The 72,089-nt window shown below is 39.0% G+C and overlaps 2 protein-coding genes and 1 long non-coding RNA gene across 3 annotated transcripts; all 3 read right to left on the bottom strand.

Annotated features, from left to right (window-relative positions):
* Positions 1–7,180: 7,180 nt before the first annotated feature.
* fzd9b (frizzled class receptor 9b) lies at positions 7,181–10,164 on the bottom strand. Its single transcript, XM_048169222.1, has one exon. It carries the CDS (start codon positions 9,665–9,667, stop codon positions 7,919–7,921), a length of 1,749 nt encoding a protein of 582 aa, XP_048025179.1. The 5' UTR covers positions 9,668–10,164; the 3' UTR covers positions 7,181–7,918.
* A 46,073-nt stretch (positions 10,165–56,237) lies between these two features.
* Positions 56,238–57,666, bottom strand: LOC125254860. Its single transcript, XR_007181770.1, has 3 exons — positions 56,782–57,666; positions 56,465–56,681; positions 56,238–56,317 (listed from the first exon to the last, which is right to left on the bottom strand). It is a non-coding gene; the product is annotated as an uncharacterized LOC125254860 (long non-coding RNA).
* A 3,045-nt stretch (positions 57,667–60,711) lies between these two features.
* grk7b (G protein-coupled receptor kinase 7b) lies at positions 60,712–70,061 on the bottom strand. Its single transcript, XM_048169540.1, has 4 exons — positions 68,345–70,061; positions 66,142–66,579; positions 62,937–63,208; positions 60,712–61,499 (listed from the first exon to the last, which is right to left on the bottom strand). Exons 1-4 carry the CDS (start codon positions 68,942–68,944, stop codon positions 61,166–61,168), a joined length of 1,644 nt encoding a protein of 547 aa, XP_048025497.1. The 5' UTR covers positions 68,945–70,061; the 3' UTR covers positions 60,712–61,165.
* Positions 70,062–72,089: the final 2,028 nt, after the last annotated feature.

Below are 72,089 nucleotides of genomic sequence, written 5' to 3'. Positions count from 1 at the left end.
AATTTAACAAATTTATTCTCATAATCTAACGACTTTTTTCTCGTAATTTAATGACTTTATTCTCAACATTTTATCTCGACTTTTTTCTTGAAATTTAACGACTTTTTTTCTCATAATTTAACAAATTTATTCTCATAATCTAACGACTTTTTTCTCGTAATTTAATGACTTTATTCTCAACATTTTATCTCAACTTTTTTCTTGAAATTTTACGAGTTTTTTCTCGTAATTTAACGAGTTTTTTGTCAACATTTTATTTTGACTTTTTTCACGAAATTTAACGTGTTTTTTCTCGAAATTTAACAACTTTAATCTCGAGATGGTTTTATTTTTTTATTATTGGCCCTAATCCTCTTCCGTACATGACTTACTAATTTGTTCTCTCGATTTATAAATCATGCACAGTAAATCGAGGGAATGAATTAGTAAGTCATGCACACGTTTTAGTAAATCGAGGGAATGAATTAATAAATCGTGCGCACGATTTAACCTACTATTCTTTTCCTGCATGTCATATCTGGGGCTCCGTAAGAATGAATTGTGCACAATATTTAAAAAAATGTAAATAGGGTAAATTTGTATCTAATAAACGATATTTTGAGAAATGTCTCAGAAATGTTCTTTCATTGGTCACCAAAACTATTTGGTATCCAGCATTCTTCAAAACATCTTTATTTTTTATGTTCTGCAGAGGCAAGTCAGTCATACAGGTTTGTCATGAGGGTGAGTAAATGATAATAACATTTTCATTTTTTGGGTGAACTATCAATAAGTAAACCATCAGTAGCTGGTAAGGTGGCGACTAATCACGTTATAAAGAAAACCTGAATGCCACACTCTCGCTGTATATGCCTGCAGCTATGTGTGTGCATTAAAAAAGAAACAGTTCTTGCTCAAAATGTATTTGAGATGCAATCATTCCTAGTTTAGCTTACTGACATATAGCTTCTGTTGTAGAAATAAATGAATTTTAACATCATAAGTGTCACATTATTACGCTTGTTAGTTTAGCTCCTACCTATGCAAATTACAACACTAGAGACATATCACAAATGTTTCAATACGAACAGACATTGTATTTTGGGAACATAGCAACAAATCCTGCAACAATAACATCAAGAATTTTTGGGGAATATCTGGACTGTGCATTAAGAAAGTTCATTTTGATTTCAGGTTGACCTTAATGTTTATATCCATTTTGACTGCGCAAGAGTTGAGTACCGATTTTCCTACATTTCAATGTTCCGTTTACACGAACGTTCTCATACTTGTTTGTACACATTCGTATTAGTAAAACAGGAGCATCAGTGCTGAGCAAGGCAGACTCAATATGTGTGAACCCCACTGCGAAGCGACTGGCGCATTTTCATGGAAAGCTTCTCTTTTAGGCCAGCAGGTTTTCAATGCGCTCATTTACACATCAAAACAGTGCAGAAAAGGGATAGTTCTCTGGAGGGCAGGGGAGGGTGGAGGGGGTGGATGAGTGTAATGAGGGCTTCTTTTATTCTCTTTGCTCTCTCCCTCTCTCTCTCTTTCTTCTTTCCTGAGGGGTGGGTGGATGGTTGTGGACTGATAAGCATGGCTGGGGTTCGGGTGGAGGTGGGTAAACACCTCATAAAGATCCTCTTTTAATCAAACACATGACCGGACAGGGTCTCTTACACTCCACTCAGCCGGACAGATGAGAGTGTGGCTAACCGACCCGCAGTGGGACTAAAAAGTATCCAAACACTTTAACTCTTTAAAAGTGCATTAGATAATAAAATGGTTACACTTTATTTTGATGGACTTTCTTTTGACTATAAGTAACACTGCACCTACATGTCAATTAACTCTTATTAGAATATTAGTTGAGTAGACTATTAGGGGTAGGGTTAGTAGAATAAGTTGACATGTACCAGTACTTGCAAAGTGACTTATTGTCAGTAGAATATCTGTTGGAGGACCATCACAATAAAGTGTTAGCAGATATTGAGCAGAGTTAGTTGACATGTAAATGCAGTGTTACTTATAGTCAACAGAATGTCTAAAGGGGAAGCACGTCCTGATATTGCTGAGTTAGATGCGTTCCTGTGTCAACATATTTTGTTGATCCTGGAACAACATTCTAGTCTGAAAATTTAGTCTTAACCCTATTCCGACCCCTAAACCTAACCCTACCCATAAGTTATCCCAAAAATCAGAGGGAAATGATAGATGAATAACACTGATGTAGAAGCACCAATTCATGATTTTAAGCCTAAATTTGACATAATCTGTAAACTTGTCCCTCAAATCTGATTGGTTGATTTGAATGTTGTTCCAGGATCAACAAAAATGTTGACCCAGGAACATGTTGAACTCCGCAATATCAGGTTATGCAAAGGGGAACATCAAAATAAGGCGTTATTAATAAAATATATAAACAATGAATTTTGGAGTGAACTATAGACCTAAGTCTATAGACGCCATCCTGAATTTCACTCGAATGAAAACGAGACTGTTATAGACTTACAATCTTTTCAGTGGAATGTGCTGTATAAAGGTTCTAGATTACTTTAACACTTTCTAAATTGTTTTTAGAGATTTTGTCTATTGAAAGTCTTTTGGAAAGATGTTTCATGTCTTTATTTTTATTCCTGTCAGAAAATAATATGGCACTACTCTGATTAATGTCTATTCCTTTGTTTGATGGGCAGGTTTTACCATCATTTTAGGTTTGTGAGAGAGGGTAAAACAGGTACTTGAGACTTTATATCTCACAATACTTTTTTTTTTTTTTTTTTTTGCGCAATTGCAAGTTTATATGTCACAATTCTGAGAAAAAAGGTCAGAATTGTGAGATATAAACTCGGAGTTCTCACTTCTTTTTTCTTGCAATTGTGAGTTCATATTTCTCAATTCTGATTTTTTTCTTAGGAACTGTGAGATATAAACTCGGAATTGTGAGAAAAAAAGTCAGAATTTTTATCTCACAATTCTTACTTACTTATTGAGTTTATAACTCAATTTAAAAAAGTCAGAATTGTGAGATAAAAGGCGCAATTTCCTTTTTTATTATGTGGCGGAAACAAGCTTCCATAGGAAGTGAGTGAGAGGATGTGTGACTGAATGCATTTTTTGCTCCAGTGTTGACCTTACATTTGTGGTTGGGCAGGTGCCTTTCAGACAAAAGCCACTGGCCTGAGTCTTTTTAATTGGTTCCTCCACACACACACACACACACACACACACACACACACACACACAGGTTTGTTTTGCTCTCTTAGTGAGGATATTCCATAGGCGTAATGGTTTTTATACTGTACAAACTGTACATTCTATCCCCCTACACTACCCCTACTCCTAAACCTATCCATCACAGGATACATTTTTAAATTTTTAATAAAACGTTGTTTATTATGTTTTTAAAACTATTTTAAATATGAGGACTCATGAAATGTCCTCATATTTCATGTTTACGTCATAATACCAGTGTAATACCAATGTTATTATACAAAATTGTGTCCTCATAAATCAGAAAAACGAGCACACACACACACACACACACCTACGCACACACATTGGGTTTCCATGTTTTTTGGGGACATTCCATAGACATAATGATTTTTATACTGAAAAAACTATATATTCTATCTCCTAACCCAAAACCTACCCATCACAGGAAACTTTCTGCATTTTTACATTTTTATTGAAACATCACTTAGTATGATTTATAAGCTGTTTTCCTGAGGGGGACCAAAAAATGTCCCCACAAGGACAAACCATCTTTGTGGGGACATTTTTTCCCCATAACGTAGGGTTTACCTGAACGACACACACACACACACACACACAGTCTCGTACCCGATGCAGTTTACTGACATTGTGATGGAGGTAAAGCACCCCTCTAGAGAGGCAACCTGAGCTGAAAAATACCAAAACACTCTGTCATAAAACGCTAGCAGACCTCAACGACCTGCTCTGAACCAGCAGTTGCTGAAAGGATGTGTGCACTTGCCAAAGTTCTCTCAGAGGAGCCGCTTTGTTGTGATGACGATGGGTAAATGACACATGCAGCTGTCAGTTTAAACAACAAAACAATGTGGCTTCTATAACTCATATAGACCTGTCAGCGACTGCCTGTACAATTTTGCAGCAGTGTCAGAAATTGTTATAGGGCTATATTTGCCAACTATAATTGATTGTCAGGGGCATTTTTTGAGAAATTGAACAATTATTACTTGTGAAATCAAATTAACATGGCTACGTAATGCAGAAGATCTATTCTAGGTCTTGAACAGAACATTATAAAATGTTGCAAATGTACATCATTTTGTATTTTAATATGTCTGAGGTAGATAAATGTTTTTGCCCCAACCTACGGTGACTGAGAGAGCTCAACATGCTGCAGCTGAAGAAAACACAATGCAAATAAAGCCGCGGTCACACTAGACTTTGAACTTGCGAAATTTCTTCGGAAGCTGTAACGGTCGTGATATGACGTCACGGTCTACAGCGTCTCTTTTATAAACATGAATTCAACACATAACTTAAAGTAATACATTCAAAATGTAAAAATATATAACCTACTCGACTTTACTCCAAAAAAAAATATTTTTTTAATTCAGCCATGAGGTCATGCCGTGAATCGGTCTTCTACTGGTCGCACGTTTTCACGTGATGCGAATTCGCAGGTCAGAGTTCACCAAACTTGAACTTTGGAACGCAGCGAAATGTGAAATTTTTTCACAGGAGCTTGCGTTTCCGGTCTGACGCATTCGCATGCGTTTGAATGGAAGTCAATGGAACGAAAAGTGCAGTGTGACCGCCCCTTAAGCAACAGCAAATTAAGAAAACATCTTCATCAGTTTGACAACACATGTGCTGTAAATGCTCACAACACAACCAAATACAGAAACGCCCTGCAAATAGCACAAGAGGACCCCAATAATTGATGAACCTGGCTGGGACCGCTTATTGTTCAATGTCTACTCATCAGTGGTGTTGTTGATGACCTGAAAGGTACGTTTTTTTTTTGTTTTTTTATTTTAACATCCTGATCATATGTGCGTTTTGAGTATTTGCCACGTGTTTCTATATTTGGATGCATTGTGAGCATTTGCAGCACATGTGTTGTCAAACTGATGAAGATGTTTTCTTAAAGGCACACTATGTAGATTTTTGCCACTAGAGGGCACCTATTCAAAACAAAGGCATAGCTTGATCACGCCGAGATTGAGCGCAGAATCTTTGCATGTCGCTCGGTGGCTAGATTGAGAATATCAGTTAATAAATGCTGGATGGCTTGTGTTGATAAATGGCATGCAATTAATTTTAAAAGTATTGTATGATGGAGAAAATGCTGTATTACTGTTACTAAAAATAAAGCTGCATCTGATTATGCTATGTTAGCTACTTGACAAAATATTGTTTCTCTCTGAGGCATGGTAAAACATGCAGCTGCGGAAAGAAAAAAAAAAACAATAAGACTAAACGTGTTGAGCTATATAACAAGTTTTCTGTCTATAATTGTAACCAAACAGTTGTTCCTTGTCTAATAAAACATGTAATATATCAAAGCATTTTTGGTGTTTCCATGGTTTCTACAAAATAAAAAATGTAGGGTAACGCAGGTATGACGTTAATGATTGGTGACGCACGGACCAGGTGTCCTGGTTAAAATTACTTTTTTTCTCTGGAAACATCTTGTATAATGCAAGCACACAAGTCAACAAAATATATAACACTGTTCTAGTGGTTTTTGGATATTTTAATCCAAAAATCTTACATAGTGTGCCTTTAATTTGCTGTTTTTTTTTTTTTTGGTTTGTTTTTTTGTACACGTCTTCTTCAGTTGCAGCACGTTGAGCTCTCTCAGCCACCGTACCAAGCCCTGATAAATTTAAAGTTTTTATTTGGATCTTTTATATAGTGGAAGAAATAAATGCACTTTATTTATATTTTCTTGACCAACTGAATGGACCATGAACTTCATTTTAGTGTGTTTGGGAAACCTTGGTCATAAACAAACAAAGGACTCAATAAGCTCATGTATATGGTATAAAAAAAGAATGGGCTACTTTCTGTAACAAAAGCTGAACTATGTGAAAAAAGGACAGAACTTTTATTTAAGGGGGTTATGTATTTTTAAATAATATATGACAAGAAATCTTTTAACAACTGAGTTGAAAACAGCGATGAACAGCAACATTTAATTAAATATTTTACCAAAAATATATCTAGGACTCACAGGGACTGAAATGAATCAGAATATTTTTGTGATCAGCTTGAATTACATGAATTGTTAGAACAAATGGATTCATTAAATTAATTATAATTTAACTTAAGAGAACGAGGGTAGTTTGGGGCAATGTCTAGATTGTTCTATTTCAAAATTGATCATTTAGACAACTGCAGTTTTAGGAAATTCTGCTAAGTTTTTTTTTTTTAAAGAAAGTGAGCTATAATGGCATACAAATGAATCGTCTCAAATCCAGATCTGCAGTTACAGATGGGCAGAGGTAGGGTGAAGAAAATACAATTCAAGCAGCTATCGGAGCCCTACATGTTCCGGATCAAGCGTCGGAGAAAAGTGCCTTTATTTGCATGAGTGGCTCACATCAAAGAGTGGAGGGGGAAGAGAGAAGCGACACACAACAATAGGAGAATCTGGATGTGTTTGTGTGCATGTGGTGCACCTCATTAATGAAATATAATTCCAGAACAACCTCTGTGTTTAAAGGTGATGATGTGAACGTTCGCACAGAGAAATTCAGGCTACGGTCTGTCGCTCTGCTCAGTGATTCCCTTTGAGGATGAAGGAAAGAAAACCACCAGGGATTTCTGTTCTGATAAACGCGCTCAAAGGAGAGCGTGCCCAAAGCGACTGCGTCTGTCATATGGAGGGGAATTAAAGAGAGAAAATAGAGCAAACAGCTGAAAGAAGAAGAAGAAGAAAAAAAAAACAGCGAACATGGAGCAGAACGTGATGCAAAAACAATGTGCTAAAAACAAAAATGAGGCCTTAGCTACAAGCTTAATCTCCATGATCCAAGCTTAGTCACAACTTTGACCAATAGCCCCTTAAAAGTGACATAGATTTATTCGTGTCAGGGGCGTACAAAGCCACATAGCCTTGTGTTATTCGGGGGTAGCCCACTCTTTTGAAGGCCCTGAAAGGGTCCCTCATGGATCGATTTGCATTTGAACTGGGGCAACCTTTCAGATGCAAACCTAGCTTTCTTCATCAAAATATTTGCATTGCTTTGACGCATTTTCTTGTTACAATCCATGTGAAAAGTCTCACCAAGGCGCTTGCCTTTAACTTCCACCTCTAAATAGATGCAAACACAGCCGTCCGGCACAAGTACCTAAATGAGATTGAAATAATAGCGTTACTTTGTGTAGCAACACCAAAACAAAAGTGCATTTTGTCTTCGTACAAGTAAAACGCACTTAGTTTAGCAGTTAACTCTTGAAGTGCCTACTTCAAAGAATAAACTTCAGACAACTGTTGAAAATATATAACATTTTATTATCTTCTTCAAAAAGGCACTTTTAAACAGACTGATCAATGCCATCTTGTGAGAAACCAAGACCAAGAAAAATTAAATATATATACAATAAATAATGTGTCCTGAAGCATTTGAACAAGTATTTAAACATATTAACAAGTCATTGAACAGCTTTCAAATGGGAACACTGTGCACTTCTCCATGCAAGAGCAATTGCAGATATTTATAACTGATTAGGATGTGCATATCTGTCTCATTTATTGCTACAGCAAGCGATAATACAAAATTTCCCTTTAAGAAAGTACTGTTAATCCATTGTTTAGCTGCAATGTTGGGTTTTAAGTTTGTTTAGTTCACTGTAAAGCTTCACTGCACTGCATGTCTTATTCTCACAAAGTCCACAGTACAGTGCATCACAGATGAGGCCAGTTTCAGTGCTGTGCTCATACATGCGTAGGGCAGTCCGAGTAGGGATCAGTCTTGGACATGTGCAGTATGACGGCAGGTGCTTTGTAGTGGCAGTGACTAGTGCTGCAGCTCCCGCTGCAGTGCTTCCTGCAAGTCCTGTCTGTAAACTTTCTGCTACACAGCCCCTGCCAAGTCTGCAGCGTCTTGGAGCTCCAGACCCACACGCCACTGGTGATGCCCACCACCAGTGACATGAAGATCTTCAGCATGAACACAGCCACGGTGGGCACCGAAGACTCCAGAGAGCAGTCCTCGTTCCTCCGACCCGGGAACGTGGTGCACTTGCTTTGCAGCCCTCGGAATTTCCAGTAGTCCATGTTGAGCCGCTCATAGAAGTAGCAAATGATGACACAGGTGGCGGGAACTGTGTACAGGATGGAGTAGATGCCGATTTTCACCATCAGCTTTTCCAGCTTTTCCGTGTTGGTGCCTTCCGTCTTCATCACCTTCCGGATGTGGAAAAGCGCCACGAAGCCAGTCAGGATGAAAGACGTCCCAATTACGAGATAACAGGACAGAGGAACGAGGACGAAGCCGGTTAGCGCCCCCACATCCATACTGCCCACATAGCACAGTCCGGTGAGCTCATCGCCCGCAACTTTCCGCATGGTGAGGATGACTATGGTCTTCAGGGCAGGAATGCCCCAAGCAGCCATGTGGAAGTAGCTGCTGTGCGACTCAATAGCTTCATGACCCCATTTCTTACCAGCCGCCAGAAACCAAGTGAGGGTGAGGATGACCCACCAGATGGAGCTTGCCATGCCAAAATAGTAGAGGATGAGGAAGACTATGGTGCAACCCGTACTCTCCAGGCCTTCTTGGATGATATACAACTCGCCATTCTCACGGTCACATGCGATGTTCTCTGCCCCGGCGACGGAACGAATGATAAAGGCGACTGAGTAAACGTTGTAGCACATGGAGAGGAAGATGATGGGCCGCTCTGGGTACTGGAAGCGGTGTGGGTCTAGGAGGAAGGTTAGGACTGTGAAAGCTGTGGATACGAAGCAGAGAGTAGACCAAACCGCCATCCAAATAAAAGCAAAGTCCTTATCCTGTCTGGACCAGAACACGTCCACAGCGGACGAGCAACGTGGAGCGCACGTCTCGCTCTTTTCCACATACTGGAACTTTTCCGGGTTGTCACAAACTCCCATGCTGCCCCCTGAGCGTCCGTTCCCAGCGCCAGGCTGCCTGGGTCTGGGCGGCACAGGCAACATGCCCTCTCCTTTCTTAGTCTCAGTTTTGGTATCATTTTCCGGGGCTTCCATGCACAGTGCGTTGGGGTCATTCCTTGTGGGCAGTTTAGAGCAGTCCAAAGAATCAGGCCAGGCATAATTAAACTTCTCCATGATGGGCGAGCACTTCTGACGTGCCTGTTCGCACATCGGACGACAGGCGGGGATGGATGTGGACACTTGGTCCGTACACATAGGGGCATAAAGAGAGCAGAGGAAAAATCTCAAATGCACATCACAGCCATATTCCACCAGAGGGGCGAATTCATTCAGTTTAATCGCAGCTTCCCTCTGATTGTCATGGTCCATAAAGTTGGGCATCCGGGTGAGGTTGTACCCAATTCCCTGGCACATAGGGATGACGATAGGCTCACATTTAGCCGGTCTCCCTCTCTCCGGGTCATAAGAGCCAATCTCTAAACTGTAGGCAGCAATAACCAGCTGACACCACAGAGAAATCACAATTTTCAAAGGTGAGCCTCCCATGCTGGATTTTCAGTCACCCTTTTTTGAATGAGGTAAGTCAAGGAAAACTTTCCTGGCATATACAGTCCCAAAAGAGGATACTTTTGTGTGTTATGGGTGATTATGTAGCTCCATAAGACGCTGCTTAGATTAATAGTGTTTCAATGAATATTTCATTTGTCATCCAATTAAAACGCTGAAAAATAGACAGTCCTCTGAATTAAACTTCTCTGAAAAATCCCTTTTCAAAGTCTTTATATCATATAAAAGGATGCTTAATGTCCAAGTTCGTATGTTTCTATGAAAAGCGCGCGTGCACAATCACTAAAAAACACTAATATTTCACGTCAGTCATTACCGTTATTATTAGGACAAATAAGGACATCAGGAGGAACTCAACAAGAGAAACAACAAATCTGTCCGCGTCTTCGGTTATCTCCGAACTTCTGTGAAGCGTACAGTCCGACAGTAGCTCCTCTCTGTCCTCCTCACATCTCTACTGACTCACACACTGAACTTTCGCTCTCCTCTCTCAATGTCCTCTAATGCGGGGGCGGGGTATTCATGACGCACTCACGTGGTTCCGCCCACACATGTGCCCCGCCTACTTACTACTGAAAATATATTGCGTAAATCGTGGCTCCGCCCACCTACAACAGAGAAAGCGTTCAGTAAAACACAAACGCTCAATCTGGAGATTTATCCTTGGAAAAAAATGTTTGGCAATCATAGTTTTACCCAAAATACCATGTTATTTTTACGAATGCAAATTAAAACAATGAATTAAAACGGGATCTCATTCAAACATCATTTCCGAATATCTTTCTGTATTTATTTTTAATTATTACTAGTAGTGGTGGCTATACAGTGGTTACTTTTAGTAACAATAAGTGTAAAGATAGGCCTATTTTAGTGAAAAATACCTTTTTTGAATTTTTGAAAGCTTCATATAAATTGTCTAATGCAACTATTGTTTGTTTTAGCAGACTAAACTCATTTTCTTTTGCATTCCTTACAGAGATATAAATAATGTAAATCCTTGCATATGAGATTTCAACCACAGAATTAGCTGTAAAATCATAAACGGCCGAAGCTGATATAAAATGTCTCCCTGTTGCACTGATATTATGGCCTAATAAAGCAATGGAAAATTAGGGTGCGAAGGAATTTATCAAAATAGCTGCTATGATACTCAACACCTCAGGATATTACTTTCAAGGAGAGAAGTTCATTCCAAATTTAATGAAAGAAAAACAAAGTCCAGACAAGAAACTTTAATTATAAAAAACAAGTAGGCCTAATCTGTCACAGATTTCAATAAACTTTGTATTTTATTAAACATCACTATTTACACTGGAAAATCCCACATCCCGAGATTCCTGTAAAAGAAAAAGATAATTATTACCATCTAGTGGCTACACAATGTACAACACTTACACATAGAAAGGCAACAAATGAGACTTCCAACCATCGTAAGCTTTCTTAAATCAAACTCAAATGTAAAGAATGTCAAAAAATGTTTATAGCCTACTAATATAGAACAAATATGTTTAAAATCATCTGCCTCTTTCATTTCAGGACTCATTAATCATAGGCTGAGCTCAGTTCTCAAGCCAAACGTTTGGTCAAAATAAAACAGGCCAGATTAGAATCCCTTCTGTTTGATGTGGTTACAGTGGGCATTTAAACCTTTTCACCCATGGTGTTATACTGTGAGCAGTTATCAGATTTGGATTTGGCATACTAAGCCTCACTTAGTCTGAAAGAGCACAGAGTGATTCTGATATCCCTCCAGCCCGGGAAGGAAATGCATACCAGACAGAATGATTTTTATCACCCTCAGCATTTGCATGTCAGACCCAAATCCAATCCAATTTTGGTAAAATGAAATTTAATTTTACATTTACGTAATTTTATTCAAAAGCAACTGACATTGCATAACAGTTCATGCATTCCCTTGGAATCAAACCCATGATCTTTGTGTTGTTAGCGTCATGCTCTGCTGGAACATTTTACTGATCAATACATGCTATTTGAAACTTGACAGAGAAAATAAACACATTTTGAAAGCGTAGGGTCCTCTCAGGTGCCACACTCTCACTGTCTCTGTGTACGGAGCCTCCCAAGGACTGATATGAGATTATTATCAGGTAACACAACTCTCCATGTTTTCATGCCACCTATCAGAAACATATCCACCCTTTTAATCTTATCTGAGCACTCAGGCATACCTCTGTGTTCTCGACTGACACGAAATGCGTCTTTAAAAAACAACCCCACCAGACTCACAGTCTTGACGTCACCGCTACAAGCAAGCCTCCAGGACCGATCAAATTGAGAAGTAGGGCGACTTGCCTAAAGACTTTACAAATTGTGGGTGACAGATGGAGGCCTTAATTAGAGCTCACCCAACTGTGAATTAAAGTGATGTGAGATCATGTCATGACACCATATCCTGTTTGGGTAGCTGTGCCATGGTGGTATCTCTCTCACTCAAGCTAATGGAGCTCAGAGCACTTAGGCTGTCACTGTTTATCAAAACGGCCACCATGTCCTGTGACTCCGCTGCACTGGACTGCACATTTTGTGGTTGGAAGTCCTGCATCATCAGTGTTCACGTTTCTTATTTGCGTTGTACGTGAATAGAGAAAGAGTATTGAGGACACTCTCTCGGGACGCTGACATAATGGAAGTGTGGGTGCTTCTTAAAATACGATGGAAATCACAAGGCCCGATGCCGTCTGCTGCATGGGACAGTGTGACCGCTGAGGGTGGTGTTTATGTGGAGTGTGTGTCGGGCGGTTTGACACGTGGCAGGGTAAGATATCTGTGTCTGAATGGAGCAGAGCCTGACCCAGGATAAGAGAGGTATGGGGACAATGCCATCAGCTGGAATTAAGAGAGGGGAGGCGGATGGGTAAGGCAATCACACTCCTTTCCATTGCATTGCAACTTATTATAAGCTTGAGAAGAGCTCTAAAAATAACCTGCAATACAAAGTGTGCCCAAAAAGTATTTTAAGCCGCAATAAAAATGTCTAAATGTTATTGCATTAGATACAAAATAGCAACCTTTGTAAAAAAAAAAAAAAAAAAAAAAAATTGTATTGAATGTGCATTCATAGTGCACATAAAAAGTATACTGTAAAAAATTCCACCTATTTCAACCTTACATTTTTAAGCTACCCATAGTAGGATTAGTCCACTTTAAAATGAAAATTACCCCAAGATTTACTCACCCTCAAGCCATCCTAGATTTATATGACTTTCTTCTTTCTGATGAACACAATCTGAGATATATTAATAAATATCCTGATGCATCCGAGCTTTATAATGGCAGTGAACAGGGACCAATGAGTATGAAGCTGGAGAAAGTGCATCAATCTATTATAAATGTACTCCACACAGCTCTGGGGGGTTAATAAAAGCCTTCTGAAGTGAAGCGATGTATTTGTGTAAGAAACAAATCCATATTTAACAAGTTATAAAGTAAAATATCTAGCTTGCACCAGACCACCTTCTGTATTCAACGAATAAAGTGCAATGCCTCTCGCAGTTCAAAACGCTTATGCCACGTCCTATGCCTTCTGTATTCAACTGATGTGTTACATTTATATTTTACTTTATAAATTGTTAAATATAGAAATTTTTCTTACACAAACATATCGCTTCGCTTCAGAAGGCCTTTATTAAAGGATTAGTTCAGTTCTTTGAAATTAAAATTTCCTTATAATTTACTCACCTTTATGTCATCCAAGATGTTCATATCTTTCTTTCTTCAGTGGAAAAGAAATTAAGGTTTTTGATGAAAACATTCCAGGACTTTTCTCCATATAGTGGACTTCAGTGGAGCCCAAACGGTTGAAGGTCAAAATTACAGTTTACAGCGATCACAGATGAGAAATAAGGGTCTTATCTAGAGAAACCATTGCTCATTTTCTAAAAAAATAAATAATTTTTTATACATTTTAACTATAAATGCTCATCTTGAACTAGCTCTCTTCTTCTTCTTCTCTGTTAGAATTTCGGCAGTGTAGACACTGCAGACACTGCATGGACTGCAGGCTGGCCATTTCAGTACCCGGATCCTTGTTCTACGCAGCCATGATGTTGTAATTGATGCAGTATGTGGTCTGGCATTGTCATGTTGGAAAATGCAAGGTCTTCCCTGAAAGAGACGACGTCTGGATGGGAGCATATGTTGTTCTAGAACTTGGATATACCTTTCAGTATTTACGGTGCCTTTCCAGATGTATAAGCTGCCCATGCCACACGCACTCATGCAACCCCATACCATCAGAGATGCAGGCTTCTGAACTGAGCGCTGATAACAACTTGGGTTGTCCTTGTCCTCTTTAGTCCAGATGACATGGCGTCTCAGTTTTCCAAAAAGAACTTCAAATTTTGATTCGTCTGACCACAGAACAGTTTTCCACTTTGCCACAGTCCATTTTAAATGAGCCTTGGCCCAGAGAAAACGGCTGCACTTCTGGATGATGTTTAGATATGGCTTCTTTTTTGACCTATAGAGTTTTAGCCGGCAACGGCGAATGGCACGGTGGACTGTGTTCACCGACAATGTTTCCTGGAAGTATTCCTGAGCCCATGTTGTGATTTCCATTACAGTAGCATTCCTGTATGTGATGCAGTGCCGTCTAAGGGCCCGAAGATCACGGGCATCCAGTATGGTTTTCCGGCCTTGACCTTTACGCGCAGAGATTGTTCCAGATTCTCTGAATCTTTGGATGATATTATGCACTGTAGATTATGATAACTTCAAACTCTTTGCAATTTTTCTCTGAGAAACTCCTTTCTGATATTGCTCCACTATTTTTCGCCGGAGCATTGGGGGAATTGGTGATCCTCTGCCCATCTTGACTTCTGAGAGACACTGCCACTCTGAGAGGCTCTTTTTATACACAATCATGTTGCCAATTGACCTAATAAGTTGCAAATTGGTCCTCCAGCTGTTCCTTATATGAACATTTAACTTTTCCGGCCTCTTATTGCTACCTGTCCCAACTTTTTTGTAATGTGTAGCTCTCATGAAATCCAAAATGAGCCAATATTTGGCATGACATTTCAAAATGTCTCACTTTCAACATTTGATATGTTATCTATATTCTATTGTGAATAAAATATAAGTTTATGAGATTTGTAAATTTTTATTCACAATTTGTACAGTGTCCCAACCTTTTTGGAATCAGGTTTGTTTATATATATATATATATATATATATATATATATATATATATATATCTTAAAGAACGATATAGTGGCATGTACTCTGTGGACATATTTAAATCTTCAGTGTAATCTTCTGTCGGTTAATATAAACTGAATATTTACACAATAATATGGATTAACCATATTATTGCACACCACCAGCCAAATTCAGTTGTGCAGGGAAGGATGGAATATTTAACGAGGAAAGAGAAACAGAGGGGACAGATTATCTCTCAATGCTCCTTAAAACTGACTCAGTTGAAAATGACACATTGGCCATGGCGTGTGCAGAGAGCAATGGTCTCATTAAAGAAATGAGAGAGCAAAAACATTACACATCATCTACAAATATGAATCTTATGAAACCTGGCAAGAACTTGTCCAGGTCATATTTTGCAAAAGGAAAATTAAGTGTATTTCATGACAATTAAACACATTTTTTTTTTAAATTATTATTCTCAGTGATGATTCTCATTACATAACAACATGTCATACAACAATTAAAAAGGTGATTCAAATGATCAAAAATTAATTTAATTTAAAACTGCAGACATTAAAGAGAGTACAACATGAACTGCCATAAAGTATAAATGCTTAGTAAAACAATCATAAAAAATAATATGATTGTAATAATACATTTGCACTGATGAGAATTTTTGGGAAAATGTGCTTTATTGTCAGACTTAAAATGGTCATGTTGGCTGTAATAAAGCACATGAAAAAGGAGTAAAGAAACAAAAACTGTCTTTAATGATAAGTCGAAAAAGGAAACACTCAGGAAATCACAGGAGAATAACGTAACAACCACACTGACGACACAGGACAAAGAACTGAACAAAACACAGGGCTTTAATACATGGATAAAACAAAACGGTGTCGGAACTGATTAACAACCAGGGAAACTAACTAGAGAACTATTTATGGCAGGCAAAACAAGAACAAAACACAGTGAAAACAAAACTAAAACGGACTACACATTACAATTCTATTTTTTGTCTTTTGATAGGGTGAAATGTGACCTGAATGTGACGTTAACTAAGTCACAGTTTTTCTGAGATTCACCCATATTCACACTCATATTCATACGTCATAATTGAGACACTATTAATTAACACATATACCAGCAAATATGTTTTCATCACAGCTCCACTGCATCAATTCCCATAAATAAAAGGCAGTATTCATATCCAAGTCAGCTATGACTGCACTCGTGTCAGAAAAAAAGGGATTCGATTTCACAGCTGTTCAGGTGTCACATACTAATACTAAGACAATAGAAGAGTCTTTGTAATTGCACCCTGTCCCATATGATTATATGTCTCGCTTTTTCTCTTAAACACACAATGTAAGACAATGCGTGGAGGAGTGTGGCAAAACCTGATGGATTACCGTGATTAAAACTGAATGTAACAGGAGAACTGCTCTCTCACATCTGGAGTCAACACACACACACACACACACACACATACACACACACACAAAGCACAATGCTAACCCTGTTTGAGCTAGCGTTATGTAATTGCCTGCTCTAGTCACACTGTCTTGCAGTATAAATTGTATAGTCTGGATGTTGTGACATGTTTCCAGGTGAACGTCAAAGAAATTTTGTTACAAAACTAGTTGCAGAAAGGAAAGGATTGTGGGATAAATTTATTTTGAAACAACATCATTTTTGTTGTTATTTACAAAGCAACATGACAATTTTTAAAGTTTGACAGCCTCAGTCCCCATCCACTTTCTCTGTATGGAAAAGCACACCCTTGTGAAAAAGAAGTGTGCTTAGTTGTTTTGTGGACTTGTAGTGTACCTAAAATCTTAAAAGCATATTTTAAAAAAAACTGTACTTACAGATAATATAATAATAAAGAAATAAATGACCAATTAAGTGTATGTAAAGAGAGTCCAATTTCATGTCTATGATTTTATAACACTTTTAAAATGTGAATTTTGGGTAACACTTTATTTTGACACTCCCCCAACAGGCATTCTACTGACTATAAGTAACTTTGCAACTACATGTCAACTAACTCTCATTAGAGTATTAGTTGACTGGTAGGTGCAACATTACTTATAGTCAAAAGGGGACCATCAAAATAAAGTGTAACCCAATTTTGTAGTAGGTTTTACTTTAAATCATTGAGTTTTGAGCATCTTCTTTTGTTCATATTTAAAGGAGCACTTATTCTGATGTGTTGGCTAATTTACTAAAGCACATGTAAATTGCTTGATTATATTTTTAACTGTAGTGTGTTATTCGATCATTACACTATTACAAATGTGTAATTACAAATATAGTTCAACACATTACATAAAACTTCAATAGAAATGACATTAAAGTATTTTTTAGTTTAGCATAAATGATTGTCATGCTTGTACATTCAACAGTACACTTTAACCATATTTTAAAAACAATAGAAAAAACTATGCAATTACATATAAAGATGTATAGTGGGTAAAAAGCATTAAACTTCAGCTAACTGCATTTCATATAAGTTTAAACTATAATATATTTTCATTTATCTGCAATTAACAATTAAAAAACATCCAGTTTGCACTTAAAGGTGTAATATGTAATATTTTTGCAAATATCCAAAAACCACTAGGCCAGTGTTACATATTTTGTTCACTGGAGTACTTACAATATCCCAAATGTTTCCAACTATTTGTAAATCGTGAGAAAACTGCAATTTTAACCAAGGTTTTATTTTGTAAAAACCATGGAGACGCCAATTAATATATTAGATGTTTTAATAGACGAGGGAACAACTGTTTGGTTACGTTTATAGACAGAAAAACTAATTGTTGATATAGCTCAACACGTTTAGTCTTATTTTTTAAATCTAATTTTCTTGATTTTTTTGTGAGTACCATGCTTTACCATGTCTCAGAGAAAAACACTATTTTGTCAAGTAGCTAACATAGCATAATCAGATGCAGCTTTATTTTTAGTAATACAGAATTTTCTCCATCATACAATACGTTTTAAAATGAATTGTATGCCATTTATCAACACAAGCCATAATATGATATTCTAAAATCGATCGATCTTACTGCAGTGTGTAACAGTGTCTCACAGCAGCCACTGAGCGAAAGCACAGAGTAACATTATAACATTTTCAACACACTCAGATGTATCTAATATGATAAACAGAGCTGTGTTACTTCATACTCATGACCGGAAAAAGTGGAAGCGGCGCCAGCGACTGTGTCATAATAAAAGTTTCGCTGCTCGTGTGTTGCGCAATCGCTCCAGCGCATTACTCTGCTCCACAGAAGAAATAAAGTCATGCAGATTTGGAACCATGTGAGGGTGAGTAAATATTGACAACATTTTGGGGTGAATTATTTTTTTTTCAAAGGGTGGTAAGATACCAACAGAGATTCTTTTGGTGTGAACTGAAGCTAATTTTGAATGTTTACAAATAAATTTTGCAATTTAATTAACTTGCTCTAAAATATGGCATTACTGAGTGGTGTCCAAACAACAAAATATTCCTTTGGGATAATTGTGAGGAAAACCAGGGCTGTCTGCAGATCACTGATGGGGAAAGTTTGCCCCTTATCATGAGTGTGTTTGCACTGCGTCTGTCACTCTTTTTAGGGTTTGTGTGCTGATAAGGGATCGTTTTTTTTGGGATGTGTATTTAGGAGCTAGAGAAGGAGGGAAAGTGGGAGATAAATAGTGTTCTGCAGCTTCTGTGGAAGATAAACGGAGGATCAGAAATGCCACTCCACACCTCCTCTTCCTTCAACTCTGTCTATAAAGGTGAAGTAAGGAGGGGTTTGATTCATTCAATAAATTTGCCACAACATGCCTGATCATACAGTCACATACGAGTATAAACAAAGTGTCAAGGAGTCAAAATACATAAATCAAATCCTACTGAGAGGTGAGGGGTCATTTAAAACCGAAGTGAGGTCAGAGAGAGAGTTCTGGAGAAAGTAAACCGAAAACAACGGACCGAACAAGTGAAAATGAGTGTGAGTGTTCGCAGCAGTCAGCCTTCACCTCATTGTTTTACAAAGCTGAACTTTCTGGGCAAACATACAACTGCTTTTAACCTCCCAGTGGGAGCAATGTAATGGAAATCTACACTACCGTAGCTGGACACGTGGATGGCCACATCTATCTATCCAATGGTAAGTGCCATGTATTTACAGTACAGTAGACGAATATACAAACCCGATTCCAAAAAAGTTGGGACACTGTACAAATTGTGAATAAAAAAGGAATGCAATAATTTACAAATCTCATAAACTTATATTTTATTCACAATAGAATAAAGATAACATATCAAATGTGAAAGTGAGACATTTTGAAATGTTTTGAAATGTTGAAAGGATTTCATGAGAGCTACACATTCCAAAAAAGTTGGGACAGGTAGCAATAAGAGGCCGGAAAAGTTAAATGTACATATAAGGAACAGCTGGAGGACCAATTTGCAACTTATTAGGTCAACTAGCAACATGATTGGGTATAAAAAGAGCCTCTCAGAGTGGCAGTGTCTCTCAGAAGTCAAGATGGGCAGAGGATCACCAATTCCCCCAATGCTGCGGCGAAAAATAGTGGAGCAATATCAGAAAGGAGTTTCTCAGAGAAAAATTGCAAAGAGTTTGAAGTTATCATCATCTACAGTGCATAATATCATCAAAAGATTCAGAGAATCTGGAACAATCTCTGTGCGTAAGGGTCAAGGCCGGAAAACCATACTGGATGCCCGTGATCTTCGGGCCCTTAGACGGCACTGCATCACATACAGGAATGCTACTGTAATGGAAATCACAACATGGGCTCAGGAATACTTCCAGAAAACATTGTCGGTGAACACAATCCACCGTGCCATTCACCGTTGCCGGCTAAAACTCTATAGGTCAAAAAAGAAGCCATATCTAAACATGATCCAGAAGCGCAGGCGTTTTCTCTGGGCCAAGGCTCATTTAAAATGGACTGTGGCAAAGTGGAAAACTTTTCTGTGGTCAGACGAATCAAAATTTAAGTTCTTTTTTGGAAAACTGGGACGCCATGTCATCTAAAGAGGACAAGGACAACCTAAGTTGTTATCAGCACTCAGTTCAGAAGCCTGCATCTCTGATGGTATGGGGTTGCATGAGTGTGTGTGGCATGGGCAGCTTACATATCTGGAAAGGCACCATCAATGCTGAAAGGTATATCCAAGTTCTAGAACAACATATGCTCCCATCCAGACGTCGTCTCTTTCAGGGAAGACCTTGCATTTTCCAACATGACAATGCCAGACTACATACTGCATCAATTACAACATTATGGCTTTGTGGAAGAAGGATCCGGGTACTGAAATGGCCAGCCTGCAGTCCAGATCTTTCACCCATAGAAAACATTTGGCGCATCATAAAGAGGAAGATGCGACAAAGAAGACCTAAGACAGTTGAGCATCTAGAAGCCTGTATTAGACAAGAATGGGACAATATTCCTATTCCTAATCTTGAGCAACTTGTCTCCTCAGTCCTCAGACGTTTGCAGACTGTTATAAAAAGAAGAGGGGATGCCACACAGTGGTAAACATGGCCTTGTCCCAACTTTTTTGAGATGTGTTGATGCCATGAAATTTAAAATCAACTTATTTTTCTCTTAAAATGATACATTTTCTCAGTTTAAACATTTGATATGTCATCTATGTTGTATTCTGAATAAAATATTGAAATTTGAAACTTCCACATCATTGCATTCTGTTTTTATTCACAATTTGTGCAGTGTCCCAACTTTTTTTTGAATCGGGTTTGTAATAATAAATGTGTGTAGGAGTGTATAAAAAAATTTATGAAATTATTTTAAAGGAAATAATGACACAGGTTCATGTTTCAGTAGTCTGCCTAGACAATCCCAGAAGGACTTATTGTTTGTGTAACTCACAGGCCACACATTTTACATTTTATTTTGCTCGAACTGACAATTTTCTCACCTGATTTAATCAACAATGTTTAATTATTTATCAAAATATTTTAGTGGATTACAGTTGGAATCTTGAGGTTCATTTTGAGAAAGCACATTGTCCCTTCAGAACTGTTTCTGGCAGAAAGCATTTGAAATGATTTTAAAATTTAGGGTTAGTTCACCCAAAATTAATTGCTCACCCTGTCGTTCCACATCCGCAAGACCTTCGTTCATCTTCGGAACACAAATTAAGATATTTTTCATAAAATCCGATGGCTCAGTGAGGCCTGCATTGCCAGCAAGACACTTTCAATGCCCAGAAAGCTACTAAAGATGGTTCAACCTTAACGTTATTGTGTGCCAAAAAAAAAAAAAACAACAAAACAAAACAAAACACTGCTTCATGAAGCTTTGAAGCTTTATGAATCTTTTGTTTCGAATCAGTGGTTTGGAGGGTGTATCAAACTGCCAAAGTCACGCCCCCCCAGTGGTGAACCATTGAAATTTCAAAACACTTATGATGTAACGAAGCCTCGTTTACTGAAATCACGTGACTTTGGCAGTTTGATACGTGCTCCGAACCACTGATTCGAAACGTGGAACAATATGAGGGTGAGATGACAGAATTTTCATTTTTGGGTGAACTAACCCTTTAACATGACTGCTTATGCAACATGTAATTAGCTTCTTTCTTTTTTTGCATTTGGTGTGGGTATGTGTGATAATCGGAATTTAAAAAAAGTTTCAGTAAGGCTGTAAATTAATGTTAATTAAGGTTAATATTTGGCCTTTATGGATCCTGTGCAATGATATGCAGTAGTTGGTGTTTCGCATCTTTTAACAGTTTGGGATCAGAATGTTTTTTTGACAGTAAAGTAACAGTAAAGATCATATATCATAAGTGACAGTAAAGCATTTATAATGTAAAAGACCAAATATCCTGAAGAAAAAAAAAAAAATCACGGTTTCCACAAAAAAATATTAAAGTGCCCCTATTATGTTATTTTAAAGGTTCCTAATTTAGTTTTGGAGGTCTCCAAATAGGATTACATGAATCAAAGGTCAAAAAATGCTTTATTTTCTTATAATATACATTGCAGCATCACCTCATTTCTCAAAGAGTCTGAAAACAGTTTGTTTCTCTAAACCCCTCTGTTCCGAGAGCCTGCTCTGCTCTGATTGGTCAGATGGCCCAGTCTGTTGTAATTGGTCTACCGCTTACAGTGTCAGAAACAAAATGGCCATTACCATATGTAAATTTCAGCTCCGGAGGCTTCCTCAGCACTTGATTCAAAGTGATATAAAGAGTAATGATGGCACCATTTTTTTTTTTTTTTTTGTATCAATTTCAGCACGAGTCATTCTTTTGAAGGATGTTTACAACGCTGAAAACAACGTCTTCTCCACACAAATCTTAATTAGCTCTTTTACATGAAAGGTAATATTTGAAAAAGCGTAATGGGGCACTTTAAGCAGCACAACTGTTTTAGTGTTGATAATAATAAGAAATATTTCATGAGCACAAATTCAACATATTAGAATGATTTCTGTAGTATATTATGTGACACTTAAAGGATTAGTTCACTTTCAAATAAAATTGTCCTTATAATTTACTCATCCCCATGTCATCCAAGATGTCCATGTCCTTCTTTCTTCAGTCGAAAAGAAATTAAGGTTTTTGATGAAGACATTTCAGGATTATTCTCCTTATAGTGGACCTCAGTGGCCTCCAGACGGAAGAAGGTCAAAATGACAGTTTCAGTGCAGCTTTAAAGGGCTTTAAACGATACCAGACGAGGAATAAGGGTCTTATCTAGCGAAACGATCAGTCATTTTCGAAAAAAATGTAAATGTATATGCTTTATATAAACAAATGATCGCCTTCCAAGTGTTTCCGCCAAAACCGCACTTTTGTATTCTTCAAAAAGCTTACACTGTATGTCCTACGCCTTCCCTATTCAATTTATGGAACGAATGCGGCGGCAGTTCCATTTTTTCCGTAAGTAGAATAGGAAAGGCATAGCAGACCAATCAGAGCAGAGCAGGCTCTCAGAAAGGAGGGGTTTAGAGAACCAAACTGTTTTCAGACTCTTTGAGAAATGAGGTGATGCTGCAATGTATATTATAAGAAAATCTGAAGATGTACTGAAACTGTAATTTTGACCTTCAACCGTTTGGAGGCCATTGACGTCCACTACAAGGAGAATAATCCTGGAATGTTTTCATCAAAAACCTTAATTTCTTTTCGACTGAAGAAAGAAAGACAAATCAACATCTTGGATGACATGGGGGTGAGTAAATTATCAGGAAAATTTTTGCCATCACAGGAATTAATGTGTCCAAGATCAAAACTTTAATACTTTATATACACTTTAAAAAATCATATTTTCATAGAAAACCTAAAGTAATGTGATAGTGATCAACATAAATGTTGAGATTCTGATTACTAAGTGCCAACCTGGTGCATCCTTTGACTAGAGGAAAAAAGCGAACAGCGGTCTCTCTATTTCTCTCCCTCTTACTCGTCTTGTCTTTCCATCAGCTCCTTTGATCAGCGTTTCATATTAGAGGGGGGCTGATTCAGCTTTGAGATTCCAGCATAAATCATATACTCGGCTGTCAGAGGCCACATGAATAACAGCCCAATCATCTCAGTTAACTAACACATGCGGTTCATCCCTGCCCTCCCAACAGCCATCAGCACCTGGCGCAAGAGAACTCTCTCTCACACACACACACATAAGAGACACAAACACACTGTACTATCCGTGTTTTGTCTATCACACAGACTCACACCCACATTTCAATTCCCCACTGCTATCACACTCGAGAGACCTATTAATAAGACCGAAATAGCAACAGATATGGGAAGACAGTGGACACACTATCTACACTGTCAGTTTTTGTTTGTTTCGAACTAACTTTATTCCTGCTTTTTTTCTTGGATTCTTGTAATATGAAAAGTGTCTTTGGTTGGTAAGGATTTTTCATGTTTTTGAAATAAGTTTTTTATGTTCATCATTTATTGGATCAAAAATACAGTAAGAATAGTAATATTGTGAAATATTATTACAATTTAAAATATCTGTTTTATATATATTATAAAATATATATATTAAAATAGAATATATATTTACTCTATTTTAATATATTAATGTCATTTATACATTTGATAGCAAAGCTGTCAATTTTCAGCATCATTAATTCAGTCTTCAGTGTCACATGATCCTTCAGAATTCATTAAAATATGCTGATTTTCTGCTCAAGAAACATTTGTCAATGTTGAAAACGGTTGTTTTGTGGAAAATGTGGTACTTTTTATCTTTGTTACTAAAGACTTCTACTTTCTGTTCATCAATGTAAATTCTTGCAGTTGTTCACATACAGTAAGAATATAGAGCAATAAAAAGAATGTGGATAGTAACTAGTGGAAATATTTGTTGAGATCATATTGAAATCTTATGATTGCAGTCTTCAGTATCTCTATAAATCTCTCTAAATCTGTGGTTAAATCTGCAGACAATTCATTGAGAGAGTAATATGTAGTCTGTGTCCAGGCAGTTACCTTGGGATGATTAGAGGACATATGCAATGTTATGGTGGCTATCTTCACAGAAAGATTAAAATAAATGACCCCTTCCAAACACACATACACACACCTGAACTCATAATGCATCCCAACTGTCCAAGTAAGACCCCTCCATACTTTTACTATCACACACACACACACACACACACACACACACACACACCCCACCCTGATGGATTGTTAGCGCTTCTGTCGAGCCATGCAAGGCCTATTAATAACGTGTGGATGGATGGAAGAGTCAGGTGGCCCAAGGGGGAGACATCCCAACATGGGGCCCACAGAGGAGGCCTACTGCTCAGTTACTGAATGACAAACAGCCCCTTGGACAGATCCAGATAGTTGCTGTTAACCTGCATCACAGGCCAGGAGAGGTGTCAGTGTTAAAGGCTCTTTATGCTGTCAGTAAAAGATCTACTCAGTGGGCAATAACTATATTAAACACTGAGATAGACAATACATGTCTACATGCCATTATAATGATGCAGCATTAAAAAAGTACTACTTTGATCACCTTAGCAATCACATTGCAATGCCCTACCAACCCCCCAGAACACCTAAGATACTACATAGCAACATCCTGGCAACCATCTAGAACACCTTAGCAATGTCCAAAAAAACAACTCAAACCATCCTAGCAACCACACTTGCCAACCACGCAGAAGATTACCTTAGAAACTACATAATGACGCCCTGGCAACCACTCGGAACACCCTAAAAATTGCATAGCAATGCCCTACAAACAACCTAAAGCACTTCAGCAACCATATACTGTAACAACAACAACAACAACCCAGAACACCCTTGCAATCACATAGTAACCCCCTTTCAACCACTCAGAAAACTTTAGTGTGTTTGACATAGCAACGCTCTGGCAACCACCCAAAACAGCATAGCAATGCCCTAGTAACCACATAGCAACACCCTTTTAACTACTCAGAACATATGTGGTTTACATAGCAATGCCCTGGCAACCACCCAAAACACACAAGAAACTACAAAATATACAGTACAGTTGGCAAGAATATTTTCTTCAGAACTGCCTGTACATATCTTGATTTAAGTAACAAGAGTGTGAGGCTTCTGTTTTTGTCACATGGCACATGTGTTTTCCACCAGGGCCCCTAAGCATGTTGTAAGATTACAGACACACACCGATGATGCCATCAATCATATAGCAAATAAGACAGACAAAACTGAGTGGACTGACGCCTAACACTCACCTCTGAGCACACACACACATGCACGAGAGCTTTCCATAGACATAATTTTTATACTGTACAAACTGTATATTCTATCTCATAATCCTAACCCTAATGTTGACATAAAATACATGTTCACAAAAAAAAAAAAAGATTTATAAGCTGTTTTCCTCATAGGGAAAAATATCCCCACAAGACTATAATTTCACAAAAAATTTCAAGACATTTTCCCCACAACATAGGGAATCCCCTCCCCCCACGTTTGGACCCCCTTCATTTATTCATAAGAACTCGTGTTTAATGTTAAATAAAAAATGTTTGTGGAAATATCACTATGTTAACTTTTTCTCCCCTTTTTCTGCGGAACAAGGTCTCCTTCATAACGACTGATAATTTATCTAGTGTTTCCTTTCGCGGAGCTCAGAAAAAACGAAGGCCTGGAAACATGGGAGTGTGGGTCAGAAAGGTTCTCAAAACCTCAAATCCACAAACTCTTCCTGGTCTTCAGCTGCAGACCCATGGGGGAACAACCTCATAACTGTGTCTCCTTACCGAACATGAAAATACGAATCAATCAATGCAGCCATTAGGAGCTGGATCGCTGCAGCGTCTCGTTAGTCATTCTTATGACTTTTACACAGCGTTCCTTGACCAGACAAGCTGTTACCCTTGGAGGTGGATCATGTTGTTTTATGCATTTGAAGGCATTGTGGAAAACCACTAAACTAAAGCATTTACTTCCTCCTCATGTTTCACAAAACTGAGAAAACTCTTTATTTAAAAACCTAGAACAGGAATTCTTGGCTGCACAGTGGTAGTTGCTTCCAAGGTCACAAGACATATGATGGAGATGTATATTATGACAGGTAGGCCTATGTTTTATTATTGTATATCGCCTTTTATCCAAAAGTGATTTTGAAATTACGTTTGATAATGAAGAACCACTTTACTTGGATTTAAAGTGTGACAGTAGTTTAGCCATAGATTTAGTCTTCCTTTGTAAAAAAGAAGTGTGCTTAATTGAATTGAATGTGGACTTGTAGCATAAAAGTATATTTTTGAAAAACTGTACTTGCAGATAATATAATATTAGTGAAAAAAACCTTAAATGTATTTAAAGAGAGGACACTTTCATGACCATGTTTCTTAATACTCTGATATAAAATTAAATGTTTTACTTCAATGTATATTTTTTTCATTGTTTTAATGATCTTGTAACATACCCGGCAAGGATGAGCAGAAGAAGTGATTAGTTATAGTCTTTTAATTAAATGAAACACAATTATCCTGGAATCACAGGAGTACCGTACGAGGAACAGAACCAAACTCATGGCTTAAATACTAAGTAGATAACAATGAACTAAATAAGCCACAGCTGATAATTATAAGTAATCATAGAAACAAACAGGGACATAATCAGAAACCAAGGAAACCGAAACTAAACAGAGCATGGAAACAGGAACTAAGGGAAACAAAACATAACATTAAAATAAGAGTCCATAACTGTGACAGTACTCCCCCCTCCCGGAAGGTGCGTAATTGTGCTGTAATAGATATTTTGAGTTTGGAGGGAGGGGGCTTTGGAGGGTGCAGAGCTAGTGATGGACAGGGATGGAGGAGTTGGTGGAGAGAGACACTATGGTGGAGCTGATGGTGGAAGGAGCCAGGGTCAAGCTTTGGCTGAATGCCCGGGCGGAACCCGGGGACTGACTGCACAGAAGCAGAACCAGGGTGCATGGAGAAACCAGCAGAGCAGAGAGGCTGATGGACCAGGGCGACATCCACAGCCTGGAAGCCCAGGGCAGAGCTGCTGGCTCGTGGGACTGAGGCGGAGACAGGGGCTCAGCAGACCGGGGCAGGAGTGAGTGAGGAAGACGGGGAAGCTGGAGGGAAGAAGAAGCCTGGTGGAGCCGAAGAGATGGAGGGTCGAGGTGAAGCTGGACACCAGTAAGTCCGTGGCAGAGTGACAACTGACTGAGGCTGAGCCAGAGGGATGAGGGAGCCCAGAAGAGTCCTAGGGCTGATGGACCATGGTGAAGATGAGGGAATGCAGAGCAGGGGTGAAGCCAAATGGCTAACAGCTCAAGGTGGAGACATAGGCCTGGAGGTCTGAGGTAAAACCGGGGACACAACCTCATGCCAAGCTGGTGGTCGGGAAGCCCGAGATGGAGCCGAAGAACTGCACAGTGTTAGTGGCGGGGGCAGAGCTGGTGTTCGGGAAGCCCGAGATGGAGCCGAAGAGCCGCACAGTGTTAGCGGCGGGGGCAGAGCCGAGGATCAGGATGACTTCAGTGGAGCCGACGGATTCAGGGGACTACACATAACAAGTGAAGGAGATGGGACCAAGAAGTTGGGCGGGAACATAGAAGGAGGAAGGTCTCCAGACTGAACTGGAGCATCTAAACAGCCAGAAGGGACTGGCAGAATAGGCATCACTTCAAGGGTGGGGACTCAGGAGTGAATTGGATCCGCGGACCACAGGTCTATAAGGCAGTGGTCCGCTCCTGGCTCTTGGATGGACTGGGCAACAATTCCGGGATGACCTAGGTGGCAGGCTCAGGCTCATGATGTGTGGTATACGCAGTGCTGATGGGCTCCTCTGGCTCATAGATGGAGAGAGGGGAACCGCTGTTCCGTAATACCCATCCCAAGTACTCCACCAGCGTCCTCCACTCGAGGAGAATGAGACAATGTAAATGAGAGCATGGATCCAACCTGCCTTGTATCAACGATTCAGGCTGCTGGTGGTGGTGTAATGGTGTGTGGGATATTTTCTTGTCACACTTTGGGACCCTTAGTATCAATTGAGCATTGTTTAAATGCTTACCTGAGTATTGTTGCTGACCATGTCCATCCCTTTATGACCTCAGTGTACGCATCTTCTTATGGCTACTTCCAGCAGGATAACGTGCCATGTCATAAAGCTCAAATCATCTCAAACTGGTTTCTTGAGCATGACAATGAGTTCACTGAACTGAAATGGCCTCCACAGTCACCAGATCACAACCTAATAGAGCACCTTTGGGATGTGGTGGAAAGGGAGATTTGCATCATGGATGTGCAGCAGACGAATCTGCAGCAACTGTGTGATGCTTACATGTCAATATGGACCAAAATCTCTGATGAATGTTTCCAGCACCTTGTTGAATCTATGCCACAAAGAATTAAAGCAGTTCTGAAGGCAAAAGGGGGTACAACCGAGTACTACCAAGGTGTGAAGGTGGACGGTGCGTGCATATTATTTACATAATAATTACACTTTTTAAAAGTATGATATAGTGTATTTCTTTTTCACAAGGTTTCTAAAACTATATGATTGCATTACATGAGTTTGACATCAATAATGTCAAATATCATTAGTTCTTGTGCATCTCATAATAGCAAGATGGTGTGTCAAATATATTTTCAAGTTACCAACGAAGCAGACTTTCCTAGAATATAAAGACATGTACAAACATGCAATCCAGCTTACTGCCATGAGAGCCTTTGCATAAGGAGCACGCTTTGAATCAGGCCCCTTTTCTCTCTCTGTATGTTTTTCTAAGAGCAGGAAACTCATAAAAAGCACAGGTTTCTAAATTACTGTCACTCAAAGGGCTCCTTTCTTGCTTCCCTCCACTCCTTTCCTTCCCTCTATACCTTACAGTTCTCTACCTTTCACTTCATTTACTCAAACCAGAGTCTCCCTCTCTCTTTTTCTGTCCTCTGGCCCTGGAGGTAGAAGAGTAAACAGTGGAACCCCGGCCTGAATAAAGACTTGATTCTTCTCTTGCGTGTTAAAAATGGATACAAAAGCAAATCTGTATGATAATTTCTGGCATATGGTAGCAGTGGCCAGAAAGACACTGTTGTTCCTTGTTCTCTTGCAAGTACAAAAACTAACTTAAAGTAGCAGCTCTCCTAACTTAACTACATTTTTTTTCAGTAGCGGTGACAGTAGCACAGCTTTTTCAGAATTTTGTGGCTTTTCTAGCTTTCCTAGAACAAACATTCTTTCTCATATATAAGGCTGGGAAGTCTGGATTGTCTGGACAATTCTTGGAAATTAACCTGTTTACAAGATTCGTTGATTCAGTTAATTCCCTTCAATGACATTTTGTAGTGCAATATTTTTGAATGCTGCTGTTTGTCACTGTTTTGGATATATATTAGTATGTCTCTAGATTTATAAAAAAAATAAATAAAAAAAAACTGCCTTCTGAAAAAAGTTCCTGGAAAAATAGTTCCTCAAACAAATTGTTCTGGGTAATTTTGGTGGAAAAGCGGCTATACTTGTTTCTCTGAAAAACAATGCTACAGCCAGTTATTCTTTGAAATGTGTGTTCCGTGTCAGAATGTCTGTTTTTGTTTTGTTCTGTGTGATCCCGCCCACTGCCAATTTACCCAATAGCATTTCAACACCCCTGGTTGCCAGTTTGTGAAAAACACAGCATATTGCAGTCACAAAAGCCAGCGAACAAACTGGGTCAGAGATCGCAGATTCTACCCGACCTAAAAAGCCTCAGTATCCATCTATAAGTTCTATGACATATTTAAACACAGATACATTAGCTGATCAGCTTGCAGTATAAGACACTTTCCATTGTCAATTATGCACATTCCTGTTGCATTTCCTCAATCTGGCAACCTGCGTGAGCGTTGAGTCTAAAGAGGACGGAGTGGGAGAAACAATGAAACTGTGTACTAACATTAATCATTTGATACAATGCACTTATTGTGCACATACATGTTTTAACATTGTACTTATGTTTAAAAAAATACCTGCATGTAATTACAGCTGTTATTAGAGTACATCCCTTACCCCTTAACCCACCCTTAAACCTACCCATACCACCAAACCTGTCCAAACCTTACATGTATCCCACCTCAATAGCAGTTTTACAATACAACTTGAACACAATAAGTTCATTGTACCTAACCTTTTTTAATGTAAGCACATAGTAGTTAAAGACACCTAATTCAAATTTTTCAAATAGTCAGTTTGACTGTAATTGAACTAAATAATGAGTAGTTTGTATCTTGGGAAGCTATCGTTTTAGTTTCTCCAAAGGCAGTGAGCACTAGTGCTTCTGTGCATGTGGCACCTTTTTAGGACTCTGCTCTGTCTCTACATGTCTGCGATGTGTGTTTGGAAAGAAGGACAGCTTTCACGACTCATTCACTACTGGGTGCCAGGTGGGGATGTTTACACAAGGCTTCCTGGTGCCAGGCTGACAGACGTTCCTCTTTACCAGGTACAATCTGGAAACATGACACAAGTTACGAGCCAAAAAACTTGACGGTACACTGAGTGTCTTTGGGACACCCTGCAGAGCATGGCATTGTTAGACAGGGGTGTCCTGGTTTTAATCTTCTTGAGAGTTCTGCGGACAGCTACAAAGGTTCAAAGATATTTCACTGCTATAGAGAAGTGTGTTATTTTGTTCAAAGTTAAAATGCTTTCTTCTATCCCAGCCTAATGTGCATAGAAACCTCTTTGGTAGGTTGACTATCTGATTAAGTTGTCACCTTTAACCTCAGGTTGTTGCAGAGGGACTGTCCCTGTAAAAAGTGTGCTTTGGATAAAAGTATCTTTATATACAAATTACACAAATATACAGTTTTAACAATAAAGTGGCTGGTTGCATAAACTCATCAATTTTTTTCTTCAAGAATAAGTCATTTTCATAAAAAAGTAGATTTGTCTAATTTGAATCCGAAAAGAAAGACTGGTGGTGGTGGTGGTGGGGGGGGGGTTCTAAGTCATCCCTTTATTACCATTTTATTACCATCATATATGCATCATTTGTTAGCAAAGTGAAGAAAATTTGTTTGTTACCAAGATTACCAAGAAGGAACATTGTGTTTAGAGGTTTACTAGAAGATAAGACCCCTCAGCTGGAGATCCTGTCCATCATCTGCCCATCAATGAATGACATAAGACTAAGTTAGAGGCCGATATCTAGAGAAAATGAGAGAGAGAGAGAGAGAATCAGAGAATCAATGTACAATGTATTTGCTCATTGATAGCATTTAGCATCATACCTAAGTTCTGATGAGCATCTTTGACCCATAAATCCCTCCACTGTGAAAGAGAGTGTGATCAGTCATCAGAGGGAGAGCAGGCCTGAGGTCAGACGTGTTTGACAAGCACCACCAGGAGAGAGGATGAGACCATTTATCTGCAGAGATAAGATTACAGAGACGGCAGAGAGAAAACAGGGCAAGAGAGTGATAGCAAGATGATAGAGTGGAAGTAAAGGAAGTAATGGAGGTGTGTCAGAGTAAGGCCTGAAAAACCATTGTTAATTCACTATAAGAGACCATTAAAAAAATTACCACTGTGACCATAGTTTAAAAAAAAAAATGCATAATTGGTACAGATATTGAAAAATATTCAAAAATTAAATGTTTCTTATCCTTAGAAATGAAAAATTCTTTGCTGGCGTTGATGGTTCCATTCAGAACCTTTAAAATCCATGGAACCTTTCCGTGGTTCTTTGGGTTAACACTTTATTTTAAGGTGATGTAGTTACATGTATAGTGATAACAGTAAATTATGGATAATTACAAGTAACTAACCCTAAACCAAACCCTAACTCTAACCGTAACTCTATAGTATGTACATGTAGTTAATTAATATTACTCAGTACTCATTATTTGAGCAAGCACAACGTAACTATGTCACCTTAAAATAAAGTGTAACCTGGTTTAGAGTTCAAAATCCATGATAAGATAAATTTACTGAAAAGATATGATAAACATACATGTGTAAAAGGTGCACTACAAAAATGTTAAGTGCAAAGTAAATGTTACAGTTAAAAATAACGTTTCAAAAGGGGTATTTTACATAAGTTTTCACTGTGATGCCAATCATTAATTTTTGTAATTACATTTATAATTACACTGTTGACATATCCCTTATACCTTAACCCACCCATAAACCTACCCATATCAAACCTGTCCCTAACCGTACCTGTATCCCTCCGCAATTGCAGCAAGTGTTTTGCAATACAATATGAACACAATAAGTAAGTACATTGTACTTATTTTTTTATGTAAGTACATAATAGTTAAGGCCACCTAATATAAATTGGGACCCAAAACCTTACGATTCTCCATTATATATAAATTATACAAATATACAGCTTTAATAATACAGTTTTTTCTTCTTCAGATACTTCAGATACAAAAAAATGTGGTTACCATGGTCATGTTTTGTAAGGCAGAAAAAAATGTTCTAATAATAAGTAAATACATGTATTTTATTGGTCTCCAGCATTTCATTTCATGGTGATGTTGTGCCAGTAAATACATAATCCTAAGAATTAACTTCTAACCTCCAAGGTTCTTCCATAGGAAGAGTGGGATTAAGCTGTTTTGCAGGGTACAGTACAGCTACCAAACTTTGAGTCTGGACAGAACAATTACATGCAATTCTACGACCAAAGATGAAATGTGACACAAACCAGCTCCCCGAGGACAGAGAGACCGGCCCTGTCAACAGCCCAATCAATATGCAATTTATGGCTTTACATCACAATTCACGCCAATGAAATGCCATGTCAGAAATAATTGTGTCCAACAAAAATAAATAGAATAAATAAAGGATGAATGAAAGGTTGGCTTCCAGCGCTAATTGACATCTTGTGTGCTTTATCGTGAGTGCAGACACCTCAGACCGGGTCCATAACACCCCAGTTCATTACGTGAGGTGTGAGAACACAAAGCAGGCATTCACTGCAGGCCAACAGACACAGAGCTGCAGGAGTTCGGAGGGGGGGATATATGAAACACAGGAGCCGTCGGCTGTTTCTCTTGTAATTGTCCCAAAGGCTGCTGCAAGTTTTCACCCCATCATAGACCCCCTCTCTGTTCTTCTGCACAAGCATCCAGCCTGCCCTGCCAAACCATTGGAAAAAGAAACCCATGCCTCAAAAGACTAGCCGCTGTGGGCAGAGGTGCAGGGCATTCAGTGCTAACATCAAATGCAGCCTTTTGTGCATTGTTATAGAAGACAATGAAGGGGATATTTATCCAAATTCAAATCGGAGGAGGAAAAAACCCTACTTAACAATAAGAAATCCCTCACACTGAAAGCGTATACTTTGTTTTGACAAGCGTAGCCACTGCTGGTGCCACTAGAGAATAAATGCGCCGCTAAGTGGCTAATTTCATAAAACATTGAAAAAATAAACTATTAATGATAATAATAAACCAAACATACATGCTGCAAACCATACTAAATGAACTGAAAATGAAAACATTGGCGGGTACATTTATTTTTAGAGAGCCAACAATTTACTAGAAGTACTAGAATGTGCTAGAATTTACTAGAATGCTTGAATCTGATTGGTTGACCAACGTTCTAAGGTGTGCAGTTATTTTCAGGGAAACACACAGCTAAAGTAGTTCTGCAGGACTTGACCGCACTGCAGTTCCATATCACTTCACCAATTGATTTCAGTTATTTCAATAGTCCTACAGCCTACAACCACAAAAGAAACAAAACCCACAACGACACCGACCAAGCAAATTCAGTAAAACAATAGGATGAAAATGACAAATTATTGTCATACGTTTTATTGTGTCCTGAAAGCGCATGCTCTCTCACTCTCTCTCTCTTTCAAACATACACACGTACTGTATAGTACGGACACACACTCATACTTTTATACCTTTCTGGACCTTAACAGTGTAATTAAATTGCTGTCTATGGAGTCAAATACCTCTCGGATTTCATCAAAGATGAACATAGGTATTTCGGGTGCTGAACAACATAAGGGTGAGTAATAAATGACAGAATATTAATTTTTAAGTACACTTCTTTTTAGTCAATTTGGACTGGTGCTTTAAAGGGTTATTTCACCCCAAAATTAAATTTCTGTCATTATTTACTCATCCTCATGTCATGTCCCAAACCCGCAAGACCTTCGTTCATCTTTGGAACACAAATTAAGATATTTCTGATGAAATCTGAGAGGTTTTTTTTAAATCCCCCATAGAAAGCAACGTAATTACCACATTTAAGGTCCAGAAAAGTAGTAAAGAAATCGTTAAAATAGTCAACATGACTGCAGTCGTTCAACCTTAATGGTATAAAGCGACGAGAATATTTTTTGTGCGCAAATCAAAACAAAAATAACGACTTCAACAATTTCATCTCTCCCCTGTCAGTCTCCTATGCTGTTTACATTGTATAGACAGTGCAGGCTTTCGGGTTCACTGTATTGGCCGACGCTGTTTGTCTTTTGAAGATGAATAAAGGTCTTATGGGTGTGGAACAACATGAGGGTGAATAATTAATGACAGAAATGTCATTTTTGGGTGAACTAAACCCTTAAAGAAATGCACATATTTTGATGTGTTGACTAACATACTAAAGCACGTGTAAAGTACTTGATTATAATTGTTATTGTAGTGTGTTATTTGATATTACATTCAAAGTTAATATATTTTTTGACGTGTAATAATATATACATGACATAACACATTACAAAAACATTACATTCAGTTCGCACTTAAGTATAAAGGTCATTATTTCTGTAAAACATATTCTTCTCTAAAAGTCTGCTAAAGCATACTTCTTTTTCACAAGGGACAGCTTACTAGATTTGTTAACCTAGCTAAACTATGGATTAACCAGGTTACCACACAACCAGGATTAACAGTCAAAGAAGTACATACAAAAACACACCTAGAATAATATAGTCCTGACTGAGTCACATGCCACTGTACGTATAAAGGCTATCAGTCATAAAGCACTTGCGTTTCCATTGCCTCCAGACTAGCATTCCATCAAATAAGAGAAAGAAGGATGGAGAGAAAACGAGAGAATACCCACATCCCCCTCATCCTAAACCTCAAATCCATTAAATGAAACAAGTTTCAAAAGTCTCTTTTATTCAGCTCAGAGCTCAGGTTTGACCTCCACCGTGAATATCTGCTGTGCTCTGTAGTGAAATCTGTAAGTAATTATGTCACAGCTCAGAGAAGAACAGGTCATTTGTAAGCTACTCATAAGCAGAGGAGTTCAAGCGTTCAAAACAAGACCGATTCAGACCTGCTCTCCTCATTCATAACCACACTCAACTGAATGCAAACAGAGCGAGGGATAGAAGGCCCTCATCCTCTGCTCAGGAAATAGATTGAAGAGATAAAAGGTCTGATAAGGCGTGTCTGCGAGCAAGAGGTTGTTTTGCAGGAACCAGCGCAGACTTCCTAGAGTAAAAAAAAAAAGAATTATAAAGAAGGAGACAATAAGACAATTCAGTGGCTTAAAATGAAAAAGAAAGAGAGAGTGAAATAAAGAAAGGAGATGTTGATTTGGAGAAAGCGCCGGAAACACAAAAGTACCTGACAAGAAACTAAGTAGCATAACATCCTATTACCCTCAGATGTTTTCAGAGCTGTGATTGGGCAATCGAAAGTTCAATAGCGAGGTCAACATCCCCACCTCAGCCAGGTTTAAAAGAACCAGTGTTTCAGAGATTGTGGCTTTACTTACACTTCACAGCTGAATCTGTTGCACAGGTAATTTGTTTGGCTGAAATTGTCAGTGTTGGATCTCCACAAGTTATATATGTAATGATTTGCTAGTAAAGGTGTTTTACTTACAGACAAACTAAGTTTGAATCTCTTTCCAGATTCCAGGCCTGCCCTTGTGAAAAAGTAGTATAATTTAGGATACTTTTAAAAAGAGTACAAAAAAAAAATGCTTTAACCCTGTGGTGCTGTTCGGTCATTCTGACCAACAATTTTAGGTGTTGGTTTTTCAGAATTTTTTTCATAGTTTTTTTCAGAATGGTACGAAACTTGGTAAAAGTTTTGACACTTGCTATGTGAACACACACAAAAAAAAATCATGGATATGATTCGAAAAGGTTAAATGGTCCTGGAAAAAATAAGTCACACTTGTACTGAAACGAGTCAGAAGCGTATTTCATCTAGTGGAAATGTTTGGTACTGCGCCCAAACAAAATGTAGCTAATTTTTTGAGAAAACGACCAGAAACTTGTTCAGCTTTGATTTTCTCACAGTTTTAGAGTAAAACATGTTTTGGAAAATATATATTTCATATAAAACTTAAAAATAGTATTTTTATGCATTTTTCATAATAATACTTTTAGAACTTTTTAAGGGTTAAGGCCCCGGTATACTTCAAACAAAGTTCTTTTTCGTTATTCTTTTAGGGGTAAAACGAAGTTCGAAATGCGTGACTAGCGATATACTGTAATCGAACATCTGACGCCGCCCACACTGCTGAGATCGACGGTTATATGAATATGTAAATATGTGTCGTGCATTTTCTTCTCAGTAACAAAATAAACACAACAAAAATTAGAAAACAGCAAGCATTTATTATAGAAAGCATAAGAAAAGCGTCTGATCATAACACCATGGGTATGTTAGCACAAGCTCTGCAAATATTAGCACTCCAGTCAGGTCAAGTCTTCATATACGTTAGCACTTTATTCAATAGATTGCATAAAATCAAGCAGCTTTACGGTATCAAACATGAAAAACAGTGTTAGTGCCTCATTTTTTTACAAGCACAACTTCATTTTGTACTATAAAGCGGCTATCCAATGTGTTCATGTTTTCACCCACGGAGCTCTTACCTCAACTCAAATACACGAAATGAGTCAAAGACGCGTCCCACGCGAGAGAAGGCGGAGCCTCGGTGCACATCTCCTATTACGTTATCGTCACAGACCAATGGCAGTACGAAGGTGTTTTGCAGCTGAAGCGAACTTTTCCTGATAATTCGCTTTGGCAAGCCGTTTCGAACACAAAACGAACTTCGTTTTGGCCTGATTTTGTTCGAAATGACGTCACATCAGTTCGTTCTTCGATTTCATCTGAAGTATACCGGGGGCTTTACTCTGTATTTTAAGGTGACATAGTTACGTTGTACTTACTCAAATAAGTACTGAGTAATATTAATTAACTACATGTACTTACTATAGAGTTATGGTTAGGGTTAGGGTCTGGTTTAGGGTTAGTTACTTGTAATTATGCATAATTTACTGTTATTACAACAGTAAGTACATGTAGTAACGTGTAACCTTAAAATAAAGTGTTACCTTTTTTAGTTTCACTTTTTAAACTATTCACTTCAGCAATAAACTGCCAAGTATATCTTCTTTAAAATGAGACCAAACGTAAGACTGTGCACCAAAGCATTCAGGATTTATAACAGTTTAAGTTGGAAATTTCATTTTCAGGTTTATATTCAAAATTGATTAACTTTTTCAGATTAACATAATAAATCAATCATAACTATGCCATAAATATATTTTACTACCATAAAATCCCTTAAAAATACTAAATATTAAATAAAAAAACATTATCGAACTAAAATATAGTACATTAATTCTATTGAAATGAAACAAATCGGTCATTTTTGACTGCCACGTGAGCAGCACCAGAGGGTTAACAGAATATGCTTAAGTGCAAAGTCAATGTAATGTTTTGGTCATCTTATTGCATGTTAATTAGTTACAATTAAATGAAAGTGTATTATCCTTTAAATTTATATTAAATCGAATTAGCTGAACTTAAAGGGATAGTTCACCCAAAAATGAAAATTATCCCGATTTACTCACCTTCAAGCCATCCTAGGTGTTTATGACTTGTTTCAGATGAACAAAATCAGAGATATATTTAAAAAATATTCTTAGTCCTCCAAGGTTTATAATGGTTGTGAATGGCAGCCCAAATTCTGAAGACAAAACAAAAAATGCATCCATCCATAAAAAATAATCCATACGACTCCAGGGGGTTAATAAAGGTCTTCTGAAGTGAAGCGATGCATTTTAGTACGAAAAATGTCCATATAAAACTTTATAAGTTCAAATAACTAGCTTCCGGCGGACAACTGTACACAGAATGCACAAGTCGATTTAGGCGGAAGGGCAACCTTTGACCTGACACAATGACGCAATGACGAACGGCGAGGTGCAGAGGAGAGAGCAAAACAAAACACCGGTCACAAATTTGAAATCAAAAACGAGAATTTTTAAAGAGAAATGTCAGAGGATTTCGAAATAAGAGAAAAGGAGCTTGAGTTTGTTGCACCTTATTTGTTTGACCAGTGAGAGACGTCTAAGCTTGCAGCTGAATCTTCATTCGCGCGTTACAATCCCTTCACAACAGACGCGAATTCGTGTCATGAGAGGGGCTCTCCCGCTCCTTTATGTGTCCCAGACTCTCCCACTGCTGTCTGCACACTTCCTCTGAATAAACACAACTTGTCAGTGGGGAAATAATTGTAAATTACAGCGAATAAGCTCAATTGGTCATCTTTAGTTGGCTTGTAGTCTTAATATGTATATATATATTATATATATATATATATATATATATATATATATAGCTCAAATTGAGTAAAGACCGTTTTTTTACAACTTATCAGATTGTCCAACCTCCTGACTCACTTTCTTTCAAACACGATCCTTTTTATTTCTGTTTCTATAAATGTATGAAGATGTACAGCGACGATGATTTTGTCCTCCATTGTTGTTTCGAATTTCTGCCTCAGCTGGCTACGTCACATCACTACTAAAGCAAGCTCCTGATTGGTTAACGCGGCGCGGAAATTCGCCAAAGTTCAGATTTTTCAACTTGCTCAATTCGCACTGCTTCATTTGCGCGAATCGCGCCGCAGGATGTCAATTCGCGTCTTTGCATTGACTTAACATGTAAATCACTCGCACTTACCGCTTCATTCGCGTCCGGTGTGAACGCACCATTAGACTTGTCATAAAGATGTCTAAGACTTGTCTTACACCAACGCATCGATTTTCTTCAGAAGGCCTTTATCAACCCCCTGGAGTCGAATGGATTCATTTTTTTATGGATGGATGCATTTTTTTTTTTTGTCTTCAGAATTTGGGCTGCCATTCACAACCATTATAAACCTTGGAGGACTAAGGATATTTTTAAATAGATCTCTGATTGTGTTCATCTGAAAGAAGATAGTCATACACACCTAGGATGGCTTGAGGGTGAGTAAATCATGGGATCATTTTCATTTTTGGGTGAACTATCCCTTTAAGATTGTATATGTGTGATGTGCGGATGTGCCTGGACCTTTCAAAAGGCAGGATAGACATCTTAGCATGATAGCATCGTCTCTGATGGGCGACTTCAGCAATCAAACATCTGACTGTAAGCATTTCTGCAGAGGTGGTCTTATCATACTTCAGCTTTACTGAATGATGCCAATCAGACCTCAGCAAACAAGATATTTGATTTGTGAAGGAAGTACCATACCCCATACATTATGGCTAGGAAATCCACTGCACTCACAGGTTGAGAAAATAAGGTTTCATTATTTTGCCAGTTTAGTAGTCTGCATGTCTAAACAGCTTCTTTCAACACAAATAACCCAGTCACATTACTTTTGAGTCTTACTATATTCATATTTAGATGTGAGCAGTTTTTACAATTTATTTCTTCAAAGTTATATTACTGTGAATGTCTGTAGTGTTAATCGTCATAATAAATCACAAGATAGGTGTTACTGTGTTTATGCAATGCATGTAAATGCTGATCTATCACAAAACAGATTTAGCTGTGCTAATTAATTTGATGACTTTTTTTTTAATAATAAATCAAACAATCTCTTTTATTTTTGTATTTTTATTTGCCCTCCCTGTCCTCCAATAACTCTTTAAAACAATACTGTCAAACTTTTCTAATGCAATCTCCTGCCGCATATGCATCTATTGTAAATGCATTACTGTAAACATGATCTTTTTTTAAAATAATGACTGAGGGGGGAAAAAAACCTTTATGTGGAAGCAGGCAAACACTAGTCCATGTTTTTAAAGGTAACCATATGTCACAAGGCCTTGACTTGTGGAAGCGGTGTGGTGGATTCAGTGACAAACTGATGACCGCAAAATTACGGACTCCTGAACCCAACTTCTAATTACCACATCACCACAGTACCATAGACAGGCTTATTTTGGATTGCCGTAGTCATAAATTCATCTGTGTTTAGATCAGCATGTGCTGCATATACATTCACTGGCCACTTTATTAGGTACACCTGTTCAACTGCTCATTCACACAAACATCTAATCAGTCAATCACATGGCAGCAACTCTTTTGCATTTGAGAAGGGACTGGCTGCAGACCATGGGCGAGTGGAGCTTCACTCTCGAACAGGAAATACGTCACCTCCACTTGTGTTTTACTAGCGTCTACACCTACCCCAACCCTAAACCGACCCTTACAATAATGAAAACACAGTAATTAAATGATGCAATATTGATTTGTGTTTTATTAATGTCTACACCTACCCCAACCCTAAACATACCCTTACAATAATGCAATTACAGTAATTAAATGACGCAATATTGATGGACGCATGCCCAGCAACCATAGCTATAGCTAGCTCCACTAGTGGAGGTGACGTATTTCCGCCCTTGAGGGGTGCTCCATTCGCCCCCTCAGGCTGCAGCCAGCCCCTATTGTTGCATTTAGACATGTAGGCTGCATCCGAAAACTTAGGCAGCTGACTTGTTGCCTCGCTGCCATCAGTCAATCACTTCACAGGCAGAATTTGCGTATGAAGGCACCTCATGAAACTGACTTCTGAGGCAGCGTAACGGTTTAATGATCTACAGCAAAATAGCACAAGCTATGGTGATAACTAAGCGAATATTTAATCACTAGTAATTTCTTGCTAAAAATTACATCAAAAGTAGAAAACAATGGTCAAAAACATACATTTACACACAAACTGACCACCAACCGCAACTTTCAGATGCCATCTTTATTTTTTAGCTCAACTGTCACAGAATGGAAAGCATACCAAAGGCAGCGAAGGATACATCTATGCTGCCTTCAAAAATCAATCAGATGAAGGTATCTCATGAGACAGGAAGTAAAGCTAACTTTGGATTTGGACGTGCCTTGATGCCTTACTGCCTTGGAATGCATCATCTGAAGGCAGGATTTTCAGTTTTGGGATGCAGCCGTAGACATGGTCACGATGATCTGCTAAAGTTCAAACTGAGCATCAGAATGGGGAAGAAAGGTGATTTAAGTTACTTTGAACATGGCATTGTTGGTGCCAGAGGGGCCGGTCTGAGTATTTCAGAAACTGCTGATCTACTGGGATTTTCTTGCACAACCATCTCCAGGGTTTACAGAGAATGGTCCAAAAAAGAGAAAATATTCAGTGCAGCAGTTCTGTGAGTGAAAATGCGAGGTATGCAAAAGAGCATCTCTGAAAGCCACTTGAAGTTCAACCCTGAAGCAGATGGGCTACAGCAGCAAGTGCCACTCCTGTCAGCTAAGAACAAAAAACTGAGGACACAATTTGCATGGGCTCACCAAAATTGGACAACAGAAGATTGGAAAAATGTTGTTCCCTTAGTACCAATTGAGCACTGTTTAAATGCCACAGCTTAACTAAGTATTGTTGCTGACCATGTCCATCCCTTTTATGACCACAGTGTACCCTGATTGCTATTTCCAGCAGGATAAATGTCATGTCATAAAGCTCAAATCATCTCAAAATGGTTTTGTGAACATGACAATGAGTTCACTATACTCAAATGATCTCGATCCAATAGAGCACCTTTGGGATGTGGTGGAACAGGAGATTCACATCATGGATGTGCAGCCGACAAATCTGCAGCAACTGTGTGATGCTCTCATGTCAATATGGACCAAAATCTCTGAGGAATGTTTCCAGCACCTTGTTGAATCTATGCCATTAAGAAGACAAAAGGGGTCCCAACCCAATACTAGCAAGGAGTAGCCTACCTAATAAAGTTGCCAGCGAGTATATATCAATGTTGTGCTGCTCTGTCAGACTGCATGCGTCTGGTAGCTGTGGAAGAGGCAAAAGAAAGGAATAAAAATAAGACATGCAGGTGTTCAAGCATTGATTGAATTAGCCTAACAACCAACTAGCTCATAGAATGCTGAAATAACAGTCTATCTGAAAGTTTTATTTCTTTGGCTGACAGCTATACTTTCTGTACCATAAATCTCAACCATTTCAAAATAGCTTTCTGTGTAAATGCTAAAATGAGATAAATTTGCTGTGTAGCTGCTGCCGTGTGTAAACAGGAGGCCTGTTCTAAATGAGTGCTGAGTTATGAGTCTGTTTCTTGCTCCAGAGTTTGACTGCTCTCTCTCACTCCCCCTGGGTCTTTGGGCCTGTTGCCTGGAGCATGTGATGAACAGCCTCCATCTCATCCACTTCCTCTACCCTGGCTATGTTTCAGATAGAATAATTCCATGCTACTCATATTATTTCTACAGTATATAGGCAACTTTTCAGTGTTCACAAAATACACAGAATTAGCTACTACATTTTTTATTCCATTTGTTGTGAGGGTTAGAATTAAGGATGCAAGGTTATAGTTGTTATTTCACAAAAAGTATATTTTGATTTCTTTAAATGATTCTCTAATCATACATTCACAATATTATAATAGCACTTTTTTTTTTAAATAAGTTTCCAAAATTGTTCCAAATTAGAGAAGTTTCTCCAGGAATTCCCTTGTGAAAAAATATGTGCACTAAATTGTATGTGTACTTTTGTAATGTGTACTTTTAGTGTACTTCAAAACCTAAAAGTAAATAATAAAAAATGTACATGCAGATTTTGGGCACACCTCCCAGAGAGCGCTCCACGGGACAACTTCACCGCATTCATAGAGTGGGTGCTGGTGAACAACGATTTACCGTTCACCAGCTGCCCTGTGGAGTATGACACCAGCCCCACTCCAGACCCACAACCCATTCAGCTTTAACCCCACCAGATGGAGCTACAGCCAGATTCCACCACAGACACAGAGCCTGATGCAGATAACTTGCCAGTGACCCCAACTGAGCCATATTCCACCCCAGAGCCTGAGCCTAACGACACATCTGTTTTCTGTCAGTCCCATGGTTTATCCTCATCTGGTGGTGTGGATCCGCCCTTTACCTTCCACTCTCCAGCTCCATCTTGGCGTGAAGATCCCTTGTCTCCACCTTGAGCCTCTGAACCCCGGACTCCACCTCGGCCCACCGACCCTTCTGTACCGCCTTGGTTCCTTGCTCCCTCGTCTCCACCATGGCCCCTCATCCAACTGGCTTCGCTGGGCTCCTTTGTCCCTCCGTCTCCGCCTTGGTCAGGCAACACCGTTTCCATCACGGGATTCCTGGCCTCCGATTGTGCATCTGCCCTCAATCTGTTCGGGTCTATCAGGCTCCACCTTCCCTCCGGCTCTGCTGCTGTCCTCGTTCATTCTGGCTCCACCATGGCCTTCTGGATCCCTGCCTCTGCCTCTGTCCCAAGAACTTTATACTCCACTTCGGCCATCCAGACCTATGGTGTCACCCTGGCTCTGTCTCCTCGGCTCCGTCTGGATCTCCAAAACGGCCAGCTCTGTCACAGGAGATCCCTGGCCCCTTCTCCCAGGCCTCCACCTCCTCCCACCTGTAACTCCTCCTTGGATCATCTTTCTGGCTGTGGTCCCTGCCTGGCTACTCCTGCTCCTGGCTCCCCTTTGGCTCCTCCCACCCTGCACTCCCCCATGGACTGTTTTGCCTGTCTCTGTTTGGTTTTGTATCAACCCTTTCCAGCTCCACATCCCCCACCTGAGCTCCCTCCCTCCTCAGTTGGACTGTTACGGCACGACATGGTTGTTAGTTCTGTTTCCCTGAGTGCTTCTGTTAGTTTTTGGATTAAAGACTATTTGTATTATATAATCCTGCATCGTGTGCATCGTTCCTAGTTACAGCCAATCCTGACATTTCCTATGTAGTCATCAATGACGGAAACAGTATTCTAAAGTGTTACCGCAGGATGTGCTATTTCAGGCCAGTTCACCACAGTGTTTCATTTGAGATACTAAAAACTCATACAGTCAAAGATCCGTATCTCTAGGTGGATTCATTTCAAACCACAGACCTATACTGTATAATTTACCCTTTAATCTTCTGACATCAGCCACCGGAGAGTTGTGGACTTGCCAAAAAACTAAAAGTCCAGGGGCCTCATTTATAAAATGTTGTGCAGAAACCATCCTAAATGTGATCCTACGATTCATAGAATGGAATGTACACACAGAAAACAAGTGTACGCCTCTCTTTCAGACATGAAATTTATTAATCGCAAATGATCTTGAACTTGCGCGCAGTTGAATGGTTTCCATTCTCCGCGTTGTAAACGACACCTAATCAATGCCATTTACATATAAAAGATCACCAGTCATCGTCCAAATCCTTAGCGAGCTACAAGAATAGCTTAGATTTACCTGCAGTAATCTGACTAGGAAATGTGCGTATGTCTGCTCAGACCCTGCTGTGGCACTAAGCACTTTCCACGTCAAAGACCGTTTTTATAAATATGAGCGTTGCCGTGGATTTAAGCATACACACACTCTAAGATCAAATCTTTGCGTACGCACGCTTTATAAATGAGGCCCCAGTTGACATGAGCTCTAACAGTAGTTCCGTTTTAACAGAAGTTACTCCCAAAACAAGCTTTACTTGTGTCACCTTTTAATTCATTCTATACAACTAAATAGGCAATTTTAAGATAAGATAGCGCTGTCTATTCTTGCAACCAGGATGTGACGTACAGGAGAGTTTGGGGTGGGCTTTAAGGCCCTTGGGGAAGTCAAAAGAAAGAGTTTTATATATATATAAACATATATATATATTTCTTTATGACATGAAAAACACAAAAGCATTTTCCAAAAAAACGTATCAGCTCTGTAAAATACAGTAAAAATGTAAACATATTTAAAGAACAACCTGTAAATTTTAACTGGTAAATCCAATAAATCCAACAACCCTTTTCTGCTAAATTGGCAAGGCAATGCTGTTACTAAAATGGTTTTGTATTTTAACATAAACTGACAGTATAGCTAGTTGTGCAGCCCAACATTAAAACAGCCTGCAATTGAAACACCTTCTAAAAGACACTGAATATTTACATTCTGTCATGTGTACAGAACGTTACAGTGTACAGCTTTGTATAATGGCATTGTTGTAGCTTTGTTGTGGCACATCACTACTAAAATGAATGAACAAATGTTTAAATAAATGATGTTTTATTAACAAAATTCGGGAGGAGCAATGTTCAAATAATCAGACTAATCATCACATCATTTCAGCCAGCTGTCAACAATCAGTAATCAACATATCTACCCAATCAGCATGAGTGAAGGCCTATATATATATAAACACAGTAGACTCACCTATATTCCTGGACAGTGTTTTCCAGCATCCCTCCACCACCCCGTCTCCTCACACTCACCTGGTTACTTCCTCACCAGAAATACGGGGGGAGTACTCTGGGTTCGGGCCAAATAACGAGCTCGGAGCCCTCTCCTCGGACAACACGTCAAATACGCATACTATTACGCATACTATTTGTTATCTGATTATTTGTAAGTGTGAACTCGTGAAATAAATCTAAACATGCAAAACTGTTTGTGTGAGAGTTAGGGGTAGAGTATAGACAGTATAATTTAATATAAAAACAACTGAAGTCAATGCAATGTCTTCACCATGATGTGGTCTAGAAAAATGGAAAAGTGGACACAGAGGAATTGTGTTTAGAATAGGGAACATCTTTGGTCATGAGAAGATAAATACACTACTGTCAGACAGACCCAGGGCAACATCTGGGTACAGTGTGTGTGTGTGAGACGATAATGTAACTAATACATAATACACATGAGTATACATTTGTCCTTCACTCACTGAAAATGAATCAGAATGATCAGGGAACTGAGTGAAATACTTCACACTGCATGCTAAAGAGAATAAACGGCAATTCAATTGAAAAACTTTGCCTGGTTAGTGAACATCGTTCAACATGTGTTGGTTTTGATGGATTTTTTTTATGCACAAACAGTGTCTGGGATCTTGAGAGTGAAAAAAAAACCCTCTGGAATGCAATGACATTGTTTCATGATATTTCATTTCAATGTAATTTAATTTCAGTATTCTGTTTATTTTGTTCCAGTTTAGGTAAACCTCTCTTCAAATATATTTTATAATGTAAACAAATAAATTACAATGAGTCATTTGAATGCCAAAGGTCAAACAGGGGCCAAAAAAGCAGACAGAAAGCTAGAGTGCAATGAAAGTGCAAAGCCAACGATGACCACATGTCAGAGAAACCTAAAAATATGACTAACATATTAACTTACAGGAGTTCTAAACATAGGACTCATCACCAAGGCATTTTCAATAGGCACATGGGAGTCTGGACATGCGAACGGCATACCGGGCCAGAAAACCACAAGACACTAAAAGAACCTGAAGGGTTCAAATGTACCAAATATAAGCTATGAATCCCAATTTGCTCTAATTATGGAATATGTGGATTCAGTATTCCTTAGTATATTGATTTTTAGGCTGATATAAGCATGTAACTTGTCTTGAACTGTTAGTTAGTTAACCACTTTATTAATCCCACAAGCGGCAATTACAATAAGGTTTATCTCATTCCCAGATAAACATAAAACACATAAGAAATAACACACACACACACACACACACACACACAAAATAAAAAAAAGAGTAAATATAAAAATAAACAACAACAACAACAACAACAAAAAACAGACAATTTCTGCATAATTACAAATTTCAACTGTTCTATGGACATAGAAAATAGAAAATCCTATATCCCTTAGTGGCCAATATATCATAATATCAAAGACTTAAAAGGATAGTTCAACTAAAAATGAAAATGATCATCATTTGCCCACCCTCATGTTCCAAACCTGTTTGACCTTCTTTCTTCGGCAGATATTTTGAATAATGTTGGCAAACAAATAGTTTTGGTAACCACTGACTTCCATTGTATGAAAAAAAAAAAAAAAATCATCTTCAGAAATAAAGTCATACATGAGGGTGAAAAAGTTGTACACTTTAGCAAAAGAGTAGTTGTTACATAAATAATTTTAAAAGAATATACTAAAGTGTGAACAGAAAATAATGTTTTTGGACACTTCATTGCATGTTACAGTAACTGCAATTAAATAAAAATTTATTATTTTCCTTTATATTAAATGAACTTTAGAGTACTTTTTTCACCCACTTATGTAAAATGTAAGAACATTTTTATATGTAAATTTTATAATTACTTCTATTGTCTTTAAATATGGTTAAAAGTGTACTGCTGAATGTACTGACAATCATTATGGTAAACTAAAATATACTTTAATGCCATTTGAAACTTGCCATTCGAATAACATACTACAGTTAAAATTTTAAGTACTTGTGCTTTAGTATGTTATAGTCAACACATCAAAATAAGTGTGCCTTATTTAAAACAGTCATAAAAATGACAATCTTTAAGTATTTCAATACAATTAAGGGTCAGCTAAATTGGAAATACTGTGTCTCACTATATTAAGTGTATTTAACATCAATGTACTAACATTTAAATTAATCATTAGATACATTGCACCTATTTTTTAACATTGTACCTTCCCTTACACCTTAACCCACCCATAAACCTACCCATGCCACCAAACCTGACCCTAACCGTACCCGTATCCCACCTCAATCGCAGCAGAAGTGTTTTGCAATACATCATGAACACAATAAGTGCATTGTACCTAACTTTTATGTAAGTACATAGCAATTAAATGCACCTAATATAAAGTTCGCCCAAACACAGTTTTTTAATAAAATACAGATTTTACATGTATTATTTACTGTGTATTAGAGCTTTAGGTTGAAAGTGGGAGAGAGGAGAAGAAAGATATGAGAGACAGACAGAAGAGATATATGACACTGCGTTAAATCTAATAATGACAGACACAATATATCACATGGAGAGAATGGACAATAAATTTAAATCAGACAGAGGGACAGATGACAGCAGAAATAATAATGGCTTTGGGACGTTTCCAGCTTGCCACTGTGCCAACTCACCAAATGACAGCACTGAGCGGGAATGTGATAAGTGTTTCATGATCAGCTTTGAATCTGATACCTCATTTTCCACACCCGAAGAGCGATCTAGCCTGGCTGTCATAGTTTTTATATTGTCTCTCTGATGCCTTCAATGATTTAATATTCTTCTTCATTAATAGAATATTTCACTCTTTACTTTTACTATTGTTAAATCAACTTTTATTATCCATTTTTCTCCTTCCATCTATTCTCACTTTTCACTCCCTCGCTTCCTAACACTCATGCATAGATGCCTGAGCCAAACCTCTGGACCACATAAGCGGGGAATTGCAGTTTGTTTTAAGTAAATTTGCACATGTAATGATATCTCTATGTTAGGTCTGACAGCGTGCAGAAGCGTGTAATTATTGTTCGAGGTTTGCGGAATATATTCCCATCAGGGTGATCACTTAGAATCTTGGGGGCCAGGACAACATGTTTATGAAGGCCTCCCATAGCTCCATTGAGTAGATTATACCATACAGCACTCCAGTGGGATTCACTTGCCCCTGAGAAAAGCTCTTATCCATTTATTCGTTCAGTAGTTCATACAAATGAGAAATAACCCTTGTGATAAAAAGTACACTTAAGCACACTTTTAAAAAGAGTACTTATGGAAATAATATACTTTAATAGGAAATACCTAAGGACGAACTCAATGTAATGTTATCAGACACTTAAGTGAATGTTATTCAATTGAATGAAAATGTGTTATAATTTAAATTAAGAGTACTTTTTGACCCACTTAAGGTCATGTATTTACATCTTAATCCCATGTTTGGTTGAATGGTCTGATCATTTGTACATTTGTGTTGTAAGGTTCCCATAAATTGCACATAAATTGTATAACAACTGAGAACCCGACAATAAGCAATTGTATAAAAAAAATCTGTATAGAAAAAAAAAACAGGCATGAGAAGAAAAAACGAGACAAACAAACAGACAGAGACAGAAATAGAGAAAAAAAATATTCTCCAGGTTTAAAATTACAAGATTTCACCACTGGTCACAGATAATACCAAAGTTTACTTAACCGTCCTGGAATATTTTTAACTGATGTACACAGTCTGACCACAGAAACAATGAGAGCATCTGTTTTCTAGATGACTGTCCTTATAAAACTCATCAAATGATTCTTCATACTTGACCTGCTTACAGTAAACAGGAATAAATCAAAAGTTTGTTCCCTGATCAGAAAAAGTCTGAATGTGAAAGTACCTTGTTGACTTTGTTTTGCTCCAGTTGTAAGATGACAATGGCGGTTGTGGTGGTCAGTGGGTCTATGGATAGAGCTGAATTCGATAAGCTACATTTATTTCTTTATTATAACACTGGGGCATGACAAATGTGCACATTAGGAGAAGGGGAGAACGAGAGAGAAACACGCCAGTGTTTGAGGTTTGTGTTTCCTTTGGCCTCCTTTATGGAATTCACTTATTTGTGGAAATGTTAAGAATTCAAGTAATGGGCCCTACTAAACACAGTCGAACGCAGAAAAATAAATGCAATGCTCAGCATATGAGGAACCATGACAACTGGACCTGCGAACGATCTTCTCTCTCATTTTACGTCTATCTTTGATCAATTAAATGCAGCCTTGGTAAATATAAGAGACTTCTTTCATTTATACATATTATATATATCTATAAATCATCTACAGTATAGAATATAACATAGCAAAGTTGGTTCATGTTCACATATCAAAAAAAATAACCTCAAGAAAAGTTCATATTATCACATGTAGATTGGAAGAAGGAATACTTTAAATTGTCTTTAATGATAAATGCAGGAGATCACTAGGAGTACACAGGAGATAAACCACAAGGCTAGGAGATAAACTGAAGGCTTATATACACAAGGGAAGATAATTAACACAACAGGGAACAGGTGTGGAACTCAATTAACATCCATAGAAACTAGCATCATAAACGACTAACAAAGTCCAATAGAGGAGGGAGGGTGGGAACTCTGAAGGATGATGTGGAGCTGGAGAGGGAGGTGAACAAGGCAGGACTGACATATGGAAACACCACAGTGTAGATGACGGCGGGAGGAACCAGAGAGGAGCTGATGGAGGGAGGATCCAAATGACAAATCAGAGTACAGCCAGGATGAAGGCCCACTGTGAAACCGATGGTGGGAGGAGCCAGGGTGAAGCCAGAGGTCTGACAACCAGCGGTGGAACCAGGAGAGCTGGAGACCCAGGTGGAGACAAAGAGACCGGGCAACACCGTAGGTCCTGGGGCCAAGGTGGAGCTGCGGTGAGGAGCGGCCGAGGTATCGCCAGGGTGATGGAAGACTAAGGCACAGCTGGTGGGACTGAGGACCAAGGCGGAGCCGGAGGGAAGGCGGAGCCGGAGGGAAGGCAGAGCCTTACGGAGCCGAGGGAGGGAGTAGACAAGGTGGAGCTGACTGGTCGATGGGCTGAGGTGGAGAGACGGGCTTGGCGGCCTGAGGCTAGGACAGGGGATCCATGTGCCAAGGTGGAGCTGGAGACCGGAAGACCAGTGGCGAATCCGCGCAGCATATTTAATCAAACAGAGAAGGAGCCAAGGAACTGAAGGGAACCAGCAGAAGCAGGGCCGGAGGACTGGCTTGCTTAGGTAGAGGATGCGGGAGAGGGAGGCTGGGTGGGACCATTGGCGATGTAGGAGACTTGGAGTTGGTTGGGACCAGCGGAGACGAAGGAGACTTGAAGTTGGGCAGGACCAGCGGAGACGAAGGAGACTTGAAGTTGGGCAGGACCAGCGGAGACGAAGGAGACTCTGGGGAATCAATTCTTCTACTTCCTCATCAAATATTACAGAGACCAGGCACAGCTCACCCTCAGCAGCGAGAGTGTAGGCAGGGCTTCCCCCCATGCCCTCGTACGCCATGAGCACACCCACTGGGACGGGCGATATTACCAACTCACGCACCTAGTCAGACTTTCGGTTGGGCTTGTGTTCTGGGGTGATGATTGGCTCTGGTGCTGGCATCGTGGCAGGCTTGGGCTCTGTGGTGAATCCTGGCATATGCTCCATGCAGGACGTGGGAGGTTGCTGGCTGGGTTCTGGGTCCGGAGTGGGGTTGGCGTTGGTCTCATCCACAAGGCAGACGGTCAGATGGGAGTCTTCGTCAGCCAGTACTTACTCCACGAATCCGGTGAATGTTGCCCAAGGACCAATCAGGGAAGTAAGTGAGGCAGGCCAATTGTAAAACGTCACATGTGGTCCTTGAGGGAGTTATGATCTTGCTACTACTTCAAGTGTTTTTTGACCTTGGATGCATGTAAACCTTTAAAATATGAACATTTAAAATAGCATAATAGGGGCACTTTAGGAGAGGAAAGGAAAGAATATATTAACATTAAAAAATGGCACACTTCAACTCTAAAGGTGCCATGTATTAAATATCCTACTTGGCAGAGATCACTGAAATTGGTGAAAAAATTGCATCACCTAAAAAAAAAAAGTACTTTTTAGAAATGGAATCTCTTCAATAACTTTACATTTCTATGACCTTGCCACATGGAATTTAAACTAGATTTTTTTTTTTTTTTTTTTTTTTAAGAATTATCTTTATTATCTTTATTTTATTTCATCACTCTGTACCATACTTGTTTGTCATTTACATGTATAAAGTCACATTCAGTGCCCCACTATTACACAAGTGGAGAAAGTCAAGTTATCAGATTTGTGAGCAGGATTTTTTACACTATTCCACCCTGTGAAGTGGAGCCAGATCATATCTCAAACATGACTTCCAAATTGCCATCACTGTCACTTTGATCTCACACCCCAAGTGCCCGCACAAGTGCTAAAAGTGTGCATGTGTTTATGGTTTTTGCACAGTTGAGAGTGTGTGCTGAGACAGTAAATATTTAGTGTCTATACAAGTAGGTGTGAATGTGTGTTTGAGGGTGTGTGTGTGTGTGTGTGTTTTGTGAGGAGGATGGCGGCTTTCTTTGGGTGACTTGATAAACAACTTCCATTACCAAGAGATAGTCTTTGTAAGAGTATCACAGTTTCACAATGACAGACCAGCCTGGGAAAAACATGTTCTGAGATCTTCCATGGAATTCCAGCTGTCACTGCGGCAGCCACAGATGTCACCCTGGTTATGTAGCCTATAGCTGAAATCATGGAGCATCTTGGATTTCCATCTACACGATGGTGTGAATCTCAGCACTCTTGTTCTCTAGCACACTTCATAGGGCATGCCATTCTGACCCCATTATCCCTAATCAGGAACTAATCTCTCAGTGCATGCCTGCATTAAAAAAAAACCTGTTAGCATCTGTCTTTGTTGGTGCACCGTAAGTTAAAACTAAAAATAAAATAGTTAATGTAGTACCATTCAAACAATTGGAAATACCTGACATGATAAATTAAATTGCTGAAATGAATTTTGTTGACAAATTTATCGCACAAAGAGCGATATCTTACAAAATACAACCTAACTAACACAAAACAATGAACTGTCTAGAACAATAACCATTATGTTTGCACAGCGCACACAACATCTCTGCCCTCCTGATTTCTCGAGCCTGGTCTCATTAGAAAAACGCACCTGTGGGAATGTTTTCGTATTTCAAAATACGTACCAATACGTAAATATCACTGCAGTTTCAATGTGAAATGTCCACTGAGTGAATATGGTATGTTTTTATGACATTGGTTTTTATACAAATCACCGCAGTTCTGATTTGAAATTTTGTCTGGTGAGTGGTGCTAAAAGTGTAATGCTCCATTATTTTAAAAAAAAAAAACGTACCACCAACATTACACCTAAACCTTCCCGATAGTGTTAACAAAAGTAAATTTGACATAAAAAGTATCCGTAATCGTGCCATTTTAGCTTATTTTGATCTCTCATCTCTGAGCTCTTTTACAGTGACTCGTTTTCCCCCGGATTCATACCCAAGGCTTCCTCGTCCTAGGTCCTTGAGCAAGGCACCCAACCCCCAATCACTCCCCAGGCACCACAGCAAAAACGGCTGCATGGTGTGTATGTTCAATTCTGTGTGTGTGTACTTGGATGGGTGAAAGGCAGAGCACAAATTCCGAGTATGGGACACCATTTATGGCCACACGTCACGTCACTTACTTATAACATGCATTACTTGTAATGCATTACCCCCAAAACTGGTGCCCATAAAAAACACACCACAAATCCTAGTGGGTGTTTTCCAGTGCACTGTTATGTGGTTGCTAGGGTGTTCTGTATGATTGCCCAATTCACAATCCTACTGATTCTTCAATGTAGGTATACAGGATATTAAGACATTTTATTGTTTTTCATGTGAAAATAGTCTTAGAAAAGTGATAGCACTCCTTTCCAAAACAAGCTGTACAATTTGAGATGTCATTCATTTGTGCAAGATGAATTACACACAGAAGTTTAATACTTGGGTTAGAGGTCTTGAAAAACTAGAGCAATAGATAGTGTTGTTTGCCTTTGTCCTTTATTAAGTAATTCGAAAATGGAAGTGTCTCAACCTGCATCTATGTCTATGCATATGTACAAGCAGACTCAAAATGACATTAACCCATCTAAAATGTTGTAGGGCTGACCGCAATCTGTTAAAGTGTGAAGCAGAAGGCTGAAGTGGAGGGTTTCATGAGAGTATTGTGTTAACAGCCATATGTCAGCTTGTTAAATGAGATTACAGAGCACTGTCTGTGCCGCTGTGGTGAAATCTGAACCTAATAATTTCAATGTAAAAGAAGATACCCGAAGAGGGGGCCTTTAGATGGCGGTTTGGATAAAACTTAAAAACAGCAAATTAGTCCAAAACAAGCAAAACCTCTAAGCAATTATGCCTGTTGTATTCAAAAGCATGATCAATTATTATAAATGCCCTTTCAACCAGCATTAGAACAGACAAGATCATTTGTAAGAGGTGCTGACACCACATAAAGGAAATGTAACGTGTCGTCAAGCTGAGAAGAGAATCTCACCATTCATATAAAGCATTCTTGTGTATTTGCCAGCTTAATAACGAGATTCATTTCAAACTGGCATATTGGTATGCTAAAACAAAAATAGTTTCCAGTAATGCCTTTACAATGAAAGTCTATGATGCAAAGCATACCAGATGGTTAAACAGCAGTGATGTGCACCTCGCATTTAAGTTAAAGGGGTGGTTCATTGCGATTTCACTTTTTTAACTTTAGTTAGTGTAATGTTGCTGTTAGAGCATAAACAATGTCTACAAAGTTAGGACGCTCAAAGTTCAATGCAAACGGAGATGTTTTCTTTTAAAGAATTCTCTGTTTAAGGACTACAACAAACGGCTGTTAGGGACTACAATGATCTTTATCCCGGGTTGGTGACATCACTAACCCTAAAATTTACAGAAGCCCTGCCCCAGAGAACACGCAACAAAGGGGTGAGGCCATGTTATTGCAATACAGTACATAACACAAATGCAATAGCATGTAATAAAAGCAAGATGACAACATGACGGGTTATAACCTTAATTAAACTAAACTATACCTGTTCTGTCTTCATGCAGCATATATTCTCTGGCTCTGTAGGCATATTACAACAGTTCTCACACAAGCAATTTATAGATTATCATGATAGAATAAGTAATCAATAACTTTAAGTTAATTCCACATCAGCTACATAAATTCATCAACTAACCATTCAGAAACGTCCTGTTGCATTCTACATGTTATCACTTCTTTGAGTCTTTCCATCATTGTCTGACTCCCATTTGAACATAAAAGGCTGAACAATTTCTGACATTTTAAGTGAGTCTGCGTGAGGTAATCAGTGCTGCTAACACAAGCTCTTGAAACTCCGCCCTCTTCATAGGAGCAGCAGCTCATTTGCATTTAAAGGGACACACACAAAAACTGAGCGTTTTTGCTCACCCTCAAAAAGTGTCAAATTTAACAAGCTATAAAAAAATGATCTCTGGGGTATTTTGTGCTAAAACACACTTTGGAGACGTATTTTACATCTTGTAAAAGTGGCATTATATGACCCCTTTAAAGTGCTTATATTAATTATTTAACATAAATCTTTCAGCTGCTGTCATTGTCTGCAATGTAGAAATTAGTCTTGCGAAGCCAGACATTCAGACAGACAGCAGAAGGTCTGGACCTCATAGCAACTTTCACTCGCCAAGGACCACCCAAGAGGATGTCTGACCAACATGTAAAGCAACCAATCACAGTTTGTTTTGTTCAGCGTCATGTTTAGGGGGTGAAAATGTAAAGTCGATGGGCTTGATCTTACGATCATTTCTTAAATGTGCGTACGTGTGATTCAGAAAACGAACATACACAAAATTACACATTTGTGAAATTTTTGGTTAAGCTTTGGTATCTTGTCCGTCTGGAGCTGTCCCCGGAAATGTCAACCTGCGAATAGCCTTCTGGTTACCAGAGCAATAGTCTAGTGATTATTTTCACCAACAGAGGGGGCTGCAAACCACACCGCATACTTAAAGGGATAGTTCACCAAAAATAAAAATTTGATGTTTATCTGCTTACCCCCAGGGCATCCAAGATGTAGTTGACTTTATTTCTTCAGTAGAACACAAATTATGATTTTTAATTCCGACCGTTGCAGTCTGTCAGACGTATAATGCATGGCAATGGTAACAAATTCTATGAGAGTAAAAAAAGCATGCACAGACAAATCCAAATTAAACCCTGCGACTTGTGACGACACATTGATGTCCTAAGACACGAAACGATCGGTTTGTGTGAGAAACTGAACAGTATTTATATAATTTTTTACCTCTAATACACCACTATGTCCAACTTGACACACACTCGACATCCGGTGCGTGAGGTGTGTACGCGCTCTGGCGTAGTTTAAACATGGTGCCTGTAGTACAACAGTTGTTATACAAATGGATTAAACCACTAAAAAAATATGGTTTTATTACATCTAAACTTTTATTTTATTTTGTTACTTTTCATAAGGGCAGCTTTACAAATAAAAAGGACACATACAAAGATCTTGTTCACATACCTCAGTTGGATGTGGAAAAACCATAGGCACAGCTGATGTTTAAGTCGAACGTGATCCTCTCCTGGGTATGTAAAATCATCAGGGGAAAAATGATCGCTGCAGACCCTCAACAACTTTAGTGCGTTAGTGGGTGTGTTGATATCCAGCCGAAGAGCAATCAACCATAACTTGAGGCGAGCAGGCTCAGAAGTTGGGAATACGTGGAAAGTCACCACTCCTGAATGAGTTTGTGCAAGAGAACGTTATCTTTTAGTTTTAAGTCGGTTTGAACAATCCAGATAAGCGCAAGAAAGTACCATTTTGATTAGCCGTCTTACCTACAATGTTTGTGCACTGTGTAAACAATGAGTGGCATACACGAGAGATCACTTCCGGCGCTTGCGTAAACTACGCCAGAGTTACACCTCACGCACGGATGTCCTTGTAATCTTTAATCAACATAACTTCCTTCTTGCAGCGAAATTTCTTCTGTCAATTTCTCCTGTCACTCACATGAAAACAATAACAAAACACAGCCATGCATCTAACGATCCAATCAATTTCTTCAAGTCCTACCATACATTTTTTTTTTTCTTGTTCAAGAAGCAGTTTCACTCAGATATACGTCCCAATAGGGACTATCGCAATTTCCATTTCTTGCGGTCTTCAAGGTGACCAGACTTCTGAAATGGAAACCAGGGTCATTTCACATTTCAGTGGTCAAAATAGGCCTATAATAAAATGCAGGATCGGACTTCATTTTGTCCATCAGGAATTAATTGGAATTCATCAGAATTGGATCGTTGTGGTTTGCTATTGCTGTGATGATCCACACAGCAAGGACTCCGTGGCGGATCGGCCGCGGAGGTATCCCGGTTTCCGGAACGTATCCGCGAACGGACCCGTATCGGCGTCCACTTGCGCTCAGTGACGGATCTGCAACGAAGGCGGATCTCGGACCCGCCGTGGCTCCGCGCTACATCCGCTCCACATCCGCGATTAAAACCTTACCTCCGCGGCGCGGGTCAGTTTGGGACTCGCAAATTGATACAACCATTAAAGTAAAGGCGCGTGCGCGTCCAAGGATGCGACATGGGTCCGCTCAGGATCCGCTGATTGACAGTAGAATTTACGGCGCCGCCCGGAGGCGGAGCTGATCCTCCTGTGCGGCGCCAAAACGAATGTGACAGTCACGCGGGTTTGGCGACTTGAATGCGGATCCGCCTAGGAGTCTCCTGGGCTGCGTTCAGCCCCGTTGCAAAACGTTTTTTCAACGGAAACGGTGGTGCGTTGAACATAGGGGTGTAACGATACATCGATATGGATCGATGCATCGATGCCACATTCATAATATCGATATGAGGTACCTTTATTTTGACACCCTCCACAACCTCACGTGACGTCCGCATTTCCGCCAAAGCGCGCATTTTCGTTTTCTCACCATACAGTCTGCCTGCGTGTCAGATTGCGAATGCGATGGAGCAACAAAGCGGTTGTAGCAGCGAAAATACAGATGCAGAAAAGTTTGTGCCTGCTGTAGGACGCAAATCATGGGTTTAGAAACATTTTGTATTTCTGAAAGCAGATGGGTAGGCAAAGAAATCCCACGTTATTTCAATATAATAATATTATTAATATTTGTAAACTTTGCCAGTTCCAGTTGAAATACTACAAACTATATTTACTATAAATACTATTTTTATTCATTTAAAAAAACTGTAATTTTTTGTTGTTGTTGTTGTTGTTGTTGTAAATGTCCCAATTGGGATAGATGGTGTATAATAACAATAATAAAAAAAGAGATTAATAAAAAAGTTCATGTTATCAATTTTGGTTGTGGTTGTGAGTGAATAAAAATATAACTCGTTGTATAAACCTGGCACATAATATCTAAATATCAATAAATCAATCGATATAGCCCTGAATCGAACCGAATCGTATTCGTATCGTGGAATTTTTTGAGGTATCGGCAAATATCGTATCGCTGGCTGACAGAATCGATATCATATCATATCGTGATGAACTGTCCGATTTACACCCCTAGTTGAACACATGATGCAAGAGTTGCAACTATGGCAGCTGAGAAGGCCATTCTTTGTATTCTTTTTGAAGAATGTTTGGAGCCTGATTAAATCGGTAAATACGTGTTTAATACTACAAAATACGCTCGATGTTACAGTCACTGCACTTGCCGTTCAGGATAAAAGAGAACATCCCAATCAAGTGAAGGGATTTGTGGAAACTTCTAATTATTATGATACAACATTTGCCTTGCATTTCAGCATGAAAAAAGACAAACATTTCAGGTGAAGGATAATCCACTTCTTACCTCAGAGACTGTGTTGATCTATTATTTTTATTGTGAGTATTAGGCTTATCATTATTACTGATCACTGTTGTGCTATGATATTGTAATATTTACCATTATATAATCAGAGGAATATAGAAAAAATTATTAAAGTGTCACTTCACAATAAAATAGCAAAATATATAGCATATATATTTTATATTTTATATATATAAGTATAGCATTTTTATGTTACATTAATACCCATTGTGCGAGCTGTCTCTTTAATACCACGTGGTTTATATACAGGTTGCCGCTGATTGGGCTGACGTTTCTGACACACCCACCAAACAAGAGAAAACGTATCTGAAACCTGTTGCACACCGTTTCCAGGAAACATGTCGTTCAACTCGGAAAACGTAGCAAAACGTTGCGCACCGGTTTGAACTTGAACGTGCCCGTGGTGTGTGAATTCTGACCTCACTGCAAGAGGGAGTTATTTTGATTAAAGATTATGAGGGCACATCATTTCTTTAAATAATGATGTGCACGGATAAATAATTTGTAATAGATACAGCAATGTTCCATTAAAAAAAAAAGAATTGTCAATTTTGATTCATGGTGACTTTAAGCCAAACCATCCATTAAAATAGACTAAAAGAGACCCAGACACATTCAGGCACACATTCCAATAACAGAACAGTCTGTGGGATCATGAAGAGCAAAGCAGCATAAAAATATCCACATTTAATAATGTCAACCTTTGCCCATAATACAAACAGACGGGGCTTGTTTTCCTAATGAAACCACTTGCTATTTCAGTCGGTTCCCGTTAGCTGTGGACAAAACACTTGAGCATGTGGCGCAGGGTGCAGGGCAGTGGGTCTGAGAGCTGAGACCGTGCCTGTCTGGCCGGGCCACGCCCAGAGATTTCCACCCGCCTCAGGAGAGCTTGTTTATCACAGCTGAAGTGTCATCCAGGAACGTGGAGGAGAAGGGCAAATATCTGCACCCTGTCCAAAACCACAAGCCTCTCTTTCCCATGCTGTGCCTGACCCCATCCTTCATCATATTTCATTAATAATCCCCCATGACAAGAACAGGATTTATGATAATCTACTTATGAACACGGCTAAAATATTTAACAGCTCACATAAAAATTTTATTCCTTTGAAATGGATAAACTTTCTTCACCATGGATGGCTTTATCAGTGTTGTTGCTCATCTAAGTCGTTTTCCCGCCTAATATAAAGTAGTATCTCATTGTGGACAGTGACCTCTGCTGGTCGTATAGCAGTCAGTAGATTCTGCATCTTGAAGAGCGTTTGGAAGTGTCTGTTTGACAAGCTTGTCGGCACTGCATGCAGCCAGTGGCAGAACTTTCCACTGAGCTCTGGTGTTGTTTTAATGGCCTGTTTATTACTAAAGGGACCTTGTCACAACTGAAACAGCAATTCACACAGACATTAAAGACATTAAATATTTATTTTTTTCACTTTGGCCATTAGGTGTTTTTTTAGACTTCAATCAGACTTCTGCATATGAGGAAAAAAATAAACTATAGACATGGTTAAAAAGAAAAAGAAAAAAAAAAAGAACAAAACAAACAGATGCTGAAATAAATAACAGAGCATGCAGATAAATATCAAGTAAGAGACTAATAATGTCTCATGTTAAAGGATTAGTTAACTTTCAAATTAAAATTTCTTGATAATTTACTCACCCCCATGTCATCCAAGATGTTCATGTCTTTCTTTCTTCAGTAGAAAAGAAATGAAGGTTTTTGATGGTTTCTCTAGATAAGACCCTTATTTCTCATCTGGGATCGCTGTAAACTGTAATTTTGACCTTCAACCATTTGGGCTCCATTGAAGTCCACTATAAGGAGAAAAATCCTGGAATGTTTTCATCAAAAATCTTCATTTCTTTTCGACTGAAGAAAGAAAGACATGAACATCTTGGATGACATGGGGGTGAGTAAATTATAAAGAAATTTTAGTTTGAAAGTGAACTAATCCTTTAAGATGTACGCAAACTTGATGAAGTTCATGCATCAGTAAAGCATCAGTAACTGAGACCTATGTCTGTAAAAATATATATTTAGGTCAAAACATTTGAGACCACCTCCAAAAATATCTTTACATTTTAACTTATTATAAACTATATTATAAATATAACAAATAATAATAATAAAAAAAATACATTAATTTCAGAAAAAAAAATATTAACATGTCTATTAACAGCACAGCAATCGCACATGACTTTGCCAATCCACCAACCATCAGAACACAAAATTCATAATCTTTCATACAAATGCTCAATAAAAGCACTTGGTATTAAAAGAAAATAACACTATAAAATAGTAATAATAGCTAATATGTATTGTTATTAAAAAAAAAGTATATTTGTCTTTTTTGCAATATATTCTTATTTTGTTACAGAAGAGTGCAAGATTTGGATTTTTGCTCATCATCATCCAGTCCCGCTGACAATTTCTTCCTGTTTGGGTCGTTAAGCTCATCAAAGAGTCCACTGTCAATCATCTCCTGTTGCCATGGAATCGACACTGCTCCTGTACTGAATTCCTTAAAAAACTTCTCATCATTGGTATCAAATTCAACCCCTTTAACCTCAGAGAAGTCCCGGATATCACCTGTGTCTTTAGCGTACACAACGTTGGGTTTGGGCACCCATGGAGGTGGAATAAGCCCCGCCTCCAGCCGAGGGATGTTGATGGATTTGAAGAACTCATGTTTCCGAGGGTCACCCCTATGGGCAAAAAACAGTTTACAGTCAGAAATATGGCATATTTGGGTAAATGTATGGTTATGGCATTAAGTTTACCCACAATTATTTTAGCCAAAATATTAAAGCACTAACTAAACTCCTGGAGGGCCACTGTCCTGCAGATTGTGGCTGCTACTGCCTCCAAAACACCTGCCTGGAAGTTTGTACTAATCCTGAAGACCTTGATTAGCTGGTTCAGGTGTGTTTAATTAGGGTTGGAGCTAAACCCTGAAGGACAATACAGTTTAATACAGTTTGACACACCTGCAATTTTTCACCCATAATTGAATGCTGCTGATATATATAATTTGGGACATAAGTGTACACCCCCCCAACCCCCCATAATAATTTTATGTGGTAACAATGTTTTCACAATGTCCCCATTAAATTATGCAAATGTTATTTCCAAAAGTTCTGAGAACGTACAACTTTTTCCTAAGTTATGGGAAATTTAAGACATAACATCAGATGCCCAAAACACAAGCTCCACACAGAGAGGCCTTGAATTCGAGTCCGCATGTTGTGGAGGAGCTAACTACTGACAGACCTATCCACCCCAGTATATGAGCATTTTGAAGCCATGCAACTGCATTGTGATAAACAGACAAAAGTCATTATATACTGACAATCTTCCCCTCTGTCGCAAATCAAATCAAACCAAACGTGGAGCCAATACTGCAGATTGGATGTCGATGACATAAAAGGTCATTGGGTTTTTCAGGCCTTGTGACTAAATGCCATTGAAATTAAGATTGACAGTGAATAATAACTTAAAATAGCAGTCTGTTCCTCACTCAAAACTATGAAATGACTCAAAAGTGCATGAGTCATATTGACTACTTATTTTTTATGGTTTTTGGCCATTTTTGACAGATGTGAAAGAAGCTGCATAAAGATACTTTAAAAATTCTCCTGTGTTCCGTGACAAAATTTGGATTTGGATCACCATAAGGGTGAGCAAATAATGACAAAATTTTCACTTTTGGGTGAAACTGTTCCTTTAACAGGATTCATATAAAAATTTTAATGGGTTGAAATAGTTTCAGCAACTGACATTGGGAATAGTATTATATGTTAATATGTAATTTAAACCTATGAGCAATGAAACTGGTATTAAATCTCTTGGTGTCTTCACCCACAGAATGAAAAAAGACCCAAAGCTATTTTGTTTTAACATTCATGCTTTGCTCCATCCAAACCCAGTGCTGAGGCTCCAAACCCACTGCTCTCACTGAGAAAGGCTGACAGAAACTGCCTGTTTCTTCGATTTGCTGCCACACTGGCTTAATTTTGCTGACAGAGTAAAGCTTCTGCTCCTCTGTTGGCACACGGAGGGCAGAATTGGACTGACCATGTCCTAATAATGACCAGTGGAAACAGTGTCCTCTTGCCATGAAACACAGAAAATCTGCCGCTTACTTGCAGCCGAGGCGGTCTTCAACATTCTTTTTCAGAAAAAGACTGATGATGTCCTTGGAGGGGGCGTCAAAATTCTTGTGTTCAAATTTGCACTCATCTTCTAGAGTTCTCCTTACTATCTCTTCTTTAGTCACCTTCTCTTTGTGATCTCTAAAGGGCAGACGGCCGGCCACCATCTCATAGATGCTACAGCCCAAAGCCCACCAGTCCACTGACATACGGTATGGTTCCTGCTTCAGGATCTCTGGTGCCATATACCCCTTAGTGCCAGCCTACGATGGAAAAGACAACAAGAGGGGTTATGAGAAAAACCATTCGGCCCTCTTGAAGCCACCTGAAAAAGCAGTTCAAATCATATTTAAAGACATCAATCATGGTATAAACTCTTTAGCCTTTTCTTCATCCCCACTCAAATCCCATTTCAGAAGAGATTCCTGAAACAAGTTAAAGATACAAAAACAGTCTCTTCCAATTTCATCAGTATCTCCAGGGACTCTTTGTAAGGGCATGCTGTGCCAACCCAGATGTCAGCTTCGGGTAATACTGTGATTAGCATTTGAAAGGGCTTATTCAAGGTTTTGTGGTACTCCTGGCTAAAATATTTGTTAATAATGAAATAGTCCAAAATTTCCTCAATTTGCCACTTGGAAAAATGAGTTCAGTGTTTTAAGTATTAGAGTACAGTTAACAGGATACTGAACTTATTTGGTAGATTTAAATGTCTAATAGAATTAACTTTTAAAATAAAGCACTGATTTCATTTTAAATGTTTATTTGTCATAGGAATATCAGCAAATTTTCATGAGACATTTCATTGGTTGCCCTGTGATAGAATGTCTGTCCTTTCAAAGGGTTTCCCTGCCTACAGCCCAAGCCCAACTCAACAAAGGACAAGTGGTTTGGAAAATGGCTGGATGGATTTGCGAATGGTAGTAAAGTTCGCAACTGATGCTGATAGGTCACGTGACAGTGACAACATGACAAATGTAGTATGTCCAGATTACATTCATACTACACGTGTGATTATGGAAACAGCTAACACATTTTCAAACTCTTTCTAATCAAGCACATCTGATGCAACTCATCAGTTTGTTAGTGGAGACTTGGGTCAGACAAAGGAGACATCCAAAATGTCTACTATTGGTGTAACTGAGGCCAGCTAGTAAGAGCTGTGAAGGTAAACCTCACTTCCCTGACGTCAAGGAGGCAAATGACGCTAGTGGCTGCAGTGTCCTTGTTAGTGTGCCCGTCTCTCATGCCAGTTGATTCCGGTTCAAATCCTGCTAAAAATGGTTTGAGTAAGAGCGGATGTGCCTCCAGAAACAGGGTTGGAAAATATTTCTTTAGGGCCGGTGTAGGCAAATCCGCTCATGGAGAGCTATCCAGGGGTCCATACCTCGCTTTAAGGATTAGTTCACTTTTAAATGAAAATTACCCCAAGCTTTATTCACCCTTAAACCATCCTAGGTGTATATGACTTTCTTCTTTCTGATGAACACAATCAGAGATAAATATCCTGATGCATCCGAGCTTTATAATGGCAGTGAGCGGGATCAATGAGTATGAGCTGAAGAAAGTGCCTCCACCCACATCCATGCATCATAAACATACTCCACATGGCTCCGGGGGGTTAAAAAATATCCATATTTAACATGAAATAAAATACGTAGTTTCTGCCAGACCACCTTCCGCATTCGACTTACGAAGAAACTGTAAAACTCTCGCAGTTCGAAAAGCTTACGCTACGTCCTATACTATTCGCCATCCGCTAATGTATGAAAGATGGGTTCAAGTGTACTAAAAGTTGTAACTAAATACATTTTTTAATACAGAGATCAAAAGCACATTTTAGTTCATATTTATGGTGTCTCAAAATAGCACAGTTGACTACACTTAGATGTTCTTAAGATTATCTTAAGTGGATAGTTCACCCAAAAATGAAAATTTGATGTTTATCTGCTTACCCCCAGGGCATCCAAGATGTAGTTGACTTTGTTTCTTCAGTAGAACAAAACAATCAGTTTGTACGAGAAACCGAACAGTATTTATATCATTTTTTACCTCTAATACACCACTATGTCCAACTGCCTTGAGCATCCGGTGTGTGAGGTCTGAACGCGCTCTGACAACGGAAGTGATCTCTCGCACTCATTGACGTTCTACGCGCGAGAGATCACTTCTGTCATCAGAGCGTGTTTTCAGACCTCACACAGCGGATGCTCAAGGCAGTTGGACATAGTGGTGTATTAGAGGTAAAAAATTATATAAACACTGTTCGGTTTCTCGCACAAACCGATCATTTTGTGTCTTAGGACATCAAGCTGCAGGGTTTAATTTGGATTTGTCTGTGCATGTTTTTTTTATTCTCATAGATGGTGTTACCGTTTCAATGCATTATATGACTGACAGACCTCAACGGTTGGAGTTAAAAATCATCATTTGTGTTCTACTGAAGAAACAAAGTCACCTTTTGGATGCCCTGGGGATAAGCAGATAAACATCAAATTTTCATTTTTGGGTGAACTATCCCATTAAGTACTAAATATGAATTTTTAGTATATTAAGTACTAAATTAGTTCAAGAAAATACAGCACTTTAAACACATTATGGAAGTGTACTAAGTGTACTGAAATAAAGTGTATTTTAGTGCACTTTTTTTTCCACCTGGTTAAGCCTGCTCCCGAGCTTACGGACCTGTTGCTATTACAGTAACTCTGGGATCAGCTTCAAAGAACCTAACCTGGATCATATCAAATCCTCAACAGTAAAATCCAGATAACTGAGTAATCCACGTACAAAGAACGGGCCCCTGGAGTTCAGCTCCAACCCCAATCAAACACATCTAATCCAGCTAATTAAGGTGTTCAGGGTTACTGAAAATGAAAGGCAGGGCTGTTGAAGCAGGGTTGGCGCTAAAGTCTGCAGGAAGGTAGCTCTCCAGGAGCAGGGTTGGCTAGCCCTGCTTAAGGGTTAGTATTAATGAGTAATTTGCATGATTGGGGGTAGTATCGGGAATTTTTAGGACTCAGGCGTTCAGCAGTTACCTTTTCAAGTACTCTCACTGTATGTGGAGTTCAATCCTCAAACTTTTCATCTGCAGGCCAGATTAAGCACTAGTCACCCCAGAACGTTAAACATAACATTTGCAAGGAGATATTTTTTTTTTTTATCTTCATAAAAGCATGTCCTGTCTACATGTCCTTACCTTTTGTGAGATAGTTTTCCCATTCGGTAGTTCCACAGCTAGACCCAGGTCTGACAACCTGCACTGGCCCTGACTGTCCAGTAGGACGTTCTCTGGCTTCATGTCACGGTACGCGATATCCATAGCATGTAGGTGCAAGATTCCAGTGGTGATCTGAACTGTGTAGTGAATGATTCGCTCCATCTCAATGCCATGCTCCCCAATGTGGTAAATGTGGTACTTCAGATCCCCTCCATTCATCAGAGTCATGACCAGACACAGGTGGGTCTTTGTGTCAAATGCATAGGCCAGGTTCACCAGAAAAAGGCTGTTTACCTTCTCCAAGATTTTTTTCTCCAGTAGAGCCATCTTTTCCCCACCCTTTTTCTTCAAGCGTTTCTTGTCCAGCTTCTTGCAGGCATACATCTGACCCGTGCTTTTGACCTGAACAGCACACACCTGTACAGAGAGCGGTTAAAAAAAAAACATTAAAAGAGAAACATTGCTGTGAGGTAAAGATGGGCTAGATTTGGGCTGAATTCTAGATTTTATATAAAACAATACTCTTTGATTTGATGCTGTAAAACACAGAGAATATGGGGCATCAGGAATAATACGCACTTGAAAATCTATTCAGATGAAGGAATTATTGTTGATTATTGTCCACTGAATATTATGTCATATGTATCAGGAGTATTATTTCCAGAGGATTTTATTCCAGTTGGCATTTAGGACTCATCAAAGGATGTTCACCTTGCATATTGTCTCTTTAGTTTTGTCTTAAAGGTGATGCAATCTGCAAAATTGTGACTGTTTTCGAAAGGGTTTCCAGAACACTCTCCCTATTTTCCATTGGTTGGAATAACTGATAGTTCCACCCCAAACTTATACCAGGCGAGTGTGGTGACAGTGGACATGCCAGCTTCTGAACACAGCAACGTTTGATAGCACCACAGTAATTAAATATTCAGTGAAATCAACCTATGGCTTACTTAGCTCTATCTGCATATTGAACTGGGATAGGAGATTTTGCAACATAGTCATCATGACAACAAAAATTAACTTATTTAGTTTCTTAAAGTCAGTTGTAATATTCCTACCCTATTTTGACGTATATCTAAATGAAACATTTTCTCGAACAAGAAAGAATGTAGGGCAGGACTTTAAAATGTCAAACTTTCTATAAGCCAACTATTGTTTAAAAATGACTGTATTGCTTTCTTAAAATGAACCCAAAATATGTTGGAAATTAACATTTATTAATATATTTAATAAATGAGCAATGAGCATTTTTTCATTCATTTAATGAATAATAATTAAACAATAAATATTATTAAATTGCTGATTAATAAATGTTCACCTTTTGATTATTATTGTTGCCTCTAGTAATTATGTGTCTGATTTTTAATTTCCAACCTATTTTGGTTTCATTTTAAGCCAGCCATATAGTCATTTTTAAACATTAGTTGGGTTAAATAAAACTGCCCAGCAGGTTGGGCAAACGTTTAACCCAACCGTGGGTTAAAACAACCCAAACTCAATTTTCAACCCAACTTGGGTTGTTTTTAACCCAGCATTTTTTTAGAGTGTGTACATTAAAAAACAAAAACAAAAACAAAAAAAAAACAGAATTTTCCATTTTGATTTAATGGTGACTTTAATGCACATTCTTGGTCTTGTTCTGCACGACAACAACAACAAAAAAAATAATAGTTTGTCTTTTTATTATTAATGAAAATGTAATAACTTATTGTTCATTTAAAATCACTTGCCTTTTCTGTTGATGTCACTGCACAGGCTACTGGATATGATCTAATCCATTCCTAATGGATTATGTACTGTTCTACATTTTTTTTTCTCATTTAATATCCTGCTTCCCTCTGAAATACTGTTGAAACATAGTCAAATTAAGGAAGTACAATGGGTTGCAAACAGCAATCCACATAGACTCTAACATAACATAAAATTACACGCATTACCTCTAACAAAAGGATAACAGAAAGGAATATAGTTTTTAATTTGTTAACTTACATTTATAATACATGATATACTATAACTAGAGTTGAACTGAACAATAACTATTGATTTATACAAGCTATCAACCAAAGGTTGATACCCAAACCAAGAATCCACAGCTTAAACAGACAACTTCGAAAACAATTCATTTTTAATACATTTAATTTGTAGATTTGTTTGTGACAGGGTAAGAGGTGCAAACACTCACCTCTCCAAATCCTCCTTTCCCCAAAGTCCTGAACTCATAGAAGTATTTATCAGAGATGGGCTGCTTCTCGAATTCCTTCCACTGCACAAATCTATCAAAGAACGGGCTGGTCTGATACTCATTGAAGGGTTTTCCTCTCAGAAACTCTTGTGTGGCTTCTTTCACCTGTCCCATCATCACCTCCTCAAAGTCCTTCTCAGAGACGGCTTTACACTTCTCCGCCATGTCCTCTGTCAGATAAGCCAGGAAACTTTTGGAGTCAGCTTTGCAGAATTTGTTAATGATATTCTGCTTGGCTTTTTCTTTAGCACCTGCCTCTGCCAAATTCCAGTCATTCAACTCCTCCAGGAACTCTGCAGCAGCAAGGTATTCTGGATTGGAGGCTAAGAGGAACTGACGGAAGCATGTTTTCCCAATGGGCTGCTGCTCACAGATGTGCTCAAAGTCCTTGGGAATGGCTGCACGCACCTTTGTACAGTTTTCAAGTTGGGGAAGAATTAGGCTACGCCTGCGTTTCCTCATCTCCTTGTCGTCTAGATTCTGTGCTTTCAGGTAGGTCGTGTTGGCCACCAGATTGTCCAGTCCACCCATGTCACACATGGCTGTGGCGAGGTGAGGGGTTAACTACGTGACACTGCGGGTAACAATGAAAAAGGACTGAAATGTAGGCAGCACAGTGGCAAGCAAGAATGAGGCTTCAGCGCCTCAAGTCCGAGTCCTCCTTGTGCCACTCATGTAATTGCTCAGTCAGAATTAAAAACCTCAGTAAGGATTTTCTCTTAAGTAAGTGTCTTTGTATGCTAATTCGTGGATACTGCTCTCACGGAAAGGAACTTATGCGTTCGTAACTTAAGAGGCTTTGTACTATGTTTAGCCACAATGCTAAGGGATAGACAATGCAATTGTTGTCTCTTACGCGCTCAGTCCTCTACAGTCAACTTCAGTTCAAGAAAATAAATAGAACTAGATGGGTTATAAGAAACTGTGAGTGGTGCTTGCCCATGCAAAATTTGCTGATTTAATGCTATAGGGTGTTGCTATCCAGTTGTAAAAGCAGTGGTTCTCAAACTTTTTTGGTCAAGCCCCCCTTTAATTTTTTTTTCTGCTGACCTCCTGCACCTGTTTGGTTTCTTGGTGTTTTACTAGCCCAAGTAAAAAGCGACATTCTGGTTCCAGATCCTTCCTTCAATGTTAGTACCAGTGTGAACAAACCTTAAAGATGCCCACTTCATTGTGTCTGCCAGGTGATAGTGAAATAATAGCAATTGTTGTATTTGAAAGTTATACCCTCGGTTTCATAGACAAAGCTTAGGTGTAATTCCAGACTAAAATGCATGTTTGAGCTGTTTTAACTGAAAGAAACTTGCACTGACACATCTTAAAATATGTCAGTGCCATTGTTTTGTCTCAAGATGCACACCAGTAATGTTTTTTGCTAAGGCACATTTATAAAAGCTACTTTTAAATGTCCTAATTGAACTAAGGCCTAATCCTGGCTTAGGCCCCGTCCACACGGAGACGCGTTTCACTGAAACCGCACAAATTTTTTATCGGATAGGCGTTTCGTCCACACGGATCCGGCGTTTTCGAAAGGTGAAACCGGTATTTTTTGAAACCGGGTCCCAGAGTGGAAAAATTTGAAAACGCCGGCTTGGCGTTGTCATGTGGACGGGGCAATCCGTATATTTTCTGAAACGATGATGTCATCACCCCACGTGTCGACCCCTAGTCAGACACGCTAACACCACAAAACAGCACCAACAACAGCAATAGCAGACTCTACATGCTTGCATTCATGCTGCAGAAGCTACTGAACCAAAATAAAGTGTTATTTCTAAGCTTTGCTAAAGTTTGTATTCAGCGCGCAAGGTTTATGCGCATGCTCCAAGTCTTCTTCGCTGCTTTAAGTGCATTTCTGCGGCAGAATTACAGCGCCACGTAATGGTCTGGCATGTATACTACATCATTTTGAGTCGTTTCAGTGGTTTAGTGTGGACGCAGATATTTTTTGAGACGAGGAAAAAAAAATATCGGTTTAGGGTAAGCTCCGGCTTCGTGTGGACGTAGCCTTAATCTATAAGCCCTGTCTGTGAAACCGGGCCTTAGAGGTCTATTCAAATTTTAAACCCCAAGTATGAGCTAAATTAATGACGCCAACCACCAATTAAATGTTATGCTTGATGCTGTTATAAGCTCACGTATCTCAGTTGTTTTCATTTTTTTTTTGAGAGAGAGTTTGAAGACTTTAGAATCTCACAAAGACAGATTTAGAGTTCATTATGACAGTAGAATGAGAATAAGCCTTCATTAGATGTAAATATTATAATCTGTCCTCTTGGCTGTTTTTAATCGAGCTTTGTGGACTGGGGCAGACATGTTAGCATTAATAGGTTGTCTAGCAGGCAGCTGACAATAATGATACAGCTTTACAGTACCTGTGGTAGCACTTTATTTTACAGTCCTGTTCCGCATATACATACTATGTAGTTATTATTGTAATTACAATAACTGGGTTATAACTAATAACCCTGAACCTACCCCTAAACCTAACCTTTACCCTTGTAGTTACCTTACACCAATCAGGCACAACATTATGACTACTGACAGGTGAAGTGAATAACACTGATTATCTCTTCATCACAGCACCTGTTAGTGGGTGGGATATATTAGGCAGCAAGTGAACATTTTGTCCTCAAAGTTGATGTGTTAGAAGCATAAGCGTAAGGATAAGCTCTGCAGCTGCAGCTCTTGTGGGGTGTTCCCGGTCTGCAGCGGTCAATATCTTTAAAAAGTGGTCCGTGGAAGGAACAGTGGTGAACCGGCGACAGGGTCATGGGTGGCCAAGGTTCATTGATACACGTGGGGAGCGAAGGCTGGCCCGTGTGGTCCGATCCAACACACGAGCTACTGTAGCTCAAATTGCTTAAGAAGTTAATCCTGGTTCTGACAGAAAGGTGTCAGAATACACAGTGCATCGCAGTTTGTTGCGTATGAGGCTGCATAGCCACAGACCAGTCAGGGTGACCTGTCTACCACAAAAGCACCAACAGTGGGCACGTGAGCATCAGAGCTGGACCACGGAGCAATGGAAGAAGGTGGCCTGGTCTGATGAATCACATTTCTTTTACATCACATGGATGCCCGGGGGCTTGTGCGTCGTTAACCTGGGGAACACATGGCACCAGGATGCACTATAGGAAGAAGGCAAGCCGACGGAGGCAGTGTGATGCTTTGGGCAACATTCTGCTGGGAAACCTTGGGTCCTGCCATCCATGTGGATGTTACATTGGCACGTACCACCTACCTAAGCATTGTTGTAGACCATGTACACCCTTTCATGGAAACAGTATTCCCTGGTGACTGTGGCCTCTTTCAGCAGGATAATGTGCCCTGACAAAAAGCAGAAATGGTTTAGGAATAGTTTGAGGACCACAACAATGAATTTTAGGTGTTGACTTGGCCTCCAAATTCCCCAGATCTCAATCCAATTGAGGATCTGTGGGATGTGCTGAACAAACAAGTTCGATCCATGGAGGCCCCACCTCGCAACTTACAGGACTTAAAGGATCTGCTGCTAACATCTTGGTGCCAGATACCACAGCACACTTTCAGGGGTCTAGTGGAGTCCATGCCTCGACAGGTCAGGGCTGTTTTGGCAGCAAAAGGGGGACCGACACAATATTAGGAAGGTGGTCATAATGTTATGCCTGATCGGTGTATATTACCAGTACTTTCTTGGCTAAGT

The sequence above is a fragment of the Megalobrama amblycephala genome, linkage group LG19, assembly GCF_018812025.1.
Source record: "Megalobrama amblycephala isolate DHTTF-2021 linkage group LG19, ASM1881202v1, whole genome shotgun sequence".
Lineage (NCBI taxonomy): Eukaryota > Metazoa > Chordata > Actinopteri > Cypriniformes > Xenocyprididae > Megalobrama > Megalobrama amblycephala.
The sequence above is the reverse complement of the archived record's forward strand: the minus strand, read 5'-3'. Positions and strand labels throughout refer to the sequence as shown.

Excerpts from the sequence above, each read along its gene's own strand:
- fzd9b (XM_048169222.1), bottom strand. The coding sequence starts at position 9,667 with ATGGGAGGCTCACCTTTGAAAATTGTGATTTCTCTGTGGTGTCAGCTG.
- grk7b (XM_048169540.1), bottom strand. The coding sequence starts at position 68,944 with ATGTGTGACATGGGTGGACTGGACAATCTGGTGGCCAACACGACCTAC. Across the intron at positions 63,209-66,141 it reads GGAAAACTATCTCACAAAAG|GCTGGCACTAAGGGGTATAT; the intron begins GTAAGGACATGT and ends TTTCCATCGTAG. Across the intron at positions 61,500-62,936 it reads GAAGACCGCCTCGGCTGCAA|GGGTGACCCTCGGAAACATG; the intron begins GTAAGCGGCAGA and ends TTTTGCCCATAG.